Genomic DNA, 72089 nt, shown 5'->3' with positions numbered 1-72089 from the left:
AGATACATTCAAATGATAACTGGTCAACGTAATTTCCCATTACCTATTATTAGCCTCATAATATACCTATATTACCCATTGCATTGTTTTCATCATGCATATTCATAGCCACGGTTGGGTCATCATCCATCGTTTATGATATGAAAATTTGTCATATCATGGTGCCGTGGTCCAGTGGTCTATGGAGCCTGGCTATACATGGAAAGTCCGGGGTTCGATCACCGGCTGCGGCACCTATACCTATGAGCAAGGCATTTAATCTGCATTGCTCTTTTATCCTGTTTTCAAATAAATGAAATGCTATATGCATTTATTGGTAACTAGGTGTGAACTTGTTTTAAAAAAAATACGTGGTTGTGTCCGTTGTAGTGGTTGTATATGTGGGTGTCTGTGGGTGGGTGTGCATAACTCATATATAGTAAAGGCATGACCCACTCCTATGTGATTGAAATGATCAACGTTGAGAAATAACAGTACAACATTATTTACATTTCTGTATACTTATTACATTTTCTACTTAAATTCCCTAATATTTCCTCCATATAAATCAATTTTTGCTTTTCTTCATTTCGTCAATATATATATTTTTTTACTTTTATTTTATTTTATTGTATTGCATTTAACAGGCAACGTGAGTGAACCAAAGGCATTCACTCCATGATCTCCTGCCAATTAATAAGCTTCTTCCGTGTTAAAGGGGAATCCAACTCAAACAAAAACTTATTTTTATAAGAAAAAGAAAAATCAGACAAGATGATAGGTGAAAGTTTGAACAATATTGGACAAACAACAAGAAAGTTATGAATTTTTAAAAGTTGTAAATATTGGTAATCACTATACTCATGGAGACTTCAAATTGGCCGCATATGGGATGTCATAGTGATGTAAGGCAAGGACTACTCTTCCATGTACTCCAATACATATTATGGCTAAAATGTCATTTTTCCCAAAAGTTTTATTTCAAATTATATTTTTCTTTCATGAGGACATTAAGCAATATACTACCTGGGTTATATTTAGATTACTGCCCCAGGGGAATGGGTACTTAGGAGAAAACCACAAATCCCTGATAATAAAGTACATGGCCTATGGGAAAGTTGTCCTTGCCCCTTGTCATAATTTACTTACCCAGTTGCCAATTTGAAATCTACATATAATAGTGATCTCAATTTTAAAGCAGCTATAACTTTTTTATTGCTTGTCCGATTTCTTTCAAACTTTCGCCATTCTGTTTAATTTATATTTCTCCTTCCCAACAAAACATTTTATGGCCAAGGCTGGATTCCCCTTTAAGGTAAGAGTCATAACTGCCTAAGACGTACATGTTCTACAATCCTCTACCCAGCGGTGGATTCGGTTGTGTGTGGCTTTTTAGGGACCTACTTCAAGGGACATTTTCTATTTTTTAACCATCAACCGGGGACGTCCCTGCTCTAAATATTCGTGTTAATTCCTCATCTCTTTTCAAACTGTTTCATATAGTTAACCCATGATTTGTTCAACATTCCCTCAAGGCCAATTTATCTCAAGTCGGTCGTGTGTGAATGAGACCGCAAACAAACGTCCCTACTTCGGCAAGTAATTAGCATTTAGTCCACGATTGGTGTGTGTGTGTATGTAGAGGGGAGGAGTGGGAAGCTAGAACAGAGAACTGAACTTCGTACAGCGACGAATCTGCCCATTTTCTGTCAGATTTTCTGGGGAGCATTTTTTTTACTTCCATTATAATTTGGGTGGATTGTTACACCCACAAATGTAATAATTTCACCCACAAATGATATAATGCACTTTACCCACAAATGTAATAATTTTTGATCGCCCACCAATGTAATAATGACTTTACCCACAAATGTTATAAATTTGAAGGGATTTTTGGCGAATATGTTGTAAACTAAAACCCTATAGTTTTGCGTTCATATAGCGCAAAGTCACAGTCTTTTTTCTCCAGACCAGGTTATATGAAACATTTAAACAATCTTCCAAACAATGATCCCAAAAGAATAGCGTAGTCTTTCCTCCAGACCCAAATATTTTAAATATATCAAATAAAAAATAATAAATAATACCAAAAAAAAACAAAGACCACACGACCTTATTAATGTTGAATAAAATGGAAATAAAGCGTAGTCTTTCCACCAGAACAGTTATAAAAATCATTCAAAAACAAAACAACAACAACCAAAAACGGAACCTGCAATCTTTTCAACATTGAGTAGCATCGAAATACGGTGTAGTCTTTGTTCCAGCCCCGGTTATTTCATAATATCAAATCATTAAAAGCAATAAAAACAATATTAACAATGATCCCACAATATCATTGATGTTAAATAACTTGAAAATATATCGTAGTCTTTCCTCAAGACCCAGTTTTTAAAAACAACAAATCATAAAAAAATAGATAATAATAAAACAAAGATTTCACAATCCTATTGATGTTGAATAACATGGAAATATACGCAGTCTTTCCTCCAGACCCAAATATTTCGAGAAAAAAAAAATCATAAAATACAAAAAAAAGACCCACAATCTTATTGATGTTGAATAACATGGAAATATCTTATTTTTGGTAGTTAAATATTTTTATGGAAAATAGTGTAGTCGTCTATCCAGACTCACTTATTTCAAAATTACAAATCATTTTCATAAAGTAAAAAAAAGTAACAAAGACCCCACTATATCTTATTAATGCTGAATAACTTCTTCTTCTAAATCTGTATTGTGTTGAGTTGGCAACCAGTCGGAAAATGACTGTTTTTGCCACTGCTTTGATTTGGAGTCTTCTTTGTGAGGATGGAAACGTTTTTCTCTTTATCATAATTTGTTTTCTATTTTACTTTCTCTTTTTTTCCTTCACATTGTTTTCCTGCATTTTTTTTCCTTTTGTTTTTTTCTGTTAATTGTTTTTCTTTGTCTTTTCCCTTTTTTCCCAACTCTTTTCTTTTCTTTTCTTTTTGTTTCCCTTTTTTATGTTTTCTTTATTTTCTTATGCTTTTCCTTTTTTTTCTTTTCTTGTTCTTTTCTTTTCCTACTTTTTTTTTCTCTCTCTTGTGTATTTCTTTTCTGTATCCTTTTTTTCTTTTCCCTTTTTTTTTTACTTCCTTTCCTTTTCTTTTTCCTTTTCTCGTCTTTTTAACATGGAGAAATGGCGTAGTCTTTCCTACAGACCAAATTATTTCAAAATAAAAAATATCATTTTAAAAAAGAACAACAGAACCTAAGACCCAACTATCCTTCAAACTAAGAACCTTCAATAGATAAAGGTTTGGAGAGTTTTCTTTGTTCCAGACCTTGTCATTTTCAAAAATAAGATAAATGAAATCTTCATAACTAAGATTCAATCATAGTCTTGTGCCTGTTTAACATGAATAAGATGATCGGGGAGCATTTCATGTCCGACACGTTGTCAGATCTGACAACTCTCCTTGATGTTGATTGGCTAAGAAGCAGTGCTACCATGGTAAGTGTCAGATAAAATGGGACTTGTTGGATGTTTAAATGCAATCTTTATTACAGGATCTTAGACTGGAAGAGGGTTTTGATTTTAAATGTTTGTTTTGTTGTTCTGTTTTTTTTAATAAACTCGTACGGGCAAAATTAAGTTTGCGTAATCACAGGGTTCTTATATATAAATATTAACGCCTATGATTAATTTGTCGTTTTTGTGGTAGGCGTTATCACAGGGTTGTTATAGTTAGGAAGATGCTGGGGTCTAAGTCTTAAGATGAACGTTTCGCTTAATTTGAATTTTTAAGAAAACTGGGTGTGGGGTAAAAACAACACTCTAAACCCAGGCATTTTAACTGGGTTTAATTTTGAAGATTGGCCTTAGCTTAGATTTTTTTTTCAATATTTGTTTATTTTTTTAAATAACCGGGTCTAGACGAAAGACTAAGCATATTACTCGTGTTATTCCACAGTAATAAGAATATGACAAAGTCTTATGTTCTTAAGATTGTTTAAATTATTTTTAAATGACTGGGTCTGGAATAAAGACAACGCTCTAAACTTGTGCTTTTCTATATGGACTTAGTTTGGAGGATTGTTGGTTCTTAGATACGTTGTGGGGGGTTGGGTTTTATTGCTTTTTTATTCTTGAAATAACTGTGTCGGGAGGAAAGTCTACAATCGATCTTTATATTACTCCACAGTAATTAGATTATTTGGGTATTCGTTTTAGAATATTTGAAAAAAATATTTTTTGTTCAAATAATAATCAAGACTGGAGAAAGAATGTTTGCTTTACCCATGCATTATCATAATGTTTTGTAGGGGTCTAAAGACATATTTTTTTACCGGGTGTAACTTTTGAAAACTGGTCTTAGATTTGAAGTTTTTTACATTCATTTTTTAAATAACCGGGTCTGGAGAAAAGGCTACATTCTATATACTTACAATGTTAATTGAATTGATATTGATACAGAAAAAGAATATATAAAATTGACCGCAAATTTGTGCTGGCGCAAATATTCACTGCTGAAAGATAGGCGCTGTATAAGCTCAAACAACACTGAGCACCCACGTTATTGTACAAGAATGAGATGGCGAAATGTAAAATAACCGATACTACGCTCTAATCCAATCCTTTCATCATAATGACAAAATAAACAAAAACGGCTTATATTTTTTTAATGAACGCCGTTAAACGTAAGCAACAACGTTTTAATTGGTCTTAATTCGGAAGATTGGTCTTAGTTTTTAGGTTTTTGTTATTTTTCAATTGTCTTTTTACTTAAACATTAAATATACAGTTTAGGCAAAAGGTTTTTGGCCATCCCAAGATTCGATAAAAAAAAAATCATACAAAACACTTGTATTCAGAATGTACTGTCTTGCATTATTTTCTATTGAATCTGAGGGTGGTCCAAAACTTTTGGCTTGTATTGGATGAATTAAATGAATCCAAAGGAAAGACAACGCTCTAAACCCACGTTTTATCACAGGGTCTTAGTTTGGAAGATGGTTGGGTCCTTCAATTTTAAGTTATTGTTTCTTTATTTGTGTGTATGTGTTTTTTATCTAAAAAGGTTAGGGCTGGAGGAAAGAATACACTCAATACTTATACCAAAATAAATGACGACAACAACGAAATAATAATTCCAGATAAATACGAATGATAGGGTCTTGTGATTATTTTTGTAAAAATTACCGGGTCTGGAATAAAGACAATGTTCGAAATGTTTCTTTTAATACAGGGTCTAAGTTTTTTTTATTGCTTTTTTAGGATTGATTGGCCTTAGGAATTCTTTTTCTGGTGGTGCTTTATTTATTGTTTTTATTTTCAAGTTACCAGGTCTGGAAAAAATACTACGCTTGATTCTCAATTTACTCTTAGCGCATATATTCACAATATGCGCCGTATAATTTAAAACAGCAAAGACATTTATTCCACCAGTTTTGATTAACTGGGTCTGGAGAAAACACTAAGCTCGATTCTCATTTTTATTCCACTGGAATGTCATTATGGTATCTTAGTTTGTACTTATATCAATATATATTTATTGCTTTTTTAGGATTGATTGGCCTTAGGAATTCTTTTTCTGGTGGTGCTTTATTTATTGTTTTTAGTTTTAAGTTACCAGGTCTGGAAAAAAACTACACTTGATTCTCAATTTACTCTTAGCCCATATATTCACAATATGCGCCGCAAAATTTAAAACAGCAAAGACATTTATTCCACCAGTTTTGATTAACTGGGTTTGGAGAAAACACTAAGCTCGATTCTCATTTTGATTCCACTGGAATATCATTATGGTATCTTAGTGTGTACTTATATCATAATTTTGGAAATAACCGTGTCTGGAAAAAAGACTTTGGACTTATATCATAGTTTTTTAAACAACCGGGTCTGAAAAAAAGACTTTGGACTTATATTTTAATTTTTGAAATAACCGGGTCTGGAAAAAAGACTTTGCACTTTTGCGCTATATGAACGCATTACTATAGGATTTTAGTTTTTAGTTTGAAGCAACAGGGTCTGGAGAAAAGACTACGCTCGATTCTGAATTTACTCTTAGCGCATATATTCACAATACGCGCCGTATAAATTAAAACAACAAAGACATTTATTCCACCAGTTTTAATTTACTTGGTCTGGAGAAAATACTAAGCTCGATTCTCATTTTTATTCAACTGGAATATCATTATGGTATGTTAGTTACGACTTACTGTAGAAGCTGTTATTTTCGCGTACAGAATTTTTCGCGAATCGCGGAGGTCCCGATATTTTCGCGGGTTGTTAAATTCGCGATCGGAAGATGTAGTAAACATTTCCACAGCATTTAAAAGAAGTAAAACTAGTGCAAATCACATGCAAATCTCTACTCCTCAAAATCCCGATGCTGATGTGTCTTTTGTACATAAATATGTCCCTGTAAAAACAGTTACAAACTGTGGAAAAAGGTGGTTTAAATTTCATTTTTTTTACCTTTAGATCTGAAAATTCATCATGCCACAGTTTGATCTGTAATTTATAGGGTTAAGCAATCTTTATAATTTGTGTTTTGTTCTATTAATTTTTCAAAAAGTTGGTAAAAGTGCAAACATGTGGAATTTTGTGAACAGAATCTTCACCTTAAAAGCTCTGGTCATGTGACTTATGAATATTAATGAGTATGCAAATAGCTGCCAATACATGTGTATAGAGTCAATCAGATGACAATAAAATCAAATTATTTCATGGAAAATACATTTTAATATTACAGTAAGTGTATAGATATTGATAAAATAATGTTAGAAAATAGTTTAGGCTCTGATTTTGTTTGAGAAATTAAAAAAAGTGAAATTCTAGCTAACTTTTTGAATCACTAACTGTACTTTCTAAGCCTTATTTTTTGTACATATAGAGGTGCATATCTCCATTTTCTCACTACACAGTATGTTTTCAATAGCAAAGCCTTGCTGTTGGGGACATTGGCACTGACTAAGAAGTGTGTCAATATTTTCGCGTGTTGTTAAATTCGCGGCCGATCGGCAATTCGCGAAATCCGCGAAAATAAAACCCCCGCGAAAATTACAGCTTATACAGTATATTATACTTTTTTAGATAACTGGGTCTGGATAAAAGACTACGCTTGATTCTCAATTCAATCCTTGCGCATATGTTCACAATACGATCCATATATTAAGTTAAAACAACAACAAAGACATTTTTTCCACCAGTTTTAATTGACTGGGTCTGGAGAAAATATTAAGCTCGTTTCTCATTTTTATTCCACTGGAATATCATTATGGTATCTTAGTTTGGACTTATATTATAATTATACTTTTCTTTCTTTCTTTCTTTCTCTTTTTCTCTCTGTTTCCTTCATTTTTTGTCTCACCTGCATAGCAGAGTGAGACTATAGGCGCCGCTTTTCCGACGGCGGCGGCGTCAACACCAAATCTTAACCTGAGGTTAAGTTTTTGAAATGACAGCATAACTTAGAAAGTATATGGACCTAGTTCATGAAACTTGGCCATAAGGTTAATCAAGTATTACTTAACATCCTGCCTGAGTTTCATGTCACATGACCAAGGTCAAAGGTCATTTAGGGTCAATGAACTTAGACCATGTTGGGGGAATCAACATCAAAATCTTAACCTAAGGTTAAGTTTTTGGAATGTCATCATAACTTAGAAAATATATGGACCTAGTTCATGAAACCTATACATAAGGTTAATCAAGTATCACTGAACATCCTGCATGAGTTTCACGTCACATGACCAAGGTCAAAGGTCATTTAGGGTCAATGAACTTTGGCCGAATTGGGGGTATCTGTTGAATTACCATCATAACTTTGAAAGTTTATGGATCTGATTCATGAAACTTGGACATAATAGTAATCAAGTATTACTGAACATCCTGTGCAAGTTTCAGGTCACATGATCAAGATCAAAGGTCATTTAGGGTCAATGAACTTTGGCCAAATTGGGGTATTTGTTGAATTACAGCCATAAATTTGAAAGTGTGTTGGTCTAGTTCATAAAACTTGGACATAAGAGTAATCAAGTATCACTGAACATCCTGTGCGAGTTTCAGGTCACATGATCAAGGTCAAAGGTCATGTAAGGTCAAAGAACTTTGGCCACGTTGGGGGTATTTGTTGAATTGCCATCATATCTCTATAAGTGTATTGGTCTAGTTCATAAAACGTGGAAATAAGAGTAACCAAGTATCACTGAACATCTTGTGCGAGTTATAGTAGTTTTCAAAATCAGCACTGCTGCTATATTGAATCGCGTGATGCAGGTGAGACGGCCAGAGGCATTCCACTTGTTTTCTTTCTCTCTCCCTATTCCGTTCTCGCCCCACCTATCCCTATACCGCCCCCTCACCACTAACCGTCTTTACCTTAAAAGAGAAGCATTATTTTAAACAAAATGCACACTGTGTCTTACAGGTTAATAGGACAGATGGCTGATAGGTCTACCTAAATCTACGAGGGAAGCAACTACCAAGCAATCACAACTGTGAGGTTCTATGTAAAGGCGAAGACGAGGTTAGGTGATGAAATGGAATCCCTTCAAAGAGTAAGAGAGGGTGGGCAAACTCTTTATTGCGAAACGCATGATAAAGTCATAGAGTTATATTGCACAACTCACGGTGTACTTCTGTGCAATGTATGCGCAAGTGTAGATCACAATGACAGGGATTGCGTGCGGCAGGATATAGAGGACGTCATTAGAGATAATAGGTCGGTACTTGTTGATCTAAAAGAAACGGTTAAGGACAAATTAAAAGGTTTTCGCGCTTACGAAGATGACATTGACAATTGCAAGAAAAGCACCAATACCCATCTTCAAGCCGTCGAATGCGAGGTCAATTCCACAATACAGGAAGCGATCGAAACGGAAGGGGACAGAGAGAAAGAAAATGCCGAAGAAATAAATCGAGATTTCGACGAGAATGACCGAACACGAGAAGAGAGACTTGAACTGAACCGTGCAAACTTTAAAGAACGGATGAAATATATTGAATGTAAACAGCATGGTCTTCAAAGAGACATTAGGAAAATCACCGAAGAGACATCAACGAAGATTGCCGAGCTGGAGAAGTCCTGGAGAGATGAAACAACAAGAGTACAGAATGTAATCCAAAGACTCGAGACAGTACTAGAAGAGGATAACAAAGTGGCCACCGAGGGTTATCGTGTGAAGGCGAAAGTGAGTGATGAAATTCAGAAACCAGTGGATAATGACGTGGAGGTTGGTATGAAAATAATATCTGAGAGATTGTCAGGTGTTAGGTTTGTGAAGGGTGTTGGGAATGAGAAGTATGATGGTAGGATTGGTGGTTATGATGGGGAGTGGGTGCTCAGTGATACAATCAGTGTAAATGATGAAATCACTAGCCCATGCATTATAGGCAGCGTAGATGAATACAATCTCATCATCTCAAATTTTGATGGTGATACATTCACGTTTGATATGAACACTCGACAATCTAAGCGAGTAATTGAGGGTAGTGACACATCAATGGTTCTCTCCTGTGCATTACTGAAAGATGGCAAGATAGTATGTGGTAAACAGTGTGAAGGTTGTACAGGAGAAGCTTTGACTGGATGCATCAGCGTGTATGACAGAAAATGGGTGCACATCAACGACGTCACAATACCAAGAAACGCGGAGGATGATACAACATGGGTTAACGTAGCTGTTGGCAAGGATGGGTTGATCATGGGTGCTGAGCGGTTTCAGTCCCACATATACCACATCGACCCAATTTATGGCAAGATCGTAAATACAATCTCATGTAAGGAGAAATTGGCGACAGTACCAGGCAGTTTGGCAGCAACCGATGAGGAGGAGGAGGAAGAGGCAGAATTTTTTATTCATAGTCTCCTATCAGCAGATGTTATGACTGTCGTCACCGATGAAGAACTGTTTATCACTGACGGATGTGATATTCTATGGAAACGGCCCCTAAGTGAAGACCTCGTTGATGCTGGTATCAGTGCCTTTATTGATCCTCTTACCAATGACCTCTACACAGCGAGACTAGATAATGATTGCAAGATGTGTCTGATTGATCACGTGGTGAGCGGGAGTGGTACCGAGAGAAGAGTAGTATCGTTTCCCTTGTCAACTACTTTGGAATCTTCGGATGAAATTTTCGGTCTTATGACAATGTCTCGAATGATCATGACGTCATCGGGGAAAATAATCGCAAGCGATGGAGAAAACCTTTTTGTATTTGAGAGGAGATTCTCCCTCTAAAAAAAAACAGAGATGTAAGAGAATGTTGAACCTGGTCACTATTTTCCTACTTTCCACGGTTTATTACCAATTCGTCCAATTGCCAACTCTTCTACGATCATTTGGTCTACAATCAGTTAGTCCACTCACCACATGGTCTATTTTCATTTATTCTAATGCCATTCCGTCTAATAACCAGTTGGCCCAATAGCCATTTAGTCCATATACCATTTGGTCTAATTGGACTATTGTGCAAAATCAATGAAAATGAATTGAACAAATGATAATAAGACGAAATGGTCATAGACGAAATGCTGATTAGGAGAAGTGATTTTAAGACCAAATGGTTAATAGACAAAATTGTTGTTAGACGAAATGTTGATGGACGAAATGAAATTAGATTAAATGAAAGTAGATCACGTGGTGAATGGACGAGTTGGCAGTAGACGAATTGGCAATTTACCGGTACTATCAACACTAGCATATGATCACATAATGATTGGAAACCAACAACGTTAAAACTACATAAATGCCTTAAAATTCAAACAATACCATAGAGACACACCTTTGAAGTCATGTTGTGAATTAATTTTCAAAAGAATTGAAATGTTTATTAACCATTATTTTCATCAAAACATACAAATCACGAAACGTGAATATTTTAAATAAAATACATTAAAACATCAGCGAGAATATTTGTATGAATAGTGAAAGGAATCACTGGAAAGTTACAAAGCACCTATGAATTAATCATCCTGAAATTATGTTAACACAAACAACACAATAAGAAAATGCAGTTTGGGAAATTTAAAATCATTTTAAAGTACAAACAATACAATTATATACATGTACATATCATGCTTAAACATTACAAAAACAGACAAAGGCATTCTAAACATATGTAAAAATCTCCAGTAAAAGAAAAAATATCAAACCACCACAGGGTTGGTTAAAGAAGAAAACTCTGAAAAAGATGATAGTATGCCTAACTATAACATCAGCCACAGTGAGTTCAGTGGATTCAACATTCAATATTTAACCAAATGAAAAAAAAAAAAAAATCGCACCTAGATGGCATGAAATATTCTCCAGATTCATTGAATTACCGAATTAACAACAACATCATCGTTGATATTAAATGATATACATGTAAAGTTGCTCATATAGTCAAACACCGTAGGATTCGCTAAATTATTAGAAAAAGGATAATAATAATGATAATACACAGTTCTTGTATAGTGCATATTACAATTATGAATAATGTCTCGATGCGCTTCCAAAGGACTTGGATATTATTACCCCAGCTGTAGCTTGGCAGCCGCAATTACTAAAATTACAGCGCACACGCATTTCAAAGAATAAATTCCTGCTAGGTACCCATTCACCTCACCTGAGTTGAGTGCAGCACAATGTGGATACATTTCTTGCCGAAGGAAATTACGCCATGGCTGGGATTCGAACCCGCGACCCTCTGTTTCAAAGTCCGGAGACTAATCTACTGGGCCACAACGCTCCACGCTGCAGGATAGTCTGCATTATGATACAAATTGCCTTTAAGGACAGCGGATCAATGGCGTAATGAGCCAAGCATTTTGAGGGCGCTAAATATTGCCTATCGTGTAAAGTCTATAATTGAAAAATACGAGCGAGTAAACCAAACCACCCCCAAACAAATCGACAAAAAACAATCAATTTTAGTAATAGATTTTTACATACCTTTCCGAAAATAATTTCATATTTCATCCTTCTCTCTCTTTTTTTCTTCTTCGTATTTTTCTTTATTTAAAAAAAAAGAATGTTCACTTTTATTTATTTATTTATGTATTAATCTATTTATTGATTTTTTCTTTTATTATTGTCATTTTTTTTTTTTTGGGGGGGGGGGGATGGGGGCATGATTCCCTAGCCCCCCCCCCTCCCCCATTTGTACGCTACTGTAGCGCAAAGAGGTGTGATAGATGAATTGTGCGTACAGGTTTTGAAAAGACTGAAGACTTTTTTCATGAAATGAAAAAAAAAATATTGTTCGAAATGGATTGCCCATTTACACCTTCCTCTTATTTTGTTTCGACCCATCATTTATCAAATCACAAACAAAAGACCATCTCATCAATAATTTTTGTTTGACCAGCTGCCAGATTTGTCATCTCTTGATTTTCGTTGACATAGAAACACTGTTACTACGATAACTGTTGGATTAAACGAGCGAAAAGTTCTTTCATCACGATGAGTTTAGAAAGGTTGAATAATATCTTAAATATTTTTATATTAAATGTTTATTTCTAAACTCTCAAGGAAACAGTTCTTTTCGCATATTGTGTATGTTTCTGTGCGGGGAGAATGCGATAGTATAATTTTGAGTCAACGACGACCATGTAAGATTTGTTAGTTATTATGTGAAGTTGTCATTAATAAGACATCCTCCCGAAGTACAGCGTGCTTAATAATATTTGTATCTTTTGTGTTGTGTTTACAATTTTTCTTTCTCAAATTAACTTGAAATAGCAGTCAGGAATTTATCCTGTAAATGATGTTGCAAAAAAAAAGAAGAAATGGACACACCTAACTTTATATAATATACATTTATGCTTATTTTTTTTTTGAACGTCATCTGTTTCCAAGACTACAATATTTGTTACTTTATAGTCATGGCTATTTATAAAAAAATTGTTGATCTAATACCGAATCAATTTTAGAAAGATTTAATTTTCTCATGGTGTTTTTTTTTCGGAAAGAAAGATGTTCTAGTAAATAAGAATTCCTTTCTGAACTCCTTTGTCACAATGAAGACATACAGAAATCTTGTTAACGTCAGACACTGGAGTCAAAAGGGTTTAAGATTTGTAAACGACTTGATGGGAACAGATGGTCAGGTTTTAAGTAGACAAAGAATTATACTTCTTCTTTTTCTTTGTTGTTCTTCTCCCGGTATTCGAGGATCAGCGGCTATCCGCAGGTTGGTTGTTGTGTTGAAGTAATTTCTCTAAGCGAATATGATGAATTTTAAGAATGTATCTGAGGCAGTGGGTCATGACATTGGCAGCAAGAGTGACAAGATTTCAAATGATTACCTAACATATTTCATTATACAATAAAGGATTTAATAGTGAAAAGTTAGAAAGTTTTTAACAACCTGATGACAATTTTGTAATGTTAACCACTCCACTCAGACCACAATGTCATTAGTATTTTGACGAAGCAAAAATAAAAAGATGTAAAAATATGTATGTTCAAATGGTGAAAAAAGGGTATGGAATAACTTTCTTGGACAAGAAAGATGGGAAGAGGAAATCCGAAGAAAAGTTACACTAGAAAATTGGCGTCGTTTTAATTCTACACCGTTTCAATTAAATGTAAGATGTTTCAATACTGTTTAATTGTATTATTCCAGCGACTTTATACTTGTACATAATCCAGGCTGAATCAAGTAGTACCTGTACATTCTGTTTCTCCCATGACGAAACTATTGAACATCTGTTCTTTGAGTGCAACTTGGTTAGGAAAGTATGGGAATACCTCGAAAAGAGATTGTTTGAGTGATGCAAATTAGTCTCAAAGTTAAATATAAGAAATGTTTTTGTTGGAGTTTCTCACAGTAAATATAATGGGGCCTTAAATACACTTAAGATGCTAAATATGTGGGTAAAATGGATGATGTAAAAAATTATAGAATTAAATTAGTTGGAATTCGCCTTATGTCACAGAAAATCCTCAAAGAGGTAAATAATTATATTTCATGTGAAACTATGAAGCAAGTTACTTTCGAAAAATGTTGGTCAGATTTCAATCGCTTTGTTAGATACGGTTTTGCATCTTTATCTCTTATTCTCTATACATAAATTGGATTCTGCTTTTTTAAATGTCTTTTGTACTCATAATGACTCATTTTATGACAAGATTATATATTATTAGCAATATTGTTGTGTTACTGTTAAACACTCACTAGCTGATTAATTTTGTACATTGACTATGAAAGCAGATGAAAACTGAAGCTTTATTTTAATATAACGCTCTACTGTGCGAAAAATAAATTGAAAAAATATATATACGCCCTTATCGTGTAAATATAGGCTTGTAGTTGTACGCCTATTTGAATGCTTTGTATTTGTTTTGACACGATATCATTTTATAAAGTCGTTGCGCAGATTACATTATGACTATGTACGTCACGAGTTGCATTGAACTAAGAATTGAGAGTTCATATTAAACTCACGTGTGAAAATTTTGTAGGGTTATATTTATGGATTATACAGACTTCTTTGAAGAAAATACTCGTTCCTCCTTTGCTGAGGACTATTTAGCATATAATTATACATTTTTTAGAAGTGTGGTAAATTTGGGGATACAAACTTGACACGACAATGTTTTTTTTTAATTCCTGATATCGTCTTCATTCTTCTTTTTGTATTTTTATGGTCATATATGATGTGAAAATCTATTTCATTTTGCCATGTTGTATCAATCAATGTCTTTAATTATTTGTATGTTCAATATGCAGAATATTGATAGGGTTTAAACCAAATGTAAATTTAAACGGAACTGTGGTTAGTTGAATAACACTACAGTTTTAAAAAGAAAAATATTTTGGTTTAACATGTGACTAATATAATTGTAACTGATACAATTGTGAGTGTTTCTGAACTTGAATAAATTCTTACAATTAGCACCAGAACATGTCGAATGCTCTTTGCTTTAAAAAATGTATGCAACTTACAAATAGACAAGAGTAACAGAAGACAATGAAAGGGATATCCTTTGTGTGTTTGTGTATGCGTGTGTTTAATTAAAGGTGCGTATGGATTTAGAACGTATGTGCGTGGTTGTGTTTTTCGAGTTTGCTCCCCCACCCCGATAGCATGGTAAGAGGCTAGGACTATCCCAAAGACCAGCATACTCATACGATTCAACCACACACCGCCATTCTATCTGTTGAAGATACACGGGCGTTCTTGGTAATTGGGCTGGACGGGGTAAATTGCCAAATCGTCTGTTTTATTAATTTAGAACAATTAACACTAAGTGCAATAGACCAATGGTAAAGGGAATAAATGGCTATTAGACCAACTGGTTATTAGACAGAATGGTGAGCGGACGAAATGACAATAGTCAATTTTCATAAACTTCAAACTACTACTGTACGGACGTTTTGGTCCCGTAACACAAGGGTTAATGAGTAATCGTACACTCGACTTTACGATTGATTGTACATTATAGTCAATAGAATCAATCATTGAGAACTATTCTACAATCAATGCTTAGCTCTGTGTTACAGTCCCGAGATATACGTTTCATGTGACACCATGCATGCCATTCAATGTTGTGAGATTATATCCCGTGCGACTGGTCATCATGCCCGCCTGCCCGCCTGAGCCCGGGGATGTACTTCGGCTTGGGCTTGGCTGGAGATATGAGAAACGCTAGGCTTACATGGTAGATTATGAGATGGATAAGAAAGTGTTTTTTCCTAGCAAATCCAGTACATATTAAGTGAGGAAAAATGTGCTGAAATAAGGATTAGGTATATATCATTACAGTCAATCGAATCGATATTGCATCTAACGTGGATTATTGGTGGATCACTAGCAATTAATTCCATAGGTCATCTTCATCTCTCCTGCTAAACCTTTTCGCATACATTGATACATGTATGTGCACAACATGCAAATCCATCCGAATTTTGGTTTTTTTCTTTCCTCGCTCCTCCTACACAAAGAGTCAGCCATTATGTAAATTTCCACCGAAATGGGGGATTAGATTTGAAAAAAAAAACGCGGGGAACCACTTCCATTGACGAGCGGATACCAGGCGCCATAATGGGGTTTTAAAGAGCACCATAAAAAAGGGAAAAAGTTCTTTTCCAGCTGATGAAAATGCAGCCCTTATTAAACAAGTATTGGAAATATATACCTTTTATCAGTATGTTGAATACTGTTATTGACACCCTTATTACGTTACATATACGTAACCTGCCCACTTGAAAAAGGAATCTGTTTTTACGCGTGGTCGCGCCTGGTATCCACTCGTCAATGGAAGTGGACTGCCCCCCCCCCCCCTCCCCGGTGGCTTCCTCAAGCTCTAGGAGGAACCAAATGCGGCTCCGGAAACTCGTCCTAAATCGGATGTGTCGCTGTTACCATAGTATTTTGCACACGAATCGCAGAGTGAATGTTTCCGTTGTGGATGTACAAGGTAAATAAATTCTCATTTCACACAACTTGCATTGTAGGACGGGCCCAAAAGTCTATTCCAAAATCAATTACCGTCCTAAAGGTCCGTCCGCGTCTTCCAGCGAAAAGTTTGGATGAAGACAATGTAGATAGTGGACGAACTGGTGGTAAACCAAATGATTTTATTCGAGTTGGTATTTAGAAAAATTGACATAATACGAATTGAAAATAAAGCCTGGGTGGGTAGTCTTGCGAGTCTGTATGGCTTTAGGTTCATTGGCACCATACCCCTAACAGGGGCCAACGAAGTCCATTTTGGTGAATTTAGTGACCGAGTCGAGGGGTTTGGGCTATATCTCGGCACAGGGAGCCTCTGATGCCTATCATATTGCTTACACGATCTTTCTACAGGGAAATACATCTGGTTGTGAAATCTGACTCAATTCTGTTGCTGTAATCGTTTAATTATACACAAGAAAATATCTCCGATATGGTTGGGAGTTTAACTCATTTCCGTTTTATTATTTTACTTCGTCATAACCTTTCGCAATTCATTCCCTTTGGCAAATGCTGGATTTGTTAATATGTGGGGTATTCGTGAATTCGTCACAAAGTTTGTTGGTAGGTAGTAAGGAGTTGTGGTGTACGTATGCGTTACAGCGATGGGCTGCCTATTTCGAGACCATGGAGCAAAAGAAAATGAAAAAGATAAAGTTGGAATGAAAATAAGCTCTGCACATTCGGAAAAGAAACAGAGTACTACAGGAATAAAAAAGCGTATACAGAATGATATGCTATACAAAATTATCGCTCCGATTTTATTCATTTGGAGACTGACCATAGCCCATATGCGTTTCAAGGGGAGGGGGGGGGGGGGGGTCTGCGTCCTCCTAATGGCGGAGCAAAAAAAAGGAAGACGAGTGAATAAAATAAGATGAGGGGAAAACTTGAAAAATTAATAAAATTTTCGCTTGCGCTTCATGCTTGCATGCCTGTTAGGTGATTTGCATATTTTGTTCAATATGGAACTTAAATATTAAGTTTGAAAGTCAATATACAAAACATATTTTACCTCGAAAATCGATCTGTCATTATTCTGTTTGATTTACAAATTGATTTTTAAAAAGTGCTTTGTAAAAATATCATTTTTTATGGTCTGAATTATAACATTTTTTGCTCGCGCTGCGTGCTCGCAAATTTATCAGTCACCTATTATTTTCTTTTATTCCATAAAGTGTTCAAAATATCCCTTTTCAGTGTTTAGAATTTCCATTCATTAGGTAGAAATGTCAAAAATATTTATTATTTGATGGTTGAAATATGTAACGTCTTCATGGCTACGTGCAAGAACTCCTTTTCTAGTACCCTTTCGATCGGTTCAAAACGTGTATTAAAAATTTCTGCTCGCGCTTCAGTAGCATACGCATCTTTTTTCAAGACAACAAACATTGCTCAGCATGCTCAAATTCCAAAGTCTAGGACTTCGGCTTTTCTTACAATTATATCATAGAGCCCTCTCTCATTACTTCGTTTGCGTTTGTTAGGGTGGGTGTGAGTCAGTACAAAGAAAATAGCTCCTCAAAAAAAAAAACTATTTATATGCTGATGTGCGTGTGTGGATGTGGGGCATGCAGGGGCGGATTCAGGATTGATGTTTTCTTACAAAATTCACTCATAACACAAATAAAGTTTTACTTTTTTAAATATAATTTTGCCACTAAATCTCCGGCAAGCATGAATCAAAGGACCTTGTTCAGGAAAAGTTCTCACTCCATTATAACACCCCAAACACTGACCCCCGGTATTTCTTGTTGTTTCTATTCAAGTGAAAAATGAAAGGGAGGGACCATACCCCCACCCATTCTTGAACTGCTATTTGTGTGCTAACGACTTCTTGATATCATTGATGGAGGAAGAAGAAACTGTATTGTGCAAACTCTGTTTTGTTTATTTATTTCTTTTGTAGTATTTGAAACGCATACACACGTCCTCACATTTAACACCGACACCGACACCCACCTCTTGGCCAAATATACTTTAATTGCCCAAATTGAAAAAAAAAAAAAAAAATTGGGGGGTCGATTTTTCGAAATGACCTCTAATGGACTTGGTTTTTTTTAATATTCATATGTTGGGGCCAAGGTCGGCCGCAACCATTCACTCATCAAGGGCGACAAGAGGACAGATGAGAGCGAAGGGACAGGCAGATGTGTTGTGTAGTGTTTATTAATCATAAACAGAAGAAAAAACGGAAAAACGGGAAAACCCCTGCATTGTTACAGAAGACAAAAGAAAACACCATGAGTATAAAATAACATAAATTGTTACAAGTTGTATCATCAGTTATCAGACTTCTGTACAAAGTAGTTCAATTAAAGTAAATTGATATGGAATATCAATTGTAGTTATTTAACCAAACAATGTAGAAATTATTATCATATAATATCATAGATTGTCGTAATACAGTATTGATTATCATATAATATTATAAATTTCATCTTCCGGAAAGGAAAAACACCTGAAATTATGACATCAAAGTATTTCTGACTCGGATTGTCATATGTTAGAACTTAGCGTAAATCACAAGGTAAAATAACTCACCCTAGTATAATAAGGTCCCAGGAATATATGTCTCCTGGTCAGCTGCGCCCATGGTCAGCAGCCATGAACACTCAACAGCCTCTATATCAGCGGCTATAAAAAGGAATAGATCCGTTATCTACTATGTATTTCAACATATAAATCTTTACTTCAAAAACCCAACAATTAATTTCGCAAGACCAAAGCGGGTCTGATATTTAAGACTAAGCATCAATCTAAATATTGTAAGCAAAGATCGCAAAGAGTACGCTTACGTACATAATTATACATTCCATCGTTTGGTGAATGAATTTAAACATGTCATATAAAAAATGCAAAGTGATTAAATATCATCACTGTCAATCACATAAGCTGCATGAAATATTAAGCAGTTTATTTCGTGGTACATAGTAAATATTAAGGTGTGTTCAAAGATTCAAAAGTTATAAGCTGGATATGCATAATGACACAATTCAAAATGTAAAACAGTGTGTTTTCTAACACTACTTTGTCCGGCTAGAAATGAACAATCCCATAGAAATAAGAATATTTTCCGAGTAACGAGATCCTATAAATTCCAGCAAAGTAAAACATACATCAGATAAAATTCAATTAACATACCTGGTAAATAACAACTGCAAACCTACAGTCAAAAGCTAATGTGCAGCTTCTAAAAGGGTCAACAAGCCGCGATGACTTCGTTTTGAGTTGTGCGCGGGATAATGTCACTGCCCAGCTACCGGGCCTTGCCTAATATATCTCCGCATTTAGATATCAATGACGTCACACTCTAATGCATCAAAATATGATATGCTAGTGAATATTAATTTAAATCGACATTAATGTGTAATATATATATCTATATTTATATTCATGCATCTATGTCCAACAATTGTATCATAATACATGTTTTTTTAAAATAATAAAGGGGAGGACTATTTTTCCTCGGCGGGATGACACTAGGCCCACGTGACCCAAAAGTGATTAGGTTTCGCGGTCTGTGATAAAATTTTACCACACCCGAATTGGTCGTAGGGTGGTCAAAAATAGATAAATCAAACAAAAAAAATTAAGAAATTAGTTTGGTCACTACACATATATTCAATTAAAGCACTGGGTAAATAGGGATTGATATACTAACGACCTTCCTACTTTGCATAAAATAACAACATCTGCGTTTCAATATTTTAGTAAGAACACTATGTATGATTGATTAATTTGTTATCATATACACATTCAAATGCAATACTCATAATCATTAGTATTATTACTTTACTCTGGATATATATTCCTTTTTTAAGCTGAACATGCGATGAGATGAAAAAACATGTGTTTAAAGATACCATACGCTGTTCAGTAATTGTACATAATCACTCAGGGTGATAAGTAAGAAAGTACTTTATAGATGATACAAATATCGCTCCACTTAGATATACTCGTGGCATTACGAGTAGTCCTTAACAAGCTTAACCTGTTAACTCTGCATTTGGAATATGCCATCTTTAATTAGTTTTTTGACACTCGCTTTCTTTTAAAAGGGGAAAAACGATATTTGTTTTCATTGAATTTACGTGAACATAGATTATACAAATTAGAAATTTTAAAAACCTAATTTAAAAACACGATTATGATCCCCATTTCCCATTTTCCTCATCTTTGCTCTCGCTTACACATACTTTTATTTCTTTTTATCATTTTTATTATCACACTTTACAGCAATGAGAAGTTAACGATTCAATACAATAAGATGTAAGTATTTCAGTTATTGTAGCAGCAAACTTTTTGCCGTAATCGTTTTTCATTCACCCACGAAAAATATATTCTCTACAATATATTCATCTTAAAAAAAACATCAACATAATGGCTGCAGTTAATTTACTGATTATGTATTTTCAGTCATGTAAGTGTTCCTTTGAATTCTCTAGAATTATTTTCACTATATATGAACACTAGAGAAAACGTGAGCGAATTTTTCTAATATTGATGCTCATTGAAATGAATTTCATTGGATCCCTGACATTTTCACAAACATTGAATTATCACTCTTTATGTACTTTCCGACAAGAGGAAATATGTGATGCTCGTCTCATTTGACCATTTGAAGTTTAAACCCCAAAAATGAAAAAAAAAAAAGAAATAAATTACTAGTGGGGACACAATTGCATTCGATAGGTTGTCCATTATCATCAACGATACAATAAAACCTTTTTTGCCAGAATTGATTATAATTATAATATTTCGTCGATATTGCATCTAAATGTGATGTTGTTGAGCACAGATCCTCACTTGTTTTATTTGTTTTATCTTATTGTAAATTTGAGCTTACTTTAGTCGTTTTTGCTGAACAACTTAGATGAGATTCGGAATTTTGAAATTTTAAAATAAAATTCATGAACGTTTCCTCATTATTGCAATTGTCATTGTTGCTAATCATCGCTTTATTGTTCAATTATCCCAATTCTAATTGCAATAAGTATAACTTGCCTTGAGCGTGTTCTCGCATCCTCATTATCTTCATGTTAACCTCGACTACAGCTGTATCATGCATGCTTTTAAAGGGATACTCCAAACTGAAGATATTCAAATTTCAATAATTAGAGTAAAATTCACAGAGCAAAATGCTGAAAATTTGATCAATATCGGATAACAATAACAGAAAACGAAGTTATTGAATTTTAAAGACTTGCATTATTCCGGTGAAGCAGTTCTTGGCATGTCTTCATGAATATTCATTGAGCAAACTGATGGAGTCATATCCCCACTTGGTCCTTTGTATTTTATTATATGAAATTAGGTTTATTAAAAAAGGTTCTACCAAAAACTATTGGATTGACAACTGATTAAGTGCATTGGTTATGTATTGCAATTTTCGTCATTATTATGGAGACACATCATTCCCACGTGTATGAAAAAAAGAAACAATTATGATTTCATGTAATAACATTAAAAAAAAGAAAGTGGGAATGTAACTTCATTAGCCCACGTATTGAATATATTCATTATGACGTATAACTGTTTTCACAAATATTGCTTAACTTTAGTTTTCAATAAATTCGTTATTTGTTATCCGATTTTGATGAAATTTTCAGCATTTTGCTTTGTGAATTTTACAATTTTTTTAGATATAACCATTTTCAGCCCGGAGCATTCGTATAATCATCTGCATTTTTGTGATTCTTCAGAATTTTTTGCTCAGCGACGTATGCATGATTCAAGAACGGAGCAAATGTAGTGACAAATGCCCGTCATGACAACGTACTTCAGGGAGATCTTTGTCGAAATTAGGTGAACGGAACAGCAGTTTCGTTCTAAGTTTAGAACGGACAAAAAATTGCAAACATGTCGTTTTCCAGGGTCCAGGACGAAATTGCTGTTTCGATTCACAAACTGTCGACAACGAATTGAAGGAAATTTGAAAATGAAGCAAATTTGAAAATACATTCTTTATGTTCCAGTAAGGTGTTTCATAAAGATGTTCGAAATTTACGAGTGACCTTACAATTGACTTCTGATCCTATGTTAGGAGCTTTTTATAATATCCACGCCAATTAAACAGTGGTGCGCATAATTTACATCAAGAAAGGATACACAGTCGTTCGTAAGACACTCGTAATTATCCGAACAGCTTTAGGAAACATCCACCCAAAAGCGTTCTGCGTTGCGCGGTTGCAAAAACCTCACTATTGTTGCTTATGCTGTAACATCATTGTCAGTAATTGCCTCTATGTATACATTTTGCCTGCTAAGAGGCATATTGGACGGGCAATTACTATTATCTTCCGGTTTGCCATCTTGTTTGAATATCACTTCAGCATATTCACCCTCTGCGCCTCCAACATAGCCATGGTTGGGATTGGAATTATAAGCTGGAGGCAAATCTTCATAATCTCCCGCATCCTTATTCTCAAACTGCCCGAAATTACCGAAAGGGGCTGCAGGTAACGTCCCGGTCCTATCCCGGATCAGAGCACCTGCACCGGTAAGCTCGGATTGACCGAATCTGGCTCCTTGGTTGACATTTCCATGCAGCCCTTGTCCTTGTGATTGGCCTGTCGGCTGTTCCCTTAGTATCATGCCGTCAGTCGTCGTCGGACGTTTCCTATGAGCCATCCTATGAAAAAAAGAGAAAAGTGTTTGTGGGATTTTTGAAGTGTGATAGGCATGCTCGACGTCTGGTTATACACATGGTACCTCTGTGCCATGGGCGGAAATCCCAGGGGGGACAGGGGGGACGTGTCCCCCCTACCAAAAATAGTAGGGGGGACACAATATCAAATGTCCCCCCTACTATTTTTGGTCTTTTATGATGGAAAAAAATGCATCATTCACATTCGAAATAATACATGTATTTTGAACTAAATGACCTTACATTTTGGGTGAAAACTTTTTTTTGCTTGTCAAATATTCCAGAGTGAATAAAATAAGATGAGGGGAAGACTTGGAAAATAAAAAGAATCTTTCATGTCACTATATGAAATTTTCGGTCGCGCTTCGCGCTCGCATTGCCTGTTAGGTGATTGTTCAATATGGATCTTAAATATCAAGTTTGGAAGTCAATATACATTACACATTTCACCTCGGAAATCGAACTTTCATTATTTTGTGTGATTTACAAACTGATTTTTAAAAGGTGCTCTGTTGAAATTATAGCTTTATGGTCTGAATATTGAAATTTTCTGCTCGTGCTGAGCGCTCGCAAATTTCGATTTATTAAGTACCTATTATTTTGCGCTCGCATTAATGGTTTAAAAAATATTTTAACTGATGCATTCTATTCAGAATTACAAAAGTGCTTGAAATGTCCAGTTTTCAGGCCATAATATCATCAGATCCCCCCCCCTCATTAGGCATTAATAAATAAGATATTAATTTAATGATTAAATTGTCCCTTTTGTTTCATCTCGCGCTTAGCAAGAGGGATAGTAAGATAGTCATCATTTTCATATGACATGTCCTAAGGATGTCCCAGTCCTATGTCAAAACTCAAATAATAATGAAAAATATCAGCTCTTTATTAAGTGCGATCCATATCCACCTCACGATTTTCCTACAAAGTGCTTGAAATAAATAGCTGAAATTAACTTTTTTTTTTCAGATTGGAATATCATATAGTTTAAGCTCGCGCTTCGCGCTCGCTCTGATTTTTCATAATAAAAGATGTGTAGAATGCCTAGATTCTAGGTCTGAATATGAAACACGCCCGCGCATGTTTATTCAGATACTCAACTTGTTCTATATTTAAATCGTTATCCAGTTTCAGATCACAATATCAAAAACTCTGCTCGCGCTTTGTGCTCGCATTATTAATGTAGGAAGATCCCCTATTACTCATTCTTTTCATGATTTACAAAACATGAATAGAGTGTGCCGTTTTTAGGTCTAAATCTCGATTTTTTTCCCGCTCGCGCTTCGCATCAATTGTTTAATTATATACCTATCTGTTTGAATTACAAAAAGTGCTTAGAATTTTCATTCCTTAGGTAAAAATGTCAAAAAATTTCAACTCGCGCTTCGCACTCGCATTATTTAATTGTTGAAATATGTAACGTCTTCATGGCTAACTGCAAGCAGTCTTTAACAGGTACCTTTTCCATCAGATCATTTCTGCTCGCACTTCGCGTTCGTAGTACTTATTTATTTGCATACACATCTTTTTCGGGATTATAAACATTGCCCAGAATGTTAAAATTTTAGGAAAAAATACGTAAAATCCCCCCCCCTAAAAAAAAAAAAAAAAAAATTGCTCGCGCTTCGCGCTCGCATTATATAAATATTGATTATGATATTATATATTTATGTTGATTTATAAGAATAAAGCTAAAAAGTGACCACGAAGACTAACCCTTTAATGAAACAAACAAAAATCATCATCGAGCGGCCAATCGGGGATTAAAATATGGCTGAACCCCCCCCCCCTATTGGCGAAGGCTGGATCCGCCCCTGTGGTCCCCCCTACCTTTCGGGACAGATTTCCGCCCATGCTCTGTGCCATGTATGTACATATCAAGTTTTTCATGTACTTTAGAAATGGAATAAACAAATAACACACTTACTTGTAGAGAAAGAAAAGTATCATTCCAATGATAACTACTACAACTCCTGCAACGATTCCTACAATAACTCCAGTGGATATACCTCCTTCGGAATTGTCATCTGAAAATGAAGTGGAAAGTGTTACTTTTCCGTTGCATATTGCGTATACTAGGGCGCTTGAGAAAACATGTTCAGAGGCCACAAATGAATTAACGGTATGTCCAAAGTACATCATATTTTATTCGTTTAAACCCTTTTTTTAATGATATCTGCATTCATTAAAACAATGGAACTATATAAACATCTGGTAACATAAAAAAAAATCACTCTGAATACATGTGACCAGGAAGTTAGGAGTTTACATAATAAGTCTATATGTTGCGGTAGGATTTGAAGCCCGGACCCGCTAGTTCAGATCCCGGACACCTATCAACTGAACAGCAATACCTCTGCCGTAATTGACGTCACCAAAGGAAATAAACATGATAATTAATATTCGTCTTTATAACAAGTTGATATTTTCAATTGAGTAACATTTTGGTTACATACCAGGTTCGCAATCAAGGTCTGCAAGTTGTTTCCATGTCCCTGTTGTACCATTGCATTGCCATACAACTGATTCCTCTCCTTCATCACATTGTATGGTGATAAAATCGTCTCCCCTGTATACTCCTTTTGGTCTAACAACATGACTGAATGGGTGGAAAGGCAAGGAACAGGTAACCTCTGCCAAAAAAAGAACATACATGTAGACATAAAATAAGTTCAATACATCGCTCTGAATGCTTGATCACTAAACCTCTACGTGTTTCACCAGGATTTTGACGTAGATCCGCGACGTCTTGCTATTCAAGAGGGGGAGGGCAATAAAACATTTAATAGATAACCCCCCCCCCCCAGAACGATAGCTCCACCGCTTTGCGCCCATGCAAAATGCATTTTACGCCAATAAACATTAGCAAATCTCTTCGAATTTGATAAGGACGATCAATTAATTTTCAATTCAATTCAAATAAACATTTATTTTCTTTCATTTCTAATAACTACTAATTAAAACGGGAACGTTACAAAACACACGGGTCCAACACGTATTTCTGATATTCGAGTTGCCCATGAACAGCAACTTATGAACATGCCTGTTCACTGTTGTTGGTTGTTTTCTATATGGCGCTCTCATTCCAAAGGAATATATGCGCCATTCAGAAAATTATTTTCATCATAACACTATTTTTTTAGCCTTTCAGTAGATAAGGCCTTATTTGTTTAGGAGAGATCTGAGAAAGATAAGGTCATTAGTTGGACAGAAGAAATTTCGCATGCGCACGCAAGCTTTGTTACATTCAATATGCACTGTAGAGATAGCACCTCTTCGAATTGAGCCACATCGTTTCTACAACCTAGAAGCCACTTAAGCTATGATGCCCCCAAGTAGGCGCGCATACAAGTGTAAATATACCATGGGTATAACCAAAAAACATATAATTACTATACAAAATGCCAACATCATATCACCTTGATAAACACTTGATTTAGGTAAAGTGCAGTGCAATAATGATGGTGATAAGTACAGTTTTATATTACTAGCAGGAACTCCTGGCCTCATCCGTGTGGAACCTGGTCCCCTCCTTATTGCCGCCCCGTTCACCGACATTTTAAAGGTAAAAGACAGTAGTTGCAGCAAACAATTATTACGTGAGAAAATATTTTAAGTCAAGGTTAATTGTCAAAATATTATCACGCATCTAGATCTGGTACATTAATGCTAAGTTATCTTTGCAAAATCATGAAATCTTAGCTCGAAATCGATAATTCTGATGATCACTTTACACAGAAAAGCATATGTGGGACAGTGTATTAATGTTGCTTTGAAATATTACCAGACATTTGGTGGAATTCTGTGCTTTTTTTGCTAATTTTTCAGTTATTACGTATTTTCTTCCAGAGCTGTTTGGCACAGATTTCTTGCTTTTATTTTTGCATACAAACGTGGTTGTTATTTCATTGGATTCCGTATAAACTCATTTTGAGATCGTGACCACAACTGGTATTTATATCTTAGGGGCAAGCCCGTTCAGCACACAACTCACAGGAGCTCTAGCTAAAAACGAGCTCAGCCCCCATATGAAGCTAGTCAGACCAGCCAGTAACAATAACAGGTTTATAATAACACTGAGAATTATATAAATCACATATAACTCTTACAATTAATTGGATATTATCATGTGATGTGATAATGCATATATATCCGTACCATATATATAGAATACTGAAGGCCCGTAGTATATACAGTATATACCAAAATGCTTTAAAAAACCAACGTATCAAATGATACACCAATATAGATAAACATATTAAAAGAAGCATGTGACCAAATGCCTGAGCTGCTCCTCATTTGCCGACATCATGGTACATATAATAAGAACTAAAAGAATTAAAGAACTAAACAAAGGATATGTACACCCACCCACACACACACACACACCCTCACATACAACCGCACACACACACACATATTCATACATACATACATACATACATACATCTCGACGGAGTTCTCGCCTTTGCTTTTTCAACTCGGCACAAAAAACAATAAAACCTTAAATATGCTGATATCATATACGTCTATAAGTGTACCTGTTTCACAGTGTTGTCCAGTGAATCCATAGTCACAACGGCATGTATAATCTATGTCCCCAGGGGTCGTCAGGCACATCCCATTTAAACATGGGGAAGTAAGGCAGATTTCACCTAACAGAGAAAGAGAGAGAGAGAGAAAAAGACAGTCAACACCTTCTAGCACGATTTCGTATAGAAGGTCATTGGTATTCACAGAACGCTCTACGAAGAGAACAGGGCTGAAAGCAAAATACTCAATTTCTCTTTTATGATCGTTATTCTATATATTATTTTAAATTACGTCTTTGAAAATTGACATAATCCGCTAAAAATACTGTTATACCAAGACATAACATTTCAGGACCATCATCGCATAGACAAGTGGTAGCACATTTGCGGGAACGGATTCAGGATTTTCCAAAAGGGGGGGGGGCAAATTTTTCAGAGGAAAATTTTGGCAAGTCCCCCCCCCCCAAAAAAAAAAAAAAGGTTTTCAACCACAAATTAAAGATATTTCGTACTCGAAAAAAATTTACAAGCAAAAAAAGGTCATCGAAAGGAGTTGGTTAAGACATTAAGTATCACAGTACGAGAGATTGCCAACTTTTGCAAAAAAAGCATTTGACATTCCCACAAAATATTATCACGTTTACCGAAAGCAGCAATGTTTAGAATATTAGTGTCTTGCCAAACTTTCTTATTTCAATCAAAACTAAGATTCACATAGCTGAGATATCAAAAGCGCTAATGGTTAAAACATTGTGAAAAAAAAAATCAAACAAAATTTGTCTTGTTTTAAGCATGAAACGTTCAAACTCACCAGAAGCAGTAACGGTAAAGACATTATGGTTCTCAGAACCATTTAATTTTGGGTTATTTCATTTCGACTCAACTCAATTAAACACCAAGAAAAATGCTTACACAAATATGAAATGATACCCATACAAACCAATAGAAATGAATACAAAATCAAAGCAATATGACTATACAATATAAATAAGTCAATGTTAAGGCTAGAAACTAAGCGATATAATAGTCATATTAGTAAATAACGATATAAAAATTAAACTATTATGTAGAAAATTTTCCGTCAAACGCTTTGGAAGGCTTCTTTTATTTGTTTTTTTTTATGAAGTAAACGCGGTAAATTACCAATTCGTCCACTGCCACCTCGTCCACTCACCACATGGTCTACCTTCATTTTATAGCCATTTCCGTCCATCAACATTTCGACTAACAACCATTTAGTCCAATCATCACTTCATGTAATCACCAGTTTGTTTATTACCATCTCGTCTAATAACCAGTTGGTCTAATAATTATTTTTTTAATTCATTTTGCACAATTAACCCTTTATTTCAATTAGACCAAGTGGTATATGGACTAAATGGCTATTGGGTGAACTGATTATTAAACGGAATGGCATAAGACTAAATGAACGTAGACCATTGTGGTGAGTGGACGAACTGATAGTAGACCAAATAATTGCAGACGAGTTGGCAATTTGAAGAATTGGCATTAGACCAATTGCAAATAGACCATATAACGTTGAGGAAATGGAGGGAATCACTAGATCCTTAAGGGATACACAACCTAGATTGATACTCACCGAAAGCAGTAATGGTTAGAACATTAAGATTGTCAGAACCATCTTGGGCTTGCCATACTCCTGGATCCTGATGTCCAAGAAAGGCTTCGACTGCTGACGATTGGTCTTTCAGTGTGTTAGTGTCAGGGTCAAACACCATGACCATGAACTCGGCAACAACGCTACCAGGTGAGAAACCAGTAACAGCAACGTCCCAGTCGCTGTTTTGAAGGTTTGGATTACCCATCAGAATATCACGGAGCTAATGTGAACAAATTTAAGGTATATGAAGCCAAGTTATATGACAGACGTGAAGACATAGGTTAATGTTACAAAAAAACCTTATTAAAAAATCCATAATTTTTGTGAGTGTTGCAACTGATACTGGAAAAAAAAAAACAATTCGTGCAGTATAATAATCTATTTTATCTCCAACCCATAGTAAATGTAACGCATGAATAATTAGTTCATTAACTCAGTTATTAATTTGTTCATTTCCTTTTGTTTTAATTTATTTTTTGTAATTATCTTATTTTCATTACTTATTGGGGGCGCTTGTAGTTTTTTGCTGTTTTATTTTTAAAAGCTTCATTTTTATAACACACCACAGACAAAACTGCCTAATTGGACCTTTCACCTCAATAAATTTAAAGAGGGAGCGAACTACCATTTCTATATATCACTGCCTGAAGTCTTCAACTCCTGATATCTGGCCAGGTTCATAACCCATAATGCAATATTCCAAACAGTGCAGTCTTGTAATATAGCATCCCTTGAATGATAACACACGAATTCAGTTACTCGCTACACCGCTACACCGCGCAAATTCAGATTAAAACTTTGAACAACATTCGGGTCTTCACGCAAGAATATCACTTTTAAACTGGATAATACCGAGAGGACTTCAGTGCGCTTAAATTACATTGTAGGCTGCGCATTATGACCCTATAACTCCAAACCACAATAATCATGTTACCAAGTTGCAAAAAAAATACTTTTAGATCCAGTGTATTTTGGAACCAGATATGAATAACAAATGTTGCGTTTGGTGAGCTGAAAGGGGGCTATTATAGTATGTGTAGGGTGTAGAATTTGTGGCGCACATGGGGTGGGGGTGATGGTTTTGAACATGTCCAAATCCTTTATGCGTGGATATCTTATCAATCATAAAAGATGTCAATGGATACACAGGCTTTTTGGTTTTGTTTTGTGTTCAAATTGTGCTTATTTCACGGATTGTAATGTGGTTGATAATGGACGTTTTTTAGAGAGAGGTAGTGGTTTGAAGCTATGTTAGGATGCTGAGGATAAGATAAGGTTTCACTGCCCATGTTAATCATTAATTAAAGAGCAGAGAACGTTTGGCTGAAAAAAAAACCAGTTGTTGATCAGAAAATTTGGGCGGTGAGAGGATGCATTGCCTATACAGGGAATACATCCTCTCACCTTGTGTTTTTTTTAGATTGGAAGTGAATTTTGGGGTAGTTAGTGTACTCACTTTAGTTGGAACGTATTATGGTACAGGGGTAAAAAAAAAACGTCATCAATCACGTGACATATAATAAAAAAAAACGTATTTTTTTGGTAATCAGTTTAAACTTTTTTTAATTTTTAAGTCAGTGATATGCAAGTTAAACCATTAAGTGTTGTATCCATGTATTTCCCCAAAAAATGAAAAATGCCAACAAAAAAAACGAGCGTTATTTTATAGTGACGACAAAGATTCTGGTAACGAAAGTATATGAAATGTTCCGAAAAAGCTTAAGATGTGAAGAGCGCCGCACACGGCGTTTCAGGAACAGGGCGTCTAGTTATTCCATGACACATATTTTGTAAATCCAATGCAATTCAGCCTAAATGGCTGCAATATGTGGATATTCTAATAAAACATTAAACAGTCATTGATAGAATACACACATGTTCTTCTTGCTTTAAAAACGATTCGATGTTTACTAATGCCTTCGACATCTTAAAGTAAAAGTATTAATTTGGAAACAAATAACCCTAAATAAGAAAACCTCATAAATTTCGTATCTTTGATATGCATGTAGTATACCACCATTTAACATCTAATTCGACTAAACAAGGACCTATAATACCATGACCAGAATGCCCTTATCGAGGATTATTATCTTCCACGTTAAAATATAATTTGAGAGGCAAGATAAACCACACAACAATACCCCCCCACCAAAAAAGAAATCAAAATGAATACCATAAAAACAAAAAACGCACACTTCCATTATTTAGAGTACTATCCATAAGATAATTCATCAATAGTGCAACCTTTGTGGAATAAACTAATGCTATGTTCAAACACCTAAACCTCTACTCACCAGTTTCTTCTGCACAAGAAAGTACCAAATTTACACCCGATCCACCCAAGGAATCAGTGTAACGAGCCCGAATAGAATGGCAAATGCGATACACCTTTCCGATATAGAACTTACGATTTTGTAACAAATTTGTTCTAAATTGCGGTAGTTCTCTGACTGTGGGTTACCAAGAGAGTCCGTGAATAAAACATGTAGACCGTTTACCCGATCGAATCTGAGCGAGCCACCAACGGAACTTGAAGCTGAAGAATACAAAAGAAGAAAAAAAAATATAGCTAACAAGTGAGAACATCAATGATTTCACTTAAATGTTTGGACCAGTGTTTCCACAGATCTAAGACAAATTTCCCGAAACAGAATCCCAAATTGCCTAAGATTTTGAAGTTTGAGTTTTTAACGAAAAGCGGGCAATAATACAGCGAGCCTAAATTTGGTCCAATCGACCAAAATCAAGGAATTCAACATTTATTTTTAGCTCTCTTTAAAAATTGGAACCGCGCTAGCGGAAAGTTTTGAGCTACCTTTCGAGGTAAACAATTCTTTAGATATAACATGAATATTGAAAGTTGCAACGTTTAATTGTTGTATAATTGTAATTTTCGAATTACCTGTATTTTTTCTTTATTTCCCGAAAATTAGCTGAGAATGATCCGGATTACCCGGAATTCACTTCTGTATGAGAGCTTGCTACGCTCGACCATTGTGATGTAAATCTGTACCGGTATTTTTAATTCATTAAAGGAAGTAACTGCTTCTAAGAAAGTGCCACCTTTAGCTACAGCTGTGATCATAAAAGCTAACCTGTGACAAGAAGAGCTCTATTAATTAGGTAATTATCACTATCATTGCTATTATTAATTCATACCCATACAGACGTCCTTTCGTTTCACGAAGCCTTCGGAGCAATTACAGAAATATCCGATTTCCACCAGGTCAGTGTTTGTACATTCCTCGTTCACCCCACATGGAGTTTGATAAAAACATGGATCAATTGCTATCGGAAAAGAAGACGAAGACAACATTTAACCTTTTACATTGCGTATACACTCATTTGACTTATGTATTCTATTTTTTTTTCGTTCTTAGAGGCTGTTTCAACAGTAAGCCGTTTGTTTAAGAGAAGCATGAATATGATAGAATTCAGGAGAAAAATCAAGTTCAAAGAATTTAGATACATTGTTGTCAAACCTTTCAAATAATACCTGTGTGTTAAAGTATAACCTTGGAAATTTAGTGTGGTCTCGTGGTTAGAACATTGGACTCATAATCGCAAGGTTGTGAGTTCGATTCTCCGCTCTGCCATTGTCTGCACTTTGATAAAAAGAGTAAGAAGTAATATATTTCGCGTGTCGTCGTTTAGGTAAGCCACTATGACTAATACTCTTAGAAATAACAAGTCTCCTATGCATCTGGTTACATACTAGCTTAGTGTCTAGCAGCAAAAAGGCGTCCTGCCGATATCCCACGGGAGTTACTATTAACGAAAAAAATACAGCATATTAATCTAATATATATATATATATATATATATATATATATATATATATATGGATGGAATCAACAACCCCTTCCCATTCATTAAAGGACGCTTTGCTACTGGGAAGCAATGCTTGGTTAAATATTATAATTTCAACCTTGATGAATACACACACAAATCAATTTATTTTTATTTTTTACTTAACATCTCACCGATGAAAAAAAAGATAGCTTTGGTATTTACTACGGAGAAACTCTCTACAACGCACCGCTTCCTTTGAAAATGCGATTAAAGTTACAATGGAGAGCTGAGAGGGTTTTGTCGAAAGTTGGTGGAAAGGAACAGCCGGTCATCCAAAGATGAACAACTGCAAATATGTCGTTGTCCAGAGCCAAGAGATTCTGATGCCGTCCCGTTCCACCGACTGTTAAAGCCTCTCAGCTCTCCATTGTGATTTGACTTGCATTTTTAAAGGAAGTGCTTCGTTGTAGCGAGTTTCCCCGTAGTGAACATAGTGAATGCGAAAATTGCGGAATATTCTCACCTGTCGAACAATTTACGTCGGTGTAACCAAGAGCGCATTCACATGTGTAGGAGTTTATTCCATCATTACATGCACCTCCGTTTTTACACGGGTTAGGATCACAGTCGTTGATATCTATATATAAATAACAAATGAGGAATAATATTATACATGGATTAGGGCAGATAAAAAAATGATTTTTTTTATAATAAAATTATCCAATTGATTATTCTTTGAATGTCTCTTGTTGTCATTGTATTAATATGTATTTCACACTTGGTTGCACGGATATATGGGAAAATATATATAAAAACAAAGCAAAGTATATGTAATATGAAAAGACTATTTCGCACTTAAAGGAGTTAGTCAATCATAATATTTAATGAAATTCTTCAAAATTACCAAATTATAATATAATGTATATACAGTAGCCAAATAATGTATCACATATAAGATAACTTTTGTTAAAATTACCTGTAGAACAATTAATATCGGTGTAACCAAGCGCGCAGTAACACGTGAAAGAGTTTATTCCATCATTACAAGTACCTCCGTTCATGCAAGGGTTAGGATCACAGTCGTTGATATCTGTTGAAAAACAAAATCAGATCGAACAAACCATTTCTGTATCTGAAGTATATTGTACTTTATACATGGACTATAGCAAAATATATATATGTATTTATGCACATATTGTAGTATAAATCAAAATACAAGGTGAAAGATATATATTTATATATATATTGAATTCAAAGAAAAGTTGACAATTGCTAAACATCACAAAATTGACTGTATCTTAAAAAAATATTTGTGCTATTATGACGAATGTGATATCAAACAAATGAGTATGTCATGCTCCTTTATCATCAAAATATTTAGGTGCCACTTTATCCCCCAAAATCTTCATATTTTTGACAAATTAAAAATAAAAACTTGACAAAAACATTTCATATTTGGGCTACCTACATATCAACACAACCATTTCAGATTACACAGTTTTGTTCAGTGGTGACATATCATAATAGAAAATACAATATAAATCATATATTTGGCATTTACATATTTATATGAAACGATGTTTAAGAATGTAATAAACAATACAATGCATTTAGCATGAATGTTATTTTTTTTTTAAAGTAAATTCCACCTGAATTATACTTTAATTTCAACGACTTCCCAATTATGTCAAAAATCGTTATATGCTCTTTCAGTTGATACCATATTAGTCTATTTTTCTATATTTTTTCTGGAGTTTTTGAAAGTTTCACTGAGATTTGTTAGAAGTGTGCATATCTCATGCTTGAGCATGTTGAGTGGACTCCCCATTCTAGGCCATATCTTCTCCTCATTCTTTAAGGCTCCCATTAAATTCCTCTCCATTCATTTTAAAAATTGTTTTGGCTATTGTTGATCAATTTTGACAAGAAAGATATCCTTTAAAGCTGAAATGTACTCTTCAAAATTTCAATGGAAAATAGTAAAAAAATTGCGACTTATTGGTGATTTTAGGGTTTCAGGTCTCAGTTATTGTGTACATGTTTTTCTATCTCAAATCGTATTCTATGTGTAATGACAAATGTGTACGAAAGAGGGAAAATGCTAAAGTTATCAAAAGGAAACACTGTAGCTCATTACAAAAATACTTGGAAAACATTAATGCAGAAGTTATATATCAAGTATTTTACATATGAGATTATTACTCTTACCTGTAAAACAATTAATATCGGTGTAACCAACAGCGCATTCACATGTGTAGGAGTTTATCTCGTCACTACAAGTACCTCCGTTTATACAAGGGTTGGGATCACAGTCGTTGATATCTGTTAAACATAAAGACAAAATCGAATAAACCAGGTATGTTTTCAAAGTCTATTGTTTAATATTCCTTGCTATGCAAATGAATGGATCGTGGAAAATGTGTATGTTATATAGTATTCAATAAATTAATTAATTTATGAATATATGTTGAGATCAGTTAAACATCGTTCTTTCTCTAATCATATTCCATCTATGATTAATACCCTGCGGGACAAAGCAATGCGGCAAATATATCTTACTGGAAATACTGCACATATGCACCTGGAAGTGTTTGAGCTAACTACATTTGGTACAATACACCAAAATCGATAACATTATCTAAACTCTGTATAGTCTACATTTTGTAGACTTTCTGTATTAAGAATATTTTGCACACTATGTATGAATATATAAAGATTCGTATTGTAATATTGGCTCACGGAGGGTGGCCTAGGGGATTAGTCTCTGGACTTTAAAACAGAGGGGCTGAAATACGGACATGGCGTAGTCTCCTTCAACAAGACATTTATCCACATCCTGCTGAACTCGACCCAGGTGAGGTAAATGGGAACCCGATAGGAATTAATCCCTTGAAATGCTTCCGCGCTTAAAGTAATTACGGCCGCCAAGCTAAAGCAGGTGTTATACTGTCCAAGACATATAAAAACGCATAGAGACGTTACAATCATAATGTGATACACGCTATAAAAGAAAACTATATTGTTATTATTATTATCTTTTATTAACGTTTTTTAAGCATATGAGATGAAATTGAATAACAAATTATCTGCAGAAGAAATGTCGTCAGTACAACCACTGGTGGATCCATTTAGGGGGGAGCCAACGCATGCCCCCCCCCCCTTGAGAGGCACAATTAAAATAAACAGTGTAAAAATGCCGTTAAAACAGACCTGTGCCCCTCCCCCACCCCCTTTAAAGGTAAAAACTTTTTTTTTGCTTGTCAATTTTTTTCGTGGACGAAGTGTCATTATTTTGGTTGAAAACAATTATTTATTTTTATTTTTTAAAATTTTCAAGGGAATATCTTTATTCATTGGAATATGTCTTTATTTCTTAAAAAATGTCCCATCCAAGCTCCTTTTTCTGTTTGAAGAGCAACAATTCACTGCTCTACATTTTCCATTTGCCTGTATAAAATGGAACAGAAAGTCAGAGCCTTGGATTATGCAGTATACTCCTTTTAGATTTGGCCCAAATATTCTATCATAAATTTTAAATATAGAAAATGTGTTCATCAATTACTATTAATCATAGAATTATTTTTTTTTTGCAGATTACATAAGATGGTGTCTCGACCTGACGCAATAAAAATGTATGTGACGTCACACATATTGAAGCTATTTCTTAACTGATTTTTTAATGTTTCAATATTGTTATCAATAAGTTGATTATAATCAAAATTTTGATCTAAAAAAAAAATCAATGATCAAGAGGGAGCGAATGAACAGGGGGGGGGGGGGTGGGGGTGGGGGGTGAGAGTACCTGTTGTACAGTTGACCCCAGAATAACCAGGAGCGCAGTCGCACGTAAATGAATTCACTCCATCCGTACATGATCCTCCATTCGAGCAGGGATTCACAGTACAGTCATCAATATCTTTATCAAAATGAAGAAACAAAATATGTGAGTTTCATTATAATCTTACAATCACCAGCAAAAATCTAAAGATCAAGTTAAATTGCATTTAATAAAATCAATCTTTTCTCATACATGATATGAGAGGAAGTGCCGCTACTGACTATAATTGCTTTGGAAATACATGAAAAATAAGAAAAAGGGGGAAAAATAGGATTTGATTCTCAGCTCGGCACTTACTATTTTTAGGTATATGTTGGACTGTTTACTCTTTAGGTATGAATTGCGTATCAAAAAAAGGTTTGCATTTATAAATAATCCTGTAAAATCATATATTTGTAATATCCTGAAGCTTTTTCCACGTTTAAACATTGATACAGATCTCATTAAGTAAATTACAATATAACTGTCGAATTTTTTTTCCGTTTGGGTGAGCACCACTTACTTTGAAAAAAAATCGTCAAAAACCAATTTGTGCAGAACTTGGAAATAGCAATATGACTAAAAATAAATGCTAATTATACACAAAACATACAATTTAGCTTGGAAGATTGAGTTGAAGATATATTTTAGCATTTTAACTTGTTTCGTTGACCAAAACACTTCACAGAGTGCCATTGTCCTCCCCTCACACACACCGAGGGCATCGTAATAATTTATGCTTTAAACTGAGCTGTGATTCACATGAAATAGCTTAGGCTTGATTTTTGTTTTGTCAATCATTGTCACATTAAGGAAAGTGTGGAGAAACAAGTATTAAATAAAAATATGAAATGTGATACCACAATATGATAAAACTAGTTTTTTTGTGCGTTACATTCGTCAGATCCAGATGACAAAAAAGTGTGAAAATCATGCTTACAGTTGAAATGTTAACTTTGGTGGCAAAGTTGTTACAAAATGTTTTATTTTATCCGCTTCATTTCATTTTGCCAAAAATGCAAAATAAATTTACCGCACGATCCATTTGATTTCGCCTTATTTCCTTGACACAACGTGAAAATGAGTTTTTTCTGTGCTAACCGATTTCTGCATAAATGAACAGTATCTCTCTGTCAAAATTTTTACTTTCATTTGATAGATGAGACCCAAATCCAAGTGTGACAAGATTATACCCAACTTGTATATTTTTCAATGCCCAAGACTTTTTCAAAGTATAAACCTTTTTATTGATACACCCTGTAGAGAGACTGTTAACACATTTAACAGCCTGGATTAAGTTTATTCGTACGCCAAACCTGGGGATCGCCAAATGTTAAACATGTTAAAGTACTATTACGGTTACTTATCCCGCCCTGTATCACGTAACCAAAATGGTCAAATATACCAATCAAAATCATCCCTCCCCTCTGTATTCGCTTCAATACTTAGTTCTGAATGAAACTAGTTTATTATCGATGCTTACTTGATTCACAGTGGGCTCCGTGATATCCCTCGTCACAAATGCACAAAAAAGTAAGAACAGGTTGACGTTCGAAAACAACGCACGTTCCAGTTGATGCACATAAGTTTACACTAGGACAAGACGTATCTGCAGTATCATTACAACACAGATCAATCATTTCTTGGTTTCAACTTCACCATTCATGACTATTTTGAGTATGTCGATTAAATAAATAATAATGATTAGAGAGAGAACAAAAATGAAGAACTTTTAGTTGCACTCCATTATCTACCTATTTGAAGTGCATATCATCACGTTTAGAGTCCTCTTTTCCCGTTACAAAGCAAAGTAAATACATCAATGAAGTAACGCTACTTAGAATAATTTTCATAATCATAAAACAAAGCTATTCTCTGTGTTTTTTTATGATTTGAGCAGAAATATGGGCTAACTTTAATTTTCAAGAAAGGGATGCTCTTCTCCTAACATAACTAGTAAAGATAACTTCATTAAATAAACATGGATAATTGATTTAGAAAGTAATCAGATAATTTTAAAAATAATATTTCCGCATTATTCGGGTTGTTTTGATTTTTTTTTATTGACTGAACGCCACTGCGAGGATTTGCCTTCCCCATCCATTGCAAATTTAAAAATAGTAATTATGAATGTAATTTGTGACCCCATTTTATTTTATACTGTCTCACTCTCGTCAAAATCTTTTAAATGTACATTGATTTTGTAACTTTTTTCCATTAACGGTTAAACGTTGCATTGAATTTTGTCGAGCGGATACGTACGGGTGTAGGTCTAATTGTGGAATCGGAAAAGAAGGGCTTATACATGTATAAATAAAGTTAAAGAAGTGTGACATTTATATTTTTCTGGTCGATTTCAGCAAAACTCTATAATTTGAAATAATTGATATAAAGAGTCAATTTATGCATGGTAAGGGCAGGGCAGTGAGTTGTTAGTTCACCTATTAGCTTTTTTTTAAAATTAAAAGTACCTGATATTGTTTCGGATTGCACATTCTTTTTTCAGGAATGTGGGGTTGGCTATTTGCGAACTTTTCCTAATTTTCTCTGGCCCAATGTTCAAATGCCTTGCAGTTATACTTGGCACCGACCTGTGTAAATTTGTAATTGTATGTTTTTTTTTTCTTACTGTCCTTTAAGCCATATAAATAATTCTACGTACAACAGTCACGTTGAAGTTCGGTATGCAATTTCATAACAGTGTATGTTACATTACCTGCATGAATGTGTATTTCTGTTGAGGTATTAACCTGCATATGCACAAATGCTATGCTTCCGACCGGAAAATCAATAGCAAATACTCGATCCAGCAGTATATCGGAAAAGTAGATATCTTCGAAATATTTCGCTATCGAAAAAGGGTGAATGTCAAGTCGAATGTCATGAGAAGAATTGCGAAGGGATCTTGGAAGGCGTACCATCGAATCAAGGTTTATGTATTCCAATGTGTTCTCCTGAGGATCGGTCCAATAGAGACCCCGTTCTGATGAAAGAATTAGAAATACAATGTAATACCAAGTAACTACGTAACTTGGTTTTCGATGTTTTCGGTTCGTTAATTTGTATAGTTCGTTTTTTGTTTGTTTGTTTTTGCTCACTTCTTTTCTCGATTTACTTGCTTAAATTTGTGTTACTACGTTTGTATGTGGAATATAAGATATCGAAGTATGATTTCATCTTGGATCGAAATGGGGTATTATAGAATTAGCTGTATTCATTGCATTCCTTGAATATTTTTTAACGATATGCATTATTTTCCTTATAGTGAACACATCTTGTTCAATGACGTTGGCAATTTCAGACAGCATTTCCTATAAAATTTACAATTCCGTATGTTATTTCGTGACAAAGGCACACTATGCACCACAACAAATTGTTAGGCCAATCCTTTTTTTTTAGATTTCCCCTATTATTCAATTAGATGAAAAACTAAATTTTGAATCGAGAAAGAGAAAGAGAGCTCTCGACCAATCAAATACCAGCAGATTTTCAATAAAAATGAATATAAATACCTATAGAATCGAGGCATATTCCAGTCGGATCGGAAATATCAGGACTAACATCGCCATCAAGAAGAGCAACTCGGTTGCTTCCATCTGGGTTAGCCGTCTCGATTCTTGGATGCTGCCCTCTGTCGGTCCAAAATATCTTCCTAAATAATACAAATATTAACAAAGTGGCGGTAATTATTATGATGACGATAATACATGATAATAGTACTAGCAACAATTATTACGATAATGAAAAATAATTATAGTAGTGCTAGATAAATAGATGGATGAATAACTCGACAAAAAGATAGATGGGTAGATAGGCAGATAGAGGGGTAGATTGGTGGATAGATGGATAGATAGATAACAGGTGCATTGATGAAAAAAAAAGAAAAAAAAACATCGTTAATGCAGAGCCGGAATGAGATGAGTTTATAAGGAAGTCATTGTACATGTATATAGTTGTACAAACCTTATAACACCCAGGGAAATATAATTTGAACAGAAAATTACGTATTGTAAAATTCAAATTTATGTAAAAAAATGTTAAGATCATAATGGAAAGTTGAGCAAGGCGCACACTATGCGATTCGTCGAGATCCGAATACAAAATGAATAAATTTAACAACATTTGATACGAACATTCTAACTAATAACATCTTAGCGATCAGAGTTCAGAATAGGGTTATGATTACTTAAATCCAAGTTCAGTCTTGTTCGAGCCTCCCTGTAGGATGAAAAGCGAATTCCAAGCCAAATCGCAATGAGGTAATCATTACTTGAAACCTATTTCGTCTTACATCTGACCACAGGGCTTACCGCAGAGCAAAGGGCCTTTAGCAACTGACATGGATTCTTCCTTTACTTTTATTTATTTATTCATTATCAATTGTTTACGTTTTCTTTATAAAGCAGGGCAGCCCTATTCAAGCCAGAGGCCAGCTTTACCAAACGACGAGGGGGGGGGGGGGGGGGGGGGGGGGGGGAGAAATGCAGCCTTAATATGACCAAAATAATAATACAAATAATTAACTTGCCTGAAATTTACGAACATATTGTTTAAAGGTAAGAAGTTTAGCGAGAACAAAGTCTTACGTTAATCCATTTATTAATTTTTATTTATTTTTTATTTTTTTTATTTTTTATTTTTTTTTAATTAATTAATTTTTTTTTTACTATTTTTTTTGTTAATTTAGACCTCATATGCAACGATATTTCATTCACATTTTCAGAAAATAAGCAAAATTTCATTTGTATTCCAAATCGGATAGTAGTCCAGTCGTTAAGTGTGCAAATCGCTATAGTCTTTTTTTTTTATCAGTAACGTAAAATATGAACAGCTTCCCCATATATCGTGGAGTAAAACAAAAATCAATGAAATGTAATTTTCTTTAAAAAAAAACGGTTTCTATTGTACCTTTAGTATATCAATAGACAGATCATTTCACACCCGTTCCTGAAAGATCAACTCGAAATTTTAGTAATCGTGGTCATCATTATAAATTGAAATGCTTGCATTTTATATTACATGAAATATGGGGCAACTGCTCGTATATTACGTAAAAAATCGAAAACCTTCACTATTTTTTCTATTAAAATCGGACTGGTAAACTTCTCCTTTAAAACAGGTCGATGGAATGGTCTCCAGGGAAAAAAAATCTAAATTTTTGAATCCCTGATTCGCTACACGTTTCCAGATGCAGGCACCTAACCGTTTCAATAATAAAAACAAAATGGCGAAAACGTCAGCTCAACAAAGACAAGTTTTTGACATCCACTGAATTAGCTCCTGCGAGGTATTAAAATATTTGCAAACTAAACAATGATGGCTACGATTGCATCGTTTACATAAAAAAAATGTATTTACAAATCGATAATTTGAACCATTATGTTGTAAAAATAAAGAAGAAAAAATAAATAAAGGAATGTTTAGCTTGTTTTCTGCTATCCATGATCACGCATACTTTTTTTACAGTGACACTCTTCACACTGACGCATATTTTGTTACAGGCAGGAACATGTTATGAGTTGAACATCGTGTAACACTGTGCAAGTAGCTGTCGAAACATTCCCGAAATCGTTAATATCACTGGGTTCATGGTAGCGCGCATTGGTGTTTCCACGGATATAAATTGATGATCGATAATTTATTAAATGAAACGACGCGTGAATTCAAAGTGCATTGCCATGGTTGCCAGCTTAAGTAGTGTGCCAATTAACTGAAAAAAAAAAACATACAGCAGTTATAAACGCTAACCATTTCACTTAGACCATTAAAAAGAATCTCCTTTAGTCATCACATTAGTCAAATCGACTAGGCATTGTAGTTGTACAATAAAGATTAAATGCTATAATTCTTATACATTAATGACAAAATGGATCTAACCCCTTTTGACAAATGAGCTGAACAAAAAATGGGGTATGAAGAAATTTACCTGCTTTCATATTTTTTAGACATTCTTTTCTAAATATTTCCTTTGTGGATCTAACCCCTTTGCGAATAAAGAAACCCCTTTTGAAAATATTGGACCTAACTCCTTTTGAAAAAAAAAAAGATTTTTCTTTGTCATTTGTGTTCACTTGTTAATAGCAAATTCATTTTTTTTGTATTATATTATAGACTACTAAAAGTCTATACATTGAGACAAAACAATCAAATTTGATGAAATATTGAATCTAATCCCTCTTGCAATTGCGCTCTTCATATATAAAATTTTGATTTAGTATGTTAATGTAAAGATGATTTGTCTATTCAATAAAACACAATAATGTGGGGAAAAACAAAAACAAAGATACAGATAATAAAAACTGTGGCTCAGTGGTAGAGCTCCAGTCTTATGAACGGGAGGTCGTTAGTTTGATCCTCGGCAGAGTTATACCAGTGGGACCATCCGCCCTCTTGCTAGGCGCTCAGCATTTAGATTGGAGAAGGGTAATAAAAACATAATATGTCACGCAGGGCCCGCTAGTAGAACAGTTGTAAAGCTGAAGTGGCTACCATGGGGGAAGTAAAACGTTGTCATTATTATTTAAAATACAAAATATGAATAGAAAAACGTACAATTCGGTCGATAAATTGTGCAAGAATGCAGTGAGCAAGATATGAGAAATGAATTGTAATACCTGCGAATTGGCGAATACACGATACCGTTGGGATAAGAGTTAAAGCCAACGAAGAGCAAATTATCTCGATCAGTCCCATCAAGGTTTGAGACCTCAATGATTCCACGATATTGATCAGTCCAATAAACCTTGTCGTCATCGAGATTAAGGGCAATACCGTAAGGATCTATTCACAATAACAAGAACAAAATTCCCAAACATCAGTATAAGGTTCGCCAATGTTGTGCTCCTGGATGTAGGCTTATCATAATAGTGTTACCGTTTGTTTTGACGAGACCAAAGGAGATCTGAACTCCTTGGACCTTGGGTGCTTGACCCTTGACCCTCGGGTCCTTGGCCTCGGACAAGTCAGTCTTTGACCTTATCCTTAGCTTCAGACAGGGCCTTGGTCTCAGCCTTACGGCTCTGGGCGCATCATTGATGCTTTCATCCATGAATAATGTTCATTCACAAATAATGTTCAAGTGCTTCGAATTCACCTATACAGTTAATTTGCCAGCATGACCACACTTGCCAAACACCGACCTGCTCCATTTGACAAGCTAATCTTGGTCGCACGTTTGAAGATGAAGGGCTATGCAGATCGAATTTTCGAATACGAGAGAAACCCTTTCATACAAAACGAAAACGAATATATTACACATTATCATTACCCTATCATTTAAACAAAGTCTCCCCATAACATTGTTATTTAGGCAAAATCAACAATATTAAACAAGTCAATAACTTAATAATGAATCAGAAGTTTAATTTCTTTTAAGAACATTTTCATTCATATAATATTTATTTCATGTTAAAATATTTTCTTAGAGTTACATATTGCATTTTGTTACAAATGCAACTACGTAAGTTGCGTTTATGAACCCATAGATAAATCTCAATATAAGACCACAGATTAACTATATTTCATGTTTGGGCTACTGAATTAGACTAACTTACAGTGACGATCACCGGTGGTATTTTGCAACCGTGCAATGACGTCCTGTGATGACCCGTTAATTGAAGCCCTGTTAACAGTGTGTAGGACTGCATCAGTCCAATAAACCATCTCACTTCTTGGATCAAATTCGACGCCAACGGGAAGCACTAATCCTTTCAAAGGGATGGTCGTGAAATTAACATCGACGAAGCTATAGTCCTTTGCTTCTGCCATGAGGATGACAGCCTCTGAGGCTTCGGCAATTAACATCCTGTCAACTGCAGTGGAGAAAATTCATTCAAAGTATAATTAGCTACAGGAGTAATCGAGGAGAAAAGTGATCAGACGACACTAAGAACTGCTACTATTAACTTTGATTAGTTCATCTTAACTTGTGATTTAATTGTTTTCTTTAGATTTTTATTTCTATAGATACTTGTAATTTTTTGCTTGTTTTTCCATATGTTTTTTGTGTGATTTCTGTCCATTTTCATTTTTTCTTTGTGTTATTGATGTATTTAAAAATCCAAACCGTAGTAATGAGTATAGGTTCAATTTTAATATATTAATATTCAATCTCTGCTGAATCTGAAGATAACACACCTTTGCCTCCAAAAACATACTATACCATGCATGGTGAATTTAATAATCATGTCCAATCTACATTTACAAGGACTCAGCTAGAAAACATCTTATCTTGTATGCATTTCAATTGTCGCAGTTTATCCCACAACTTTGATAATTCAACCACATATTTGTCATCTATAGATTTATGCAAACCATTTTTGGTGTAAATGAAATATGGTTTAAGCAAAATACAATATACATATACAACTCAAAGAGGAGGTGGTGTCGGGCTGCATGTAAAAATAAACAAAATGCTGTATAGGCAACGGCAAGATTGAGAGGTTAATTATATTTGTTTTGTTGAAAGCACTTATATATATTGCACTCAATAAATCAATTGAATTAGGTGTAATTTTTACACCACCGGGTCAGTCCGTTCCAAAAAAAAAAAAAAAAAACACATTTAGAAAATATTTTGAATATTGTAAATTCTGAACATACAGTATTATATTTTTTTGGCGATTTTAACTTGGACTTGTTTAAAGTTGGTAATTTGCGTTATATTAATATGTACTTGGATTTGCTGTTGTCATTTTCAATGTCACCTTTACTATTTTATCCAACTCGTGTTACAAGCACTTATATTTCTTTGATATATTCACATATGCTACGTGCAATTTATCATCAGGCATTCTTGTAAATGACATTAGTGATCATTTTACCGTGTTTGTTTGTAATCTTAAATGGTCAACAATCTTATTACACGAACTTAAAATTTCGGCCCCTTTTATTTACTTTACAAATGTATACAAAAATATGTACATTGTATCTTCGAAATGGTAATATATTTTGCAGATAATACAAATAGTTTCGTGTCACATGAAATCATCGATGTTCTGCAAGTGCAATATAATAATGAATTAGAAAAGGGGATTTTTTGGTTAACTATTGATAAATTAACTGTAAATATTTCTAAACAAAGTAAATGGTTTTTATAAATAAAATATGCATTTACAATCTGCAGGTGCAACTAGCAAATTTTAGTGTAGGCCAATATTTTTGGTATAGATAATAAATTGCGTTGGAATCCTAATACTAATCTAAATCATCTGTAATCATAGTACTAGACTTTCCAAAATCATAGGCATTCTGTCCAATTTACGCAAGATATAAGCCTTCTTTCAGCACTCATCAGGAAACCTCTAAGTGCAACGTTTGCATTAAGTAGTATGGTATAATCTGGTTTAGCTAATACTATTTATTCATTCGTGGGGAGCAAATTAACATTTTCATTATTTTGTGGGACACGCTGTAAAAAGTCAACATTGAAGCCCCCATCACTCCTATTCGGAATCAGCAGGAATCAAGCAGAAGCTGGAACGAAAAAAAAAATCAACAAATTTAGAAATTTTTGAGAGGAACTTATGAATACACCAAACTGGAGTTAAAATTAAGTATATTGACCAGGTGAATCGTCATACACTAGTTTCAATGATTCGCAATGGAGTCAGATTGATAATTCGTGCTAAATTATTGGACATTCTAGGCGCATCCTAAATATTCTGACTGCATTCTGAGTGCATTCGAAATATTTTTGTCATTTCTTTTGGCCATCCCGAGGGTTTTTGGTCATGTTCAAAACAGTCGAGGGGTATTTTCGAACGGTGCTTAAAGTAGATTTGAATGACCAACTGGTGGTCGAACAAAAGTCCTTTCATTAGGGCCAATTCTGCTTGATTCGGAATAAGTGTGATGGGGGCTTTAATTATTTACTTACTGCAAAATACGGGTGATAAAGATTGAGAGATAGAGAAAGCGACGAGTAACAACTTTGACAAAACACATCTATCCATCTCTGGAGATCAGAATCAATGCTCTCCTGCATGGAAAGAAACAAAAAATGAAATTTTACATTCAGTTACATACCGGGCGTAGCGCAGGGTTTTTAGGCTACATAATTGCTGTACGCGGTGTTGAACATAATAATAAATATCGTTAATAGAAGACTGCTGATGCGATAAATAAGCATTTCATTAATACAACATCAGATTTGGCGCCGTTGAATATAAGTTACTCACCGGCTTTCTTACCTTTTTATTGTGGTTGCCGAAAAGCACAACCTTATCAGGTTTATGCTAAAGAAAATGCAGTAAAGCAGGTGACTAACCCCCTCTTGTTCTTTCTGAATTTGTGTGTGCATTACGATACTGCAACAAATAATCAAACGTGTCTGACAAAAATGTTGATGAATTGCTCCCCCGATCATCTTATTCATGTTTAAACAAATATGATTGATTCTTAGTTATGGAGATTTCCTTTTTCTTAATTTAAAAAATGACAAGGTCTGGAATAAAGAAAACTGTCTAAACCTGTATTTTATTACAAGTTATTAGTTTAAAAGATTGTTGGGTCTTATAGATTCTGTTGTTCTTTTTTTTAATGATTTTTGTTATTTTGAAATAATTGGGTATGGAGGAAAGACTACGCCATATTTCCAAGTTATTCAGCATCAACAAGATAGTGAGGTCTTCGTTCCTTTTTTTACTGTTTTAAAAATAATTCGTAAATTTGAAATAAGTGGATCTGAAGGGAAGACTACACCATATTTCCATTTTATTCAACATCAATATCAGTTCAGTTCAGTTCAACTTTATTCAATTCCAATATTAAAAACATTTTATAACAACACATTGGATAAAAAAATGCAATTCAAGATAAAATAAAGTATATGAATGGTATGTACATGCATATTGAATAGAAAAGTATTGAAATTAGGTATAGCTGTAAAAGACCGGAAAGGTCTTGTCAAGACAGCTCCCTTACTTGCATAAGATTTGATCAATTAATAAAAGCGGAGAACAAATTCAGTAAATATTCAGTAAATAAAAATGAATTGCGTCTTGCACCAAGACTAACCCAGAAAAGGGTAGGAGAGAATGAAAAGCAGAGGGGGGGGGGGGGATTGAAAGGAAAGAAGACAAAAATCATTTAAAATTCAACGAGAGTCACGTTTGATCAAATGTAGCTTTACATTGTGCTTAAATCTGTTATAAAATGAAATAGAGGTTATAAATGTAGGGAGTGAATTCCAGATTGTTGGAGCATGATGCCTACATGAATAAAAAGCAAATTCTGTATTCACATTCCATCTGTGGTATTGATTCCTGTTTCTAGTATTATAAGTATGAATTAAACTGTTCTTTACAAACATATCCGATATGTATTTAGAAAGTTGAGTGTTTACATGTTTAAATATGAGAATTGCACACATATAGTCATTTAACTGGTATACATCTAATATATTGAGTTGTTTAAATAGTGGGCTAGAATGGGCTTGATAATGAGAAAGTGTAATTATTCTGACAACCCTCTTTTGCAGGAGGTATAATCATTTGAGTTTGGTTGGATGAGTATTTGCCCAAACAATATTACAGTAACTGAGATACGGTAATATAAGAGTATTGTATAACATTAGCAAAACGGATTGAGGCAAGACATGGCGAAGTTTGCTGATGACACCAACATTTCTAGATATTGTTTTGTTAATTTGGGCTATATGAGTTTTCCAAGATAAATTTTCGTCAATAGTAATACCCAAGAATTTGGTTGAGGTAACACGTTTGATATAGTTTCCTGACATTACCAATTTAAATGAATCGAGGATATCTGCTGATAAACGTCGATATTGGGAACAAAAGTATATGAAGTTAGACTTATCAGCATTAATTACCAATTTATTACTTTTAAACCAGTTCGAAACTTTCAATAATTCAATGTTTAATGTGTCATATAGAGAAGTAATATCATTTGAAGTAAATAAAATATTGGTGTCATCAGCAAATAAAATGAATTTCAATTTATCAGAACAAAAAAGGCAGGTCATTGATATATATCAGAAAAAGGAGGGGCCCGAGGATTGACCCCTGGGGCACGCCGCATGAAATCTCTAATGGGTTGGACAAAATATTGTTAAAAGAAACATATTGAATTCTATTGTATAAATAACTTTGAAACCACTGAAGAGGTAATCCTCTTATTCCATAATTATAAAGTTTTGATATAAGTACTGAAAAGTCAATGGTGTCGAAAGCCTTGCTTAAGTCTAAGAATACTCCAATAGAGTAAAGTTTTTTATTGAAAACATTAATTAAATAATCGTGTAAATCAATTACAGCCATTTCGGTTGAAACACTCTTTAGGAAACCATATTGACATTCATTTAAAATTGAATTTGTACATAAAAAATCATAAAGTCGATTGTAAATAAGCCTTTCCAAAATTTTTGAAAAATAAGGAAGTATGGAAATTGGTCGATAATTAAAAACATCATGAACATCACTTTTTTTATGAACAGGTATAACTTTTGCAATCTTCAATTTGAAAGGTACAATACCAGTCAAAATAGACAAATTAAAGATAAAACATAATGGTTTGACTATACAATATATAACATTCTTTATAACTCGAGGATTAAAATTATCAATGCCACAACTATTTGTACAGTTTAGCTTTTTTACAACATCAGTGATATCGCTCTCAGTAATAGGTTTGAAGTAAAGAGAATTTGAATTTTGCATGGGCAAGAATTTTGTAAAATTATCAGAGCTGTTTGAAGTCAGAGATATTGAATTGTTTAAAGATAAACCAATGTTGACGAAATAATTATTTAAAAAATCAGCTATCTCTTTAAAATCTGTGATTCGCCTTCCATCAGCATTGATATAATTTGGTAATTTATTTTTTGTTTTATGTAATATGTCATTGATGAGCTGCCAAGTTTGTTTCATATTTCCCTTCATTGCCAAAAATTTAGTTTTGTAATAGTCTTTACGAGCATACCTTAATAACCTATTTATATGGTTTCTTGCTTTAACATATTTTTGCCTGTTGCTTTCAGAAGGGTTTAATATATATGATTTATAAATTCTATTCTTATCTTTGATTTTTTTATAAAGATCAGGAGAAATCCATGGCTTTTTAATTTTTTTACGGGTGGATTTATATGATTTTGTTACAAAAACTTTATTGTATAAAAGAGTAAAAGTATCAAGAAATTTGTCAAAAGCAAGCGTTGTATCAGTAATATCAAATAATTTAGTCCAGTCATAATCTAAGAGCTCATGTTTAAATGCATTAATAGTATCATCATTGATAAGACGTAAACTAAGCTCAGGAATACCATGGACAGGAAATTGTTTTTGTGTTATTTGAAAAATAGTGAAGTGATCAGATATATCATTGTAGAATAGACCAGAGGAAACATTTAAATCAAAATTATTGGTAAATATATTATCAATGAGTGACATAGATCCAGCAGTAACCCTAGAAGGTTTGTCAATTAAAGGAATAAAGAAGTGAGAATGTATTATACTGAGAAAATTACTTATAGTAGCATTAGTATACTTCAAAATATCTATGTTGAAGTCACCCATTAAATAAACCTGTTTGTTTTCAGAATCAAGCTTGTTTAAACAATTTTCAAAGATGGTTGAAAATTCATTTATATTTGATTGAGGTTTCCTGTATATTACACCTATTATAATGTTCTTTTCTCTAAACATGTCAATTTCAATAAAAAGTGATTCATAATTATTTGAAGGTTGTAAAAAATCATTACGGATATTAAAATTATAAGTATCAGAAACTAATAAAGCAACACCACCACCTTTGCCATGTTGACGGCTAGAGTGGACAAAAGAATAACATGGAATGTTAAATAACAAAGGAGTATTTTTACAGATCCATGTTTCAGAGAAACCGTATATTGAGAAATCGATACACAAAGTGGATATGAAAGTAGAGATAGCATTGAAGTTTTTGTTTAGACTACGAGAATTGAAATGAAGAATACTAAAATGATTATGAACGTCGTTGAACTGAGAGGTAAAATCGTCGTCAACAAAATATTTACAGTTAAGAAATCTGCTAAAATGGAATTCATCGTTATTTTGTGAGAGTTCATTAAACATGTGTCTATCAAAATCTGTACATGTCACTGTATCTTGAAATATTGCACTGAATTCATCGTCACCTATACCCTGAAAAGGGAATACAGAATCATACATATATGAAAATTGCAGAGGAGCATTGGTATTACAACTGTAGAAATCATCACCTGACATCAAGTTGTGTAAGCAATAGAATAAAGTAATATAAATAACAGGAACAGGATACAGGAGGAATAGTTGAGACAAAACAGAGTAGTCGAGAATAATAAGGAAAGAGAAACAACAAACCTGCAAAATATGAAAACATTCTATACAGTATTACAAATAACATTGGTCCCGCCAAAGTGGGAAAAAAGTAGCTAAGTTAAAAAAGTTCGAGATAAGAGTCCAGTTTCACAGTGAGGAGGATAAATGGTAAGAGTCAACCAGAAGTATACATGGCAGATCAATACATGTGATCAGAGCTTGTTTATATCTTCCTTACAAGTTAAGAGTTTCTTCACGCTACCAGCAGTGTTTGGTAATGCAAATATTCGACCATCGATGGACCATGCAGATTTCACTTTAGGACTAAGGCGAGCGGCATTGAGAAGAACAGCATTCTTTGCAGTCAGGTCTTCTAAGATGGACATTCGTTTACCTGCTTGTTTACGCCGGTTTCCGATGACCTCGCGACGTTTCCTGTACGAAGCGAACTTAACGATGATAGCCCGTGGTTTGGTGTTTTCAGAGGTGGACTCCTTTGGTGGCGATGGCTGCGATCGATGTCCTCTTTGCGCAGATCCATCTTCAACTTATCCGTGGCGAGCTTTATAATGATGTCATCTGTGTTCTCACCAGGTGATTCTTTAATGCCGAAGAAGCGAAGGGAATTTATCATATATGATCGTTGGGTCTTTGTTTTAGTATTATTTATCTTCTTTATGATTTGTTAATTTGAAATAACTGGGTCTTGGGGAAAGACTACGCTACATTTTCAAGTTATTCAACATCATTGAGATTGTGGGGTTTATGGTAAAATTGTTTGTTTGTTTTTATTGTTTATTTATATTTGTTATTTTGAAATAACTCGGTCTGGAGCAAAGACTACACCATATTTAATGCTATTCATTGTTGATATGATTGTTGGGTCTTTTTTTAATAACTGGGTCTGGAGGAAAGACAACGTTATATTTCCATGTTATTCATCATTAATAAGATCGTGGGATCTTTGTTTTATTATTATTGTTATTATTCATTTATTTTTTTTATTTTTCTATTTAAAGTATCTTGGTCTGGAGGTAAGACTACGCTATACTACTATGTTATTTAACATTAAGAGGAAATAATTTCGGGATCTTTGTTTGGAAGATTGTTTAAATGTTTTGTATAATCGGGTCTGGAAAAATATTGTGACTTTTCCCTATATGAACGCATTACTATATGGTTTTAGTTTGGAACAGATTTGCAAAAAATCCCTTCAAAATTATTACATTTGCGGGTAAAGTCATTATTACATTTGTGGGCTATCGAAATTTATATCATTTGTGGGCAAAGTGCGATTTTACAGTTGTGGGTGAAATTATTGCATTTGTGGGTAAAGTGTTATTTCATTTGTGGGTGTTATAACATTAATGGGTAAAATGTTAATACAATTTTGGGCGTTATTACATTTGTGGGCGTTTATCATGTTTATTACATTTGTGGGTTTAACAACCCTCCGCCCCATCAGTACGCCAGTGAACCACTTTCCCTCAGCAATAGCTTTGCACAGCAAACTAAATTGTGCTAATGCTAATGCCCACAAATTATTGGTATAAATGACGTTTGGATTTTCCCTTGGTTTGAAATGATGAACACATGCTAAGTTAAAACCTAATTTTACAGAAAGCAAACTTGAAATGGGCTTCAGTCTAAAAATATGATATTCACTAAACGTCAGTGGCGGACCTAGGATTTTCCACAAGGGGGGGGGGACAAAACCGTCCCCCCAAAAATTTGACAAGGAAAAAAAAAAAGGGTCTTCAATCACAAATAAAGGATTTCGTACCAGAAAAAAAATTGACAAGCAAAAAAAAAAAAAAAAAAAGGTCTGCAAGCTCGTCAGGGGGGGGGGGGGGGGACAATAAGTCGTCACGGGGGGGGCAGGGATACGTCCTTTGCATGGGTTGTGGCTCGTCAGGGGCAGACTGCCCCCCCCTCCCCCTAGGTACGCTAGTGCTAAACGTCATTGTTTTTTTTTTTTCATAAGTTTGTTGGAGGGAGTGGCTTTCAAATTGGGCGAGCTGAAAAGCAAATGATTTTCTAAAGAGTACTGTGTATCGTCAACATTTACTTATTCTTGATCATACTCGAATGAATAACATCATGATCTGACTTGTTTGCTAACAAAGCAAGGCTCAGCAATGTGGAAAAGTCAATATTACATCTTACAAATCTGAGAGAAGAGGGACAATTTGTTAAACATGCTCTAATACACATGACTGCATATTTTTCTATACCATATTAAGATAAAAATTCCCAGGGGATTTCCCTCTTAATGCACCAATCTTACCAGTCTTGTGAAAACAAATAGCATGATAGTCCCATACTTAATGAATCTGAGTTATAATAATAATGATAAAAAAAAATACTACACTCATACACTGCAAAACCGAGTGAACGCAATGATGATAAACACAATAGTGTTGTCAAACTTTAGCACCAAAGTGAAACACCTCAATCGGAATTATTTTTTTAGTAAGATATTTAATTTGTTACTTAAGTAAAATGGATTCAAGCGTCAATACCACGAATTCTACCGAAAAAAAGGACAATATATATTATATAGTAGCAAATTATTATGTTAGTTCGCCTGTATTATTTTTTGTATATCATTCGTGTTTTCTTATGAACTATTTCAAATAACAAGAAATCTTTTGAGGTCATAAATATGTTTTACGATCTTTTTTCACCTCTTCGTTTTGTTTTCGAATGTACTTGATGTTTGAGTTGACCCAGTATGAACGATCCTATTGTTTGAGACAATGGACCCCCCCCCCCAAACAAAAAACAAACAAAAAAGATAAACCCAGACAAACAGAAAGTTGCTTGAGATTGCATTTTTGCCTTAATAACAGTTAGTTACTTTACATTCCGAAATGAAAACTGGAGCCAAAACTGTTTTACCATATCTACGTCTCATATCCAATACTATAAGAAATGCAAGTAGATGTGAAAAAAAAATGTGACAAGCAATCATAACCTGGAAAGAGCTATCACAATTGAATTTGATCACCATGTCATGATTAGACCGTACTTGTATTTTATAAAATCAAAATTAAATTGCATTTTTTTTTCGGAACAAGTAAGTTTGTGTTTATTTATACATATCGTTTATACGTGGTTCGGTGTGAAAATGGCAGAGGTAATAGTGTCAGAGGTAAAAATGGCAGCGATAAAATCGCAGAGGTGAACATGGCAGATGTTAACCTCACGAGATGGTAAATCATCAGAAGATTGTGTAGCATATCTTAGAACCTGGATGCTTCAAAATAAGTTAATGTTGAATGATAGAAAAACCGAATTGTTAGTCATTGGTACACCACGTCAGGTTTCGAAATGTGGGGGCTGTAGCTTAACTGTTGGCGATTCGGTTATAACTCCATCAGATAAAACGATAAACCGTGGTGTAGTCTTTGATACCCAGTTAAGCATGGAATCGCAAATCAACAATGCTTGTAAATCCGCTTATTTTATGATCTATAACTTGAGATGTATCCGTATTTTTTTTTTCAGGACACCATGAAAACTATTGTTCATGCTTGTATCACAAGTAAATTGGATTATTGTAATAGTGTTCTCTTTTGATTACCCGATTCTCAAATAAGCAAACTGCAGAGAGTGCAAAACAAATGTGCACGTTTGATATGTCGTCTTTCCAAATTCTCTCCAGTCACCCCATTATTGAGAGAATTACACTAGCTACCTGTCCGGCAAAGAATCACATTCAAGATCCTAATGATAGTCTTTAAAGGTCTTAATGGTCAGGCCCCAAGTTACATCTCAGATCTCTTGATCCCGATCTCATGACCATCACCTTCGTAGCTCACAAGATACACTCACACTGCAAGTACCCCCACACAAGACTAAAGCAACACTAGATAATAGGTAATTTCTGATGTCAGCCCCACGACTATGGAACAAACTTTCCCTCATTATTAGGAATTCAACAAATTTACATAATTTCAAGTCAAAATTAAAAACCAATCTATTCCAATAGTATGTACAGCACCTATGAAGCTCTTGCAGCGCAATAGAATATATAGAGATAGTTTTTGCGCTATATAAATGCATATTATTATCAATAATGACAGAGGTAAACATGGCATGGGTAAAAATGGCAGAGGTATTAATGGCAGAGGTAAAAAATTGGAGAGCTTATAATGGAAGAGGTAAAAATGGCAGAAGTAAGAATTACAGAAATTAAAATGGCCAGTCTTAAACCCCCATGCAATAAATTGCCTAAAGGCCCCCAAATGTACGAATATTGAATACTAAGTGCATATCACGGTTAGGCATTTCATTATATCGTTATGTCTTCCTCGGCCTAACAATGCTATATGCGAACTCGGTGGAGGTGTACAGTGAGCACCCTTTTGAGAAGAAATCAAAGGACAGATATTTTTTTAAAATTCAATTTATCAGATTCAGCAAATAATACTGCACTGTTCTCATTCATCTTTTTATAACATCCCGTATTATCTGGTTCTTTTGATCTAAAGCTTTGTCAGGTTAGAAACGATGGTGGTTAAATTGCTCAAAAAGATATGCGCACCGGAATCGGTAGACTAGCTTAACTGGGGTAATTTAGGAGTGCCTTGAGTACCTAGCAAGGTGGATTCTTGCACTATACAAATCCTATATCATTATTATACTATTATTTAGATATTTTTTCCTTAATTGTATGTCGTCTGTACTATTCTTTTTAAATATGACATAACATCATGAAATTACAATAAGCATGCATTTCCAGGTTCGGCACTGAATCTGTAGCTTATGAAAATCAGTAATACTCTTCTTTTGCTTGGTGAACCAATTTGGGGTCAATTGAGTGTTTGGTTCAGATTTTTTTAATAAAAGAAGACACTGGACCTTTACGACTGCATCCATTATGATATTGAATATAAACGCCTTGATGATCATAACCCTTGGAAGCGGGAGTGATGTGTGGTAATTTGTACACCATATGACCCCTCACCCCCCTCACCCACCCCCCCCCCCCTCCTCGAAATTAGGTTGATATGCTAAAATGTAGAGATTTGGCACGCATTTCTGTTTTTTTTTTATTGACAGAAGAAAAAAAAAATTGTTTATTATCTTATTGTTCTTATGTTGTTAAAATATTTTTGTGACTTACACAAACTTCATTTATTTGGAGTAAATCGTATTTCTTTGGTCATGTTCCCCTTCTGAAAAAAAATCCCCTTTCATGTTGAAGTAAAAACCCTTTTTTCCTGGCTTTTTAACAACTCCATATCTTTTTCATTTTTGCCTCTGTCATCTTTACCTTTGCCATTTTTAACTCTGCCATTCTTACACTGTTAGAAAATGTCTACTTAAAATGCAAAACAATTCCTGCTGCAGAGTCTCAAGAACATCTGTTATCTTACTGCACCGTGTAATCTTACATGCATTTGTGTAAAATGACAGAAAATAGGCATTTTGTGTGTTTACCATTTTTGCATCGGCCATTTTTACCTGGCACCTGTAAAAATATATGTCTAATAGTTTTTTTTTTTTAATTCCCGATAGTAACGAAGATTACAATGACTCCAAGCAGCCAATAACAAAAGACTGGAGGCCAGTTTGTACTGCATGAAGACCTATTATTTAACATAAAATAACCGAAACGCCCAACAGCTGGGGCGCTACTAGGTTACTCGTTCATTTGTTGTTGTTGTTGTTGTTGTTATTATTATCTAGGAAATAGGGGAGGGGGGCAACCGAGCGGTTACGTTATTTGGAATTGAGACTTGAGTTGAGATTCCCTTGGTCTTGGATGATTTTGTTCCTTTACCTCTTTTTTGTTCGCTATTCTACTCTCCTCATTTTCACTTTTCACTGATTTAGCATTAGCGAGCGATCGACCTTCCCATGCGTCCTTCCCCAACCATGTAGACTCCCCTCGCACAGACTTTTCTAACAATTTTCTCAATTAACTGCTTCTCAATGTAACCCTTTTTCTTACCAAATTATGTTTGTTTTATCTCCCTCTCTAGATTGTCAGGTCATCTTTGCGTTCACCAATGGATTGCCTTCGCTTAGCTAAATCCGCTCATGAAATCATACAGTTTGTGATTCGACAGGTGAAGCAAATATGATCGCTCTCACCCTTATTCTCAGTTTTATACGTTTTAATTGGTCTAGAAAAACCGGATGAATGCAAAATAATAGCAACAAACGAGGTATCTATTTCAGCTACAAGATATGCAGGAATAATTTTACGCATACATTCGTAATTCCGACGCTTCGTTATTCCGAAGGTTCGGATATTTCGAAGGTTCGTTATTTCGAAGGTTCGTATTTCCGAAGGTTCGTAATTCCGAAGGTTCGTAGGTCCGAAAACGAAATGGGGTTCGTAATTCCGAAGGTTCGTTAGTCCGAAAACAAAATAATTAACGAACCTTATTTCGTTTTCGGACCAACGAACCTTCGGAACAATGAACCTTTTTTTCGTTTTCGGATTAACGAACCTTCGGAACAACGAACCTTATTTCGTTTTCGGACTAACGAACCTTTGGAACAATGAACCTTTTTTTCGTTTTCGGATTAACGAACCTTCGGAACAACGAACCTTATTTCGTTTTCGGACTAACGAGCCTTCGGAACATCGAACTATATTTCGTTTTCGGATTATCGAACCTTCGGAATAAAGAACCTTCGGAATAACGCCACAAATGTTCGGATTAACAAACCCTTTTATGTTTTCGGATTAACGAAGTTATTGTTGCAAGAGCAAATGTCTTGGAACCTTCCCAATATTTCGTTCACGTCAAAATCCCTCTCAATACCGCCTCTTCCAATCGATGAAGAGATACAAATCACCCAAGTATAACTGCAAGAATTTGATCAAATTCGGATGAAAATTTTGATATTCTATTTTTTTTAATTAATTTCACAAAACAGTTACATATACATTCCGATCGATATGAACAAGAGTTCCGATGGTGTCAAACACGTATTATTTATTTCATATTTTATCAAATGCAATATCAAATATTGAATGTTTTCCTCGATATAATGTGTGGCAACTTTTGATTCCTAATTTAACATATAATATTTATTTCATTGTAACATGCTAGGACTCATTAATAAATGTTCATGATCAAATTATGAAATATCTATTTCTAGATTAGAATACACATGAAAAAGAAATGTGCGACATCATCGTCTCTCCAAACTTTGCATGACAGGTAAATGGGGGAAACGTTAGCACAATGCATTGTGTCGTGCTGACAGCTATTATAGTTACAAAGTCCGTGTGAAAAGGCATGCAGGCAATAATCCAGGCATCATTATATGAAGGGTTTAGTTGCAAAGGGGGTTAGGTCCACTTTTTACCATTCCGAGAAAAAACATGTTTGTTATGCTCACTTATTACAATACTCTTATGAGAAACTAAATTGTCATGATGTACTACCCTATCATGTGAACATAAAATTGGGCATAAAAGAAATCTACCTGTCTTCAATAATTTTTTTAATAGATTCTTTTAAAAATAATCATCGTGGACCTAACCCCTTTTGCAACTAAACTGAAATTAATCCAATCTACTTTGTAAAAAAAAAGTTATTTTTCTCTTCCACTTTTATTCACGGTTTCATGTGAATTTCCAATTTTCGTTGTTTTTATCAGATTTAGAGGTTTTGCGACAGAAAACAATAGAAAATTATGAACAATGGACCTAACCCCTTTTGACAAATGAGCTCTTCAGAATAGTTTGTTTGCAAAGAGGTTAGGTCCACTCCAAGAAAATATATTTTTTATTCTCCCATATTGCAATACTCTTATGCGAAACTAAATTTCCATGATACCCTACCATGAGAACATAAAATTGGGTATAAAAGAAATCTACCTGTCTCCATATTTTGTAAAATATTTATTTCCAAATAATTTCTGTGTGGACCTAACCCCTTTTGCAACCAAACTGAAATGGACCTAAACCCTTTTGAAAAAAAAGTGATTTTTCTTTGCCATTTTAGATCACTTTTTAATTGGAATTTCAACTTTTCTTTGGTATCATCTTATAGAGCTACTAAAAATCTATACATTGAGACCAAAAAAAAATCAAATTTGATGAAAAATGGACCTAACCCCTTTGCAAGTGAGCTCTTCATATATACAAAGCATTTAGAGTGTCATCATCATCATCATCATTCAAATCATTATCCCCTTTATCGTCATCATCACCATTACAATTATCAAAGTCTTTTCCCTGACAATGATGGTGATAATGATCATCATCATCATCAACATTATCGTTCATGTGGACGTTTAAAAAACTTAGGGATAGATTAAATTACTCGATAAGCAGAACTAAAAACTCCTGCTAGCAGAAAAGGTTCAAAATCAGAAGATGAAGTCGCGGCTACCGAAAAAATCCCAGTTCGTTTTAAAAAACATAGGGATAGATTAAATTTAAAACATCTTACCTTCCACAGACTTACTCGATAAGCAGAACTAAAAACTCCTGCTAGCAGAAAAGGTTCAAAATCAGAAGATGAAGTCGCGGCTACCGAAAAAATCCCAGTTCGTTTTAAAAAACATAGGGATAGATTAAATTTAAAACATCTTACCTTCCACAGACTTACTCGATAAGCAGAACTAAAAACTCCTGCTAGCAGAAAAGGTTCAAAATCAGAAGAGGAAGTCGCGGCTACCGAAAAAGTCCCCGTTCCTCAGCTCCATCTGCCAGATTGTGAAACAACGCGGAGTTGTACGCCAAATAAAACTCGTCACGCATAAACAGGCACCTGAACGGCGCTGTCGTGTTGTAGATGAACGAAATCAATACTGTTAGTCATAATAATAGAAGACTACTTTGTATTGTCGAATTGAATTTTTGTTCCAATAAAAGATAGTTTCAATAATAATAAGCTATACGTGCAGAACTCGAACAGTCACCGCAGTGGGTGTCATTCTTTCAACTAAAATTAGTAGGGGAAGGCGGGGTAAGTTGAGCATAGGGGCAAGTTGAGCCACAACCCCCAGGCCAATAATGAATGAGTCGGACATTTTGGTGTCATGTATTGATGACCCAATACATAACCCTTAACCCCACCACATTGTTCTCAACTTTGAAAAAATACCTTTTAGAGGGAAAAATACAAATTTCAGTAAAAAAAAGTTTTTAAAAAAGAAAGGTGTGAAATAGATCAGTGCTTTTTACTCACACACATCTTTAAATTTAATAAAGAAATAAGGAAAATAGTGTTAGTCCAAGTATGGACACTCATTCTTGTCATAGTCTTTTACGTGATGTATGCGTAAGAAATGTGTGGATGTGGAAATATCGCCTGAAGTTCAAACCGGGTGTAATTTGAGCCGGCCAACATGGGGCAAGATGAGCCATGGTAAATCTTATGGTAATGTTTAATATAAAAAAGCCTTTAAAAGCAATTGATATGCAGGCAGAAAGGAGCAAATTCACATGACAGTTCTTTTACTTTTAGTGTATGTTAGTATTTATAGAGAATTAGCAAGTGAAAAGACTTTAAATACAAAAATGACATGCTGGTTCTTCCCATATACATTTTGTACATACTTTTTGTAGTTCAACTTACCCCAGAAGGTGGCATAACTTACCCCACAGATTGGGCAAGTTGAGCCATTTGACATCTTTTTTTTCCAAAGGTCACATTGACTTTAAGTGCCAGGGTAGAAAGTAATAAATAGGTGACAAATATTTCCCAGGAATGAAATTTAAAGGCAAGGTATTTATTTCTACAATATTATTATTCATATCAATTCTAACATGTCACAACTTACCCCGCCTTCCCCTACTTAACATACATGTAATGACAGGTATTGCGTAAGAATTGATAAGTGATTGGACCCCTGTAGTGTGCATGCTTTATGAAAAAAAAAACATGAAATACATTTATCAGTATGAGCCATGGTAAATCCTATGGTAATGTTTAATATAAAAAAGGCCTTTAAAAGCCATTGATATGCAGGCAGAAAGGAGCAAATTCACATGACAGTTTTTACTTTTAGAGGATGTTAGTATTTATAGAGAATTAGCAAGTGAATTATGTCGCTCATGTTTTCTGGTCCTCAGAATTTATGGTTAATTACGTCATTTACTAACCTTAAAATAAAGCTAGGAAAAAATCATATCATGGCCCCACAATTCGCATCAACCCACCCGCACGATCAATTACGTCATTCGTCTTGTTATCAGCAAACAGAAGATGGCGCTTATCCATTTTCGTTTCATTCAAATAAGGACAAAGATGTGTAGCCCCCTTACAGATATGATAAACAAATTTAAGGCAAAAATCACCCCAAAAAGGCTTTCTTCAAAATGGCAGCCTGTCAAAATTTGGACGAAATCGTCCAGCAATCAGAATTAGTGTTTGCGGGATTTCGTTGAGCCCAATTATAAGTCGTTTTGTTTTAGGTCTTAGCTCGTTGCAACATTAAGGAAATGAGATGTTGGTTTTACATTTAGCAGCAGGTACATATTCATGTTCAACACCCTCAAATAACGGAAAAAGAAAGAAAATAAACATGTTTTCATAAAAATATGGCAATTGCAACTTTGATATATGAAGTTCGAGCGTTACTAAAGCAACATTTTTTTCAATCTGATGAACTGGTGCTAAACGCTTATTGTAATTTCTGTTTGAAATTGAATGACTCGGTCAAACCTTAAGCATGTAAATTGTGTTAGTTTTATTGTATTTTTCACCTATGCATTATCTTGTCATCCATCTTATTTTTGTATGTAAATACTAGATGCTATTTAGTTGCCATGGCAATTACTTAAAATGTTGCTTTTACATTTAGCAAAAGACATAATCGCATACATTCGTAATTTCGAAGCTTCGTTATTCCGAAGGTTCGGTTATTCCGAATGTTCGTTATTCCGAAGGTTCGTTAGTCCGAAAACGAAATGAGGTTAGTAACTCCGAAGGTTCGTTAGTCCGAAAGTGAAATGAGGTTCGTAATATCCTGTTATCTTGCAAGGTCAATACCGTTTTTGTTACCAAAATTAATTAATTTCATTTTCGGAAATACGAACCTTATTTAATTTTCGGATTAACGAACCTTCGGAATTACGAACCTCATTTCGTTTTCGGATTAACGAACCTTCGGAACAACGAACCTTATATAGTTGTCGGATTATCGAACTTTCGGAACAACGGACCTTATTTCGTTTTCGGAATAACGCCACAATTGTTCGGATTAACGAACCCTTTTTCGTTTTCGGATAAACGAACATAGAGGTATAGGCAATTTACGTGTTTCGGAATTACGAACCTTCGGAATTACAAGGTGTAACCGACATAATATGTTAAGCACACTAAATTAGGGGAAATGTAAGATCATATTCTACATCAAAGCTGGCACTATTTCTGGGGAACATGAGCCGTCGCTACAGCAACAGGGCATTTACAACGTGTATATATATATATATGTCATTCAATCGAAATATTACCAAGGCAACCTCAGTTCATATCGTTCTAATGAGTTCATGCAGAATATTTACTGCATCTATTTTTTTATGTTTGAAATTAAATGACTGGGTCAAACATTACGCATGTAGATTATTCTAATTTGTATTGTATTTTTCACCTGCCCATAATCTTGTCATCCATGCTATTTTTTTTAATTTGATTTTATTTGTTGCAATGGAAATGGTTTATGTGTTATATTTACATTTTTTGTCACAAACCTATCTTCGTTAAGGACCGCAAAACATAGGGAATAATGATCATATTCCACATTTTCATCAATATTCTTGACTTTCTGTAGGGAAATAAGCAGGTGCCATGGCAAAGGGCCTTTTGTAACATTGGTATTTTTCATACGATGATGGCATAATAATAATAACAATAATAATATACAGTTCTGGTATAGCGCATATCACATTATGAATAATGTCTCTATGCGTTTCCAAAGGACTTGGATATTATTACCCCCAGCTGTAGCTTGGCAGCCGTAATTACTAAGATTACACCGCACACGCATTTCTAGGAATAAATTTCTGCCACGTACCCATTCACCTCACCTGGGTTGAGTGCAGCACAATGTGGATAAATTTCTTGCTGAAGGAAATTACGCCATGGCTGGGAATGGAACCCACGACCCTCTGTTTCAAAGTGAGAAGACTAATCCACAGGGCCACAACGCTCCATTGCATTACCAATGCAACACAATTTTGCATCTTTCAAAATAACTCATGCAGGGAACTTACTGTAAATTTTGTTTAACTCTATCTTAATTGGGCTATTTCAGACCAGTATATACTGGGGGGGGGGGGGGGGGGGAGGGGATTTGACCCCCCCCCCCAAGATGTCGGCTGCTGATTGCACGATCGTCGTGAAACTTTGCACGCGCGTAGAGGCGGATATAATCTACAAGACTGTTTAGAAAGATTAAAAAAAATATACATTTTTTTCATTTTCAAATTAATAAATTATGCAAATAAGCGTATGAAATTTGCCTTAAATTTGTTTTTTTATGTATGTTTTTGCCTTTGACTCAATTTACATAGGTAGCAGAATGCTAATTTTTGGTGGGAGTATCAATTATTACATTTCAAACAAATATCTACAGAAAATAATGCAAAAATATGAATAATTTCGTATGCATTTTATTGTTTTTTTTAATCTAATAGATTTTTTGTTATTTCAAATGTTTTTTTTTATTATCTTTTTCGAATGAACTTTGTCGGGGACTCTTTTGCTGTCGTAAATAGCATAAAATAAATCCATTTAAACCCCAAAAAAGTAAAAACAATCACACATTTATGATATTTGGTTGAAAAACACAATTTGCTTTGACTTTGTACACGGAATCACGTTTTTGAGCAATTTCTGGTCTGACGTGCACTTACCAAATAATGCGTAATTTCTGAACCGCGTTCCTTGGCGTAGCAAATTTGGTCTCAAAAGATGTGCAAGACCAGTGCAAGTAAAAAGACAGCGAGAAGTGCGGTCAAAACAAATTGCGCTACGGCGTAGTGACGACATTTGTGGGGGGGGGGGGGTCAATATGACCCCCCCCCCCCCAGTTTAATAAGGGTTAAATGAGTAGGTCAAAACTTGAGCATTTAGATTAAAGTCAATTCTAATTGTATTTTTTCACTTATACATTGTCTTTTCAACCATGTTATTTTCGTAAATTAGATGTTATTTGGTTGCTATGGCAATGGGTTAAGATGTTTTTCATACATTAAGCAACCAACATATCTTTATCTAGACTGTGAAATTAGGGGAAATAAAATCAAAATCAGATACGACAACTTTTTTATCAAAATGTTTCACTTCTTTGGTGGAACACAAGCCGTTAACATGACAACGGACTAACTGGAACTCGATGATACTGAATATTTCTAAATTCCATATGTATTCAACTGGACGCTTGAAAATTATCTAATTGGTCATTTATACCATGTTTTTTACCATTAACATGTTATTTTTTAGATAATAACTCGCTGCCATGGCAACGACCGGAAATGGCATTCACAAATTTATCTCCCATCATTTAAATAAATATTACGGTTTATACCAATACTTGTGAAAGTTACATGCGTTAGCCATAATTTGCACACAATATTCTCCGGATTATTCGCTCTATTATAGCCAAACACATAAAGAGCCTTTGATAGTAAGGATATACAGATAACACTAGCGTAGAGCCTCATTAATACTTACTAGAATTTTAATGACAAAAACTTCCCATCCACCATTACTACAAATCGCATATATTTTCCTCACCAAAGTACAATGATTATTCACACATTTGTAGATTTGTAGTATAATGTATTATAATGTATTATAATGTATATACAATAAACACTGACATCAAACTGCCATTATTTGCATAACTAAATCAACAGAATACCACCAATCAAACTACCTTTACCCCAAGATAAACCAAACTCTTCTCCTATTTCTTTGTTTCAGATTTATATAATATGTCAACAAAATATAATCAATTGCAATATAAAGACTAATTTACTGTCTTCGCGGTGAATGGTTTAACACCATATCTCGGCAGCAAAACAACACAAAAAATATATGTTACATATGTACTTTTCTACTATCATCTGCATTCCTGCCATTATGTATATAAAAAAAAATACAGCACTACACTGCAACACACCTCACCTACTGTTACCAAATGGCAAAAGATTAATGACATGCACATAATATCAAAAGTATAGAATTACACAAATAAGCATTGAAAACATGAAAAAAATGCCACTATAGATACTTCCCCTAAAACCAATCAAAACAATAATATAATCGACATGTCAATTAAACCACTAAACACTCGACTGTTAGACATTAAACAGTATACGCTTATCAAAAGACAATCTACTATGGGTAAAAGGTCTGTAAATGACATACACAAAAGATGATAATATAGATATAAGAGTAATTTAGATAATATAAATACATCAACATGCCTGAACCATAAATAAAAAGTTACAGCTGGGGGTAATAAAGAAACGTAGTAGCAGACTAGCGGTGCAAAGGGAAGGTGTAAAAATAACACAATAAAGCAACTGGCCGAACCCGTATAAACTCCACAGGTGCTAGACTTCCATGTAAGTCCCTTTACACCAGATAATATTCCCGCTACGTCGTTGAAAAAAAGAACTCTTGGATATGGCGCCAGTTTCCTTAGAATTTCTCGAAAGATATGGTATTTTCACGCGCGTGCTACGTCAGGAATCTCTAGCGGAAAAAAATACATTATTTTTTTTTCGAAATGGAAAGAGTCTTTTTTTTCAAATAAGACGTGCCCTATTTAAAAATGAAATGCCTTTTTTGAAGTAATAAATAATACATTTTAGGTACTTTATTACCTCCTTTACAACAATGCTACGTCCATGTAGTTCTAGCTATCTCATTGAAAAATGGCAATGATGCAATGGAAGCTGCAACAGCGTACTGAGAACGTAGCGAGAACTGCTATTGGCGTGGCATAGTCTGGCATGATCTCAGGAGACACATTTTCCGCTACGTGGAATTTAAACGTGATTAGAGTCAACGTAGCAGAAGCACCATCTGAAGAGTGCGTACTAATGAGGTAGAAAGGACCTCCTTAGGACCTAGTAACAGTTCAAACGAGGTAGCATAGACGTCCTACCTTCACTTCTGAGCTCGATGGAGCATTGCTGCCATGGCCCTGCGAAGTGTATGCCTGTCTTCGTGTGGGGGTACCTGAAGTCATATGTGTACAGCACCCCACCTGCAGATCTTGATGACTTGCAGCAGCGCATCATTAGAGCAACATGGAAGATTGAAGGCGGAAGTTTTGTGAAAGTTGTGGCCAAAATGACAATGAAAAAGAACCTTTCAGACGTAGCGGATAACAAAAGAACATTGCAACGACTCTGTCCATGTCTACACATCAGATCGGACACTCACACACTGTTAAAACTGTGGTGTTAAAACTGACACCAATTGGTGTTAATAGAGGACCACACCCTGAGGAGTTAAAATAACACCCTAGAGATTGAACATAACACCAAAGAGTGTAAATGTAACAACCATAGGTGTTATAATAACACCTATTAGTGTAAAACTAACATCACGAATTTAACACCGATGTTAAATAACTGGTGTGGTCCTCTATGTACACCAGTTAACACCACAGTTTTTGCTGTGCAAGAACATGTTTTCTTTTATTCACACCCAGGCTGGACATGCTGACTATTTTTTTCACATTATAATACACCTTACACAATTACGCTGAAAAAAGGGGAAATAAAGAAAAATGTACATGAAATAAAGGATACTGGTATAACATCCCCATCTAAAGTAAATGCATCATACCTACTCTTGAGAAACTTAAATGAAAATCATCATTTTTATAAACTCAATTCTTATAAACTCAATCATGTCATTGACCCGCCTTGGTTGTGATCTAATGCAATGGTGAATAATTGGAAATGATTTAGTCAGCTTGATTAAAGAACTAAGCATAGGCTACGCATCACATCAAATAAAAAAATAAATTGTAATTACATAAATTATAATATTTCACATTTCATATAATAAAATACAAAAGAAATAGTGAGTGGATGACATCATCAGTCTTCTCATTTGCATACCGATCAGGAGGTGCATATAACTGGGTTTTTTATTAAAGCGAAATTTTAAAATGTCATAACTTTCTTGGTTTACATCCGATTTTGATGAAATTTTCAGCGTTATGCTTGTTGGATTTTTCCTTTTTTTATTAAATTCAATTTTTTGTGAGGTGAACTTTTCCTTTAATACTGCAGCACTATCTTGTATGCATATAATAACGAAACAATAACAAATTCTTGTATTCTACGGAAATATCTCAAATATAGTTTCATATGGCTATACATGGCGATATATGTTGGCAAGAGACGAATAAAAACGTGAAGAAGTAATAGCTTGAGAGGGGGATTGAGAGAGAAAGACATGCAAGATGTTTTGTTTTTGTTTTACTGATTGATATATTTCCTGTAATAAAAGAAGGAAATCTAATTTAAAACTAAATTTTCATTTTTTTTTTGCAGAATCGTAACAAGTTCAATTAATAAAAAAATGATAAAACAAAGTCACAACTTCCTGTATTACAAAATTCAATTTTACGTGGCAGATCAAAATAATAAATGATGACATTTGTAAAGCGCATTTTCCATCTTGATTAGATGCACAATACGCTTCAGAGCAAAACAACAAAAGCTATTTACATATATGTACCTATTAAAAACTTTCCTAACACATTTTGCTTCAATGTTTAAACGCATTCCCGAAGAAAAGTATGTTTTCGAAAGCTACTATGACGTAGTGTGTGGAATGGGTACTTAGGCTGCGTTTATGCGACCTCAAGCCAGAATCATGATTTGAATCATGATTTGAATCATGATTCAAAACACAAACATGAATCACAATATCACAGAATCAGCGTTTAGACGACCTTCATTCCAATGCTGTTTCTCCTCAGATTCGGGCCAATCCAGTGCGCATCACTAGTGCGCAGTTTGACAGAGGAAGTTTTTCGCACGTGTTTCAGCTCTCGAAAATTCTTTTGCTTCCATCAGAATTCAGTCTATACCTCATTTTGTTTACTTCTATCATAAAGGGTCCATATGCTTCTATTCATCTTGTTAGTTTATCCAAAATGGTGTTCGGAAGTGAATTTCAGCGTAGATCCAATTTGATATTGATACTGTATACTCATGCAACAACAACTGAGATCATTGTCTGTCCAGTTAATTCATTTACTAGAACTTGAAGTTGAAGACATGACCAAAAAATGAAAAGTAGTGGACGATGCGATGACCAACACAGAACTTGAACATGACAAGAAATGAATTCATAGTCATGTACATACAATGAGCATATAGAGCGCCTTGAGCTTGGCAAGAGTCAAACCGAAAGTAGCCCGACACAACAGTGAGGTCATATAATCATGATTGTAATCACGATATCGTTTATTCGAACATTTTCGTACGTGATTCTGCAGAAACGTCTTTCCAAACGCCCCTTTTTTCGTGTTTCATGTTTGTGATTCTAATGATGATTATATTCAATTTCGACTAAACGCAATCGTGATTCTGCAGAATCATGATTTGAATCATGATTCAAATCATGATTCTAGGGTAAAAAAGTGGCGGATAAACGCACCCTTAAAGAGTTCATTATCACTTGCCGACAAAGCAAGAATGGAGCTATACAAACCATTATTCTCTTTTTTTAAGAGTTTTGGCGGGTGCTCACGCAAACGCTAACTATCAAACCTAACTATTCTTTTCGGGGAACAAAGGAGTTATTCAAGCCAAGTTAAAGTATGAAAGCCCCGTCCCGGTTCACCTCTACATAGTCGAAAATCCATTTAATCATCACGCGTGAGCATTACTGAGTAAAACAAGTTTCATAACTAAGTACTGCAGAACTATCGGGTATACAAATTTCTATGAAACAATGACCAATTCTTGTATTCTACGGACATATTTAAAATAAAGTTTCATATGGCTATACATGGCGATATATGTTGACAAGGGAAGAATGAAGTACATGTAGAAAGAATAGTTTGAGAGAGGGATTGAGAGAAAAGTAAACGAGTAATTGATAGAAGAGTTGATGACGAGAGGCGCATAATGACGGACACTAATAAAGATCCCTTCTCCTTTTCTCCCTTTCTCCTTTCTTTTCTTCTTTTTTCCTTTAATCTCTTCTCTTCTTCTCTCCTTCGATTTTCCCCCGCTCTATTTTCTCTTTCTCTCCTTTCCCCTCCTTTTTATTTCCCCTCACTTATTCACTGTTTTCGTTCTTTCTCCCCTTCCCTTTCTTCTCTCCTCCCCTCCTTCGGCTTTCCCTCTATATCTTTTTCCTTTTTCCTTCTTTTGTTCCCTTTCCTTTATCACTTCTCTGTTCCTTTTTCCCCTCTTTTTCTCTTGCTTTCCTTTCCCCCTTTTTTTTTAATACTCCCTCCGTTATACTGTATTGTGAAACATTAGTTTCTTGTATTCTATGGAAATATATAGGTAGCTTCATTAAGCTTAACATAGCAACTTATGTTGGAAAGAAAGAAAGAATAGTTTGAGAGAGGGATTGAGAGAGAACTAAACGATAAATTGAAAGAAAATTTGATGCCGAGAGGTGCATATGAAATGATATCCACATATAAAGATCAGGAAGAGATGAGAGCTAGTGGTTGAGATAGATAGAGGGAAAGGAGGAAGGGATAAAAAGATAAGGAAAATTAAATAGGGGTTCCAGTATTTTGATAAGAATAGTAATATCCTTTTCTCTCCTTTTCCTTGTTTCTTTTCTTAGTCCCCCTTCCCTCTCTCTTTCTCACCTTCAGTAACTGTTATCCCCTCTATTTTATCTTTCTCTCTTTTCCCTTCCTTTTTAATCTCTCCTCCCTTATCCCTTCTCTTTCTCCTTTCTTTTATTTGCCTTCCACCTTCCATCTTTTCTTTCTATATCACCTTGCTTTTTTCATCCCCTCTGTTTTCTCTCTCGTTTCTTAGTCTTTCTTTAATTTTCCCCTTCCTTATCCCTTCTCCATTTCACCTTTTCCTTATTTCTTTTCTTCCCCCCCCCTTTATTTTCTCTTTTCCCCCGTTCCCCGTCTTTTCTTCTCTTCCTTCCCCTTCTCTCACTTTTCTAATTTCTGTTTCTCTTATCTCTTTTCTTCTCGTCTTCCCTCCATCCCTTCCTTTTTCGCCTTTTTCTTTCATTTTTGCTTTCTTCTTCTCCCTTTTATCTGCATCTCGTGGATCCGCGCCTGAACGGCATATCAGGGTATAAAATAAAGGATGACCATGCAGGGAAAGAATAGAGTAAATAGTTCTAGGACGACCTCCGGAATGCGAAATTATTTTTCCCACCGAGTTCTGGACCAACACATGAATATTCATGACTTGCGTCTTCGGATTGAGAGTACGCATGCGCGTTGCTCAGAATGAATTAGCATGGTCAAATTACCGGTACCCTTACATAGTTACATAGGTCTTATAGGCTTAGATCTATATATATATATATATATCCAATTCTTAAACACTTAATAAACTAGCTGCCATTAATGGCAAGACATGTGCTAGGGTAGGGCTAGCTTAGGCTAGCGCATTAACTTTACCTCAAATCTGGACCTGTCTAATTAATGCCTAGTACTAATCAGTGTTATAATTTCTGAAGGTTTCCATGGCGAAGAAGAATAGTGTAGTAGGTTTCACGGTACACCATGTATCTTTCTTGGGCAGATGTTGGTCCTGAAAAGGACCACCCAATATCGACGTTTCGACAAGTGTGTTCTTGTCGTTTTCTCCTGAGGACGACAAGAACACACTTGTCGAAACGTCGAGATTGGGTGGTCCTTTTCAGGACCAACATCTGCCCAAGAAAGATACATGGTGTGCCGTGAAACCTACTACACTAATCAGTGTTGTAGTGCCTTGATGCTCGGCCTCGGCCTTAAGGCGCCTTAATGCCTAGCTACTTTTTCAAAGCCTTGGCCTCGAGAGGGCCTTGGCCTTGAGGATTTTGAGCCTTGAATTTTATTTTTTAAAGACATTTTCAAGGCATTTTGTATTTTGTACTTTCATTTGTTTTAATAAGTAATTATAAATGTTTCAATTGTTTTTTTTAATATATATTTAATAACACTAATGGTCAATACTACCAATCACCAGTAACAGTAGCAGCAGCAGTAGTAAGTGTACTAGCAGTGTCATCAATTGTAATTGTCACCATTATCAAGAAATTCAAACAAAGAATACATCAGTTATGAAAAATAGCATTATGTATTGGTAATGTGTTGTAATCATATGATGATAATGACAGTAAATAATAATGGTCATGATCAAGATAATAGTGCTTTGATGACAAGAATAATTTTTACATCTGACTGCAATTTTGACAACAATTTTCATACTTTAAACATAGCTAACTCTAAAGAACGATAACAAGGTTGATTTCTATTCCATTAGGATTTTCCTTGTATTATTTTCTTTGGCCAACAAGAATGTTTTAAGTCTTAATGATATTCTGAACAGATTTGGTAAACTTGAACACAGTCTCCAATTGTGTCATATCCAAATGGGTAATGTCAATGGCATGATGAGCCAGAAACTTTGAGGGGCCAAGCATGACATATATAGAGCAAAATTTCTGTCAAAAAAGAAGAAGAAAGCGATTGAAGCGAGCGAGTGAACAAAATTTGTCCCCCTCTTTCTATAAGAAAAGCTAATTTTGCAACAGATTGTTCAAAAAATAATATCACATTTACTCCATCTTTTCCTTTCCCTTCCCCCCCTTGTCTAAGTTTATTCTTGGTGGTGGGACTTCTTCTTCTCTCTATCTCTCTTCTAAATTTTATATTTGTTTTGGGTCAGATTGACAAAACAAAGGGGAAAAATGTTTACTTCTTTTTAATCATATATCGTTCAACATTGAATCTCATTTCTTTACAGTTTCAAGGAAATAAACAACGTATTTGGTTTTTGTGTCAATATGGTTTCAAGAAATAATAATTAACCAAAAATA

At 34.7% G+C, this 72089-nt stretch overlaps 1 protein-coding gene across 1 annotated transcript; it reads right to left on the bottom strand.

Moving 5' to 3' along the window:
* Positions 1-18550: 18550 nt before the first annotated feature.
* LOC129263564 (uncharacterized) lies at positions 18551-46783 on the bottom strand. Its single transcript, XM_064100696.1, has 17 exons — positions 46686-46783; positions 44362-44619; positions 43423-43588; positions 40321-40460; positions 39525-39791; positions 38292-38417; positions 36794-36907; positions 35200-35313; positions 33968-34081; positions 33515-33628; positions 32359-32487; positions 31608-31735; positions 29179-29419; positions 27588-27701; positions 25503-25679; positions 24974-25073; positions 18551-23031 (listed from the first exon to the last, which is right to left on the bottom strand). The coding sequence occupies exons 1-17, from the start codon at positions 46759-46761 to the stop codon at positions 22611-22613; spliced, it is 2799 nt and encodes a 932-aa protein (XP_063956766.1). The 5' UTR covers positions 46762-46783; the 3' UTR covers positions 18551-22610.
* Positions 46784-72089: the final 25306 nt, after the last annotated feature.

This window comes from Lytechinus pictus, chromosome 6 (assembly GCF_037042905.1).
Source record: "Lytechinus pictus isolate F3 Inbred chromosome 6, Lp3.0, whole genome shotgun sequence".
NCBI classification, from domain to species: Eukaryota; Metazoa; Echinodermata; class Echinoidea; order Temnopleuroida; family Toxopneustidae; genus Lytechinus; species Lytechinus pictus.
The sequence above is the reverse complement of the archived record's forward strand: the minus strand, read 5'-3'. Positions and strand labels throughout refer to the sequence as shown.

Bases quoted from the DNA above. Each gene is read 5' to 3' on its own strand.
- LOC129263564 (XM_064100696.1), bottom strand. From the start codon at position 46,761: ATGGATAGATGTGTTTTGTCAAAGTTGTTACTCGTCGCTTTCTCTATC. The intron at 34,082-35,199 runs GTAAGAGTAATA...GTTTTTCAACAG, and splicing joins CGATATTAATTGTTTTACAG to ATATCAACGACTGTGATCCT. The intron at 25,680-27,587 runs GTACACTTATAG...TTTTTTTGGCAG, and splicing joins TGGACAACACTGTGAAACAG to AGGTTACCTGTTCCTTGCCT.